This window comes from Pristiophorus japonicus, unplaced genomic scaffold (genome assembly GCF_044704955.1).
Source record: "Pristiophorus japonicus isolate sPriJap1 unplaced genomic scaffold, sPriJap1.hap1 HAP1_SCAFFOLD_267, whole genome shotgun sequence".
NCBI lineage: Eukaryota > Metazoa > Chordata > Chondrichthyes > Pristiophoridae > Pristiophorus > Pristiophorus japonicus.
In genome coordinates this window covers 730750-802467 of record NW_027252417.1, presented here as the reverse complement: position 1 = coordinate 802467, position 71718 = coordinate 730750, and positions in this window count along the sequence as shown.

Sequence of the window (71718 nt, the reverse complement as noted above, 5' to 3'; positions counted from 1 at the left end):
CCATACGCTTGACTCCCCTATATTTCAAGATTCTATCTATCTTTGCCTTGAATATATTAAATGTCTCGGCTTCCACAGGTCACTGGTGTGGAGAATTCCAGAGATCCACCAACCTCTGCGAGAAGAAATTCCTCCTCATAATGTATGTATGTGAACGCACAACGCATACTAAACAAGGGGTGAAGAGTGACAGAGACTTTACTGCTCTGGTCAGTTTGTAGTGATACAACAAACAAAATATCAATTTCGGAAGAGCAATATCGAAAAGAAGCGTGATGCTGACATGATTTGAACGCAGAGCCCCACAATTTTCAGGGAAATGCAGCTTAGGGAACTGCAAACCACTCCGTGCTTTTTCAACAGAGGAAGAAGAGAAATGGATGCGAGTCAGACGATGAAATGTTTAATTAAATGCAAAAAGACAAGTTACAATTACCTTCAAATAATTTCACTGTGACATTCTTCCATTTTTCATGAAAGCAACATAAACGTTTAAGAAAAAACAATTCGTCTAACTTGCAGCTACTAGCTTAAGATGAACGTCCCTTTCGCTGATTGCAGGCAGGCGCCTGTTAACTCCGCCCAGAGGTTTAACATGTTCTATTTCCCGTTGTTTCCCGATTCTGACCGTCTCTCGTGCTCTGTTCAATCTGTGTGTGGCCACCTGCTGGTTGATTTTGAATGCATATCTATATCTGTGTCTTTTCATGTGAAATAAATTAGGTCATCAGGCACGTCTCAGCCTGACACTGTATAAAAGTATGAATCAGACGTTAGATCAAGGGTGTAGTTATTGTGAAACAGCAAAGAAAATATCGATTAGGGAAGAGCAACATTGAAAATATCATTTTTCCTGACGTGATTTATCGTCCACAACTATACTAATAATGTCCTAAACGTTGTTATAAATACTGTAGTGTAATGGTTATCACGTTCGCCCAACATGCAAAAAGTTCCCGATTCGAAAGTGGGTGGAAACATTTTGAAAATAAGTTAAATTTAATATTGGTAGAAATGGAATGATTCACGTTTGTGGTTCAAATTTAATATTGTACAGTGTCTCACAACTCTATGATATTTGATGTTTCTCTGTACAGTTCTGTACACACTTAAACTCTACACCATTTCTCGCACTCCATCCCATTTGCAGCCCCGATCGTCCACAAAGCCCCTCTTCGAGCTGCACAGTCCCGCTGCTTTCTATTGAGTTGTGAGAGATTATTAAATGATCCAGAAACTCTGCCTCACTTCACACCAGCAGACCAAAGCCGCAAAATACCCATTGTCTAATCGCTCTTCCCCACCTCCACGGATACTGCCTGACCTGCTGAGTGTCTCCTGCATTTCCTGTTTTTATTGAAGATACAAGTACCGGCATGCTTTCAAAATTATCCTGCAGATCGCCACACACGGAGTAAACAGAGACAGAGAGAGAGAGAGAAATGGAACCAACGAGAATCACTCGCACGACTGTTTTTATCACCTGGTGCCAGCGGACTGCAGCAAATGCGGTTACACGATGTATCACTCCAGCATTATAAGCTCTGATTCGAAGCAAACTATATTTCAAACTATCACAAAGGATGTGAGCAATTATTAATCAGGTAGTCTAGAGGATAGGTTTCGGTATTTTTACCACTGTGGCACTGATTTAATTACCTGTAAGGGAAATCATTTTTACAGAGCAGTTGTCAAAAATAATTAATGTCTGTGAGACACTTAATAATTGTGTCAATCATCATTAATTCACCTACAACATGTGTTGTACACTAAAGGAAATCCGAACATGTTTGCCGAGTGACTATTCAAGCTGGTTGCAGCGAGGCTGTTTATACTGACACGGGAGATTAGAACTAGAGGGCATAATCTTGGAATAAGGAGCCACCCACTTAGAACTGAGATGAGGAGAAATTTCTTCTCTCAGAGGGTTGTGGATTTGTGGAACTCGCTGCCTTAGTGAGCTGTGAAGTAAAAAAACTGATTACATTGATGACAGAAATAGAAAGTTTTTTAAACAATGAGGGAATAATGGGTTATGGAGAGCGGGCAGGGAAGTGATTGGTCAGCCATGATCGTATTAAATAGCGGAGCAGGATCGTGTCGTTCGGGGAAAGTTCCAACTCATGCGCAGAAGTGCGTGTTCGGACAAATAGTCACTCCATTTTTAATAACGAACTGGTTTGCTTTGACATCAGTGTGAATTGCTCTGGGTTACCCATGTAACTTAATAAAATTACTTTACGTCAATTAAAAACGCAGTTGACACCCTTAATTTACAAATCATTTCACCGTAAAATTATTGCACTTTATTTCAAATTTTACTCTGATGAATTTGAAAATGAGCAGCATGGGATTTTATCTCCACGATGAATCTCTTTTCGGGTGACGGGCGGAATAACTGGTCCTGTTACAAAGTGTTTAACTGTGGGTTAGTTGCAGTCCGCGGGCAGCAGGTGATGAAAGCGGACATGAGACGGTGAATGACAGGTGAATGCTGATTCTAATGCTCTCTGGCACCCGCGGATTAAAGCCCTTTCATTTTATACCAAAGCAGGATACATTTTTAATTCAACAAATTTTCAAAATGATTCCACGCGATTTCTAACTGGGGACGTTTCGCGTGTTAGGTGAATATGTAAACCACTCCACTGCATAAACGCTTCGACGAAAGTTTGAGTGATAGAGAGAATCAGGAAACACGAGAGAATAGAACAAGTTGAACCCTGATTTTATTAATAGAGACAGAGAGAACAAATGACGTCGGGGTCACGGTTCTTTTCGATGTTGTTCTCCCGGAATTGATATTTTCTTTGCTGTTTCTCAATAACCAACCCCTTGCTCCAGGATCTGTCTCACTTTTCCCCCAGTGTCAGGCAGATAAATGCCTGAAGTCCTCATTTAATAAATGTTACAAGACACAGGCACAGGTATTCGTTGAAAATCGACCTTCAATTGGCCAACATGCAGATTAAACAGAGCAAGACAGGCAGACAGAATCGGGAATCACCGGGAAATAAAACAAGTTAACATCGTTGGGGGAATAGTTTTTGTTAAACATTTCTGTTTCTTTCGATTGAAATGGAAGTATTTCAAAGTGAAAAGATTTGGAAGTCATTTTGATTTGCATTTGTACCTTAAATTAGCTTCTAACTCCAGTTGATGTCTCTTCTTCCTTTGTTGAATAAGAATGGAGGGTTTTAACGTTTTCAATGACAAACTGCTCAACACCATCTTCTCAAGGGCAATTACCGATCATAACGTATTTACTCCTCGAGCCTGCTGTGCTGTACAAGAATATCATGGCTGATCTGACCATCGACACAGCTCCACTAGCTTGCCCGCTCCCCATAACACTTACCGATCAAAAAGCTGTCTATCCCCGCATTAAATATACTCAATGACCAAGAATCCACAACTCTCTGGGGCAGAGAATTCAAAAGACTGACAACCCTCTGAGAGAAGAAATTTCACCTCATCACAGATTTCAATGAACAGCCCAATATTCTAAACCTATGTCCCCTGTATTTAGTTTCCCCGATGAGTGGAAATATCATCTCTGCATCGAACCTTTCAAGACCTGTCATTATCTTATAAATCTCAATAAGGTCACCTCGCATTCTTCAGAGTTCAAAAGTGTATAAGCCCAACATATTCGACCTCTCCTCATAATTCAACCGCTTTGTCCGGAATCATCCGAGTGAAATTTCACTGAACAGCCTCCAGCTGACAGCTGATGACCTCCTTGGTGATGATGACCTTACAATTGAACCAGTCGTTCAACTGATGTTTGCATTGATTTAAAATTATTTTCAGACAGCCAATCTAAACGAATAAACAAAAGAAAATAGAGTTTTTGAACTTGTGCTTCCAGTGGGAATTAGCGCAGATTCTGCTGCTTTTCATAATTCTCCGCTGGAATATGGAGTACGTGTTCTTATCGTATACATCAGACAGTGTCATTCCTTAGGTTCGACACATTGATGGGGTGCAGCAGCGGGAATCTCAGTCAATGTATACGTTTTAACTTTTCTTTTAAAGTTGTGAAACTTGCAGGACAAGAAAATGTACTGAAATGCTTCATAATTTTTGGACGCGTTTATTTGTTCTGCCCTCACAGGGGTGGGTGTGGGGGCGTGGTACGGGTGAGGCGAGAGATTCTGAGCCTCAGGTCATGCTTCTGGCACCACGTGGATTGATTGATTCGACCAAGTGGGGGGCGCAGCTCGACAGGGGGCGGGCTTAAAAAGTGCAGTAGGGCAGGGGTGTGGCTGGACTGCCACCTGTCTGTCAAAAAAGTGCAGTGCAAGTAGTTTGTCACAGTATGTATCCATCTGTTTGTATCTACTCAAGATTCTACGTTAAATCTTGTCTCCAATAGCCATTGTATGGTAATAATGGCCGCGCAACTGACTCTAATAAAATCACTGATTTTATTTTGGGAGCGCATCATCTTTGTAGGAAGGGCAGGGGCGAAGATTACATAAATGCTAAGGTTTTAGGATGGGCAAGTGTTGAGGCAGAAGGAGAAGTTCAAGGGATGAAATTTTGCAAGGGTCCGAGATTGTGGGAGTGGCACGGTCTGACATTGTGGGTGAGGCAGCTGCTAAGATTCATTGATGTTTATCCGCCACGCTCTTGGCAGTCGCCGGGTCTGACAATGTGGGCGGACAGGGGTAGAGAATGTGGAAAGGGCAGGAGCTGAGGTTGTGGTAGGGGCAGGGGCTCAGGCGGTGGAAGGGGCAGGGGCTAAGAGCATGAGAGGGCTGGTGCTGAGAATGTTGGAGGGCAGGAGCTGAGAGTGTGCAAGGGCAGGGGCTGAGAGTGTGGGAGAGCAGGGGCTGAGATTTTGGGAGGCAGGGGCTGCGAATGTGGAAGAGGCATGGGCTGAGAAAGTGGGAGACAGGGGCTGAGACTGTGGGAGGGCAGGGGCTGAGATTTTGGTAGAGCAGTGGCTGAAAATGTGGGAGGTGCAGGGACTGAGATATTGGGAGGGCAGTTGCTGAGAGTGTGGACGGGGCAGGGACTGAGATGGTGGGAGGGCAGGGCCTGAGAGTGTGGGAGGCACAGGCATTGAGAAGGTGGGAGGGCAGGAGCTGAGTGTGTGGGCGGGCAGGTTCTGAGAGCGTATAAGGGCAGGGACTGAGAATGTGGGGGGGGGGCAGGTGCTGAGAGTTTGGGAAGGGCAAGTGCTAAGAATGTGGGAGGGCAGGGGCTGAGAAGGTGGGGAGCGAGTGTTGTGAGTGTGGTAGGGGACTGGCTGAGAATTTGGAGGAGGATGCAATCACAGTGCTTGCGAGAGATGCAGAGGCTGAGATTTTGGGAGCGAAAGGGGCTGAGTATGTGGGAGAAGCACAGGGCTGACATGCTGGTAGGGGTTGAGAATGGGAATGAGTGTCGAATATGGGCGGTGAATGGAGGAGGATCGGGGGCTTGTAACAATATCGATAGCGTTTTACATAGTTTTTTGCACAAATGGGGATGCTGCCAAATTCACAGTGCTCGAGGAGGTAGCAGAGAAATTGTATTGGATAAAACAAATTAAGAGATGTTGTTAAAGGGAAGGCAACGCTTATAGCGGAAAAGTCACATTGTCTGGAAACAATGCATTCTAGGTTGCTCAGGTAAATAACGGTGTACATTGCGGAGGCTCTAGGCCATAATCTTCAAATTCTCCTTATATACGGGAGCAGTGCCTGGGGCTGGGCGTGCCAAATTTACACCCCTGTTCTAAAGGCGGGTGAGGAACAACAACTGTAATTAGAGGCTAGTGATTCTAAAGTTGGTGATGGGCAACATTTTATAGGTTTTAAACATGGACAAATTTAATCGTCAGTTGTAAGAACATGGGTTAATAAATGACAGCCAACACGGATTTGTTTATGGCAAATCGTGTCTGACAATCTTTATTGATTTATTTGGTGAAGTTACGGAGAATGTTGCTCGAGTGCGGTTGACATTGTATCCCTGAAATTTCAAAATTTAGTTGATATATTACCACATTACATACATGTTGGAAAAACAATTCCTATGAAATTTAAGGGAAAATGGCCGTGCGGTTAGGAAATTGCCGACCGACGAGGAAGCAGAGCGTCGACCTGAACGTTTACTTTTCAGACTAATGGGTAGCGTATAGTGGTGTATCCCCAGGGTTCGGTAATCCGACCAGTGCTGTTTTACGATATATTACCACCACTGACATGGGTTTAACAGCTTAATTTCAAAGTTTCCTGAAGACACGACACCCAGAAATCTACGAAACCGTTCAAAGGATATTTGTTGACTTCACCGTGTCATAGACGGGCTGTTGGGCTGGTACAATGTGCAGGCCTATCGGAGCAGATATAATCCAGAGAATATTAAAGAGATGCATTTTTGAAACAACTATCAATGAAAATGATATGGTAGAATTATAGGTGGGCTGCTGGAACAGAGAGACCTGAGGATTTACCTGTACAAACTTGGTAAGTAGCAGGACGAGGTGAAAAGGTGAGAACACGGTTCAAATAGCATAAGGGACCCTTGAGCTTATTACAGGAAGGCTAAAAAATACAACGGCAACGAAGTATGATGAATATTTATAAAATACTGACTCGGCCTCAGTAACAGTGTTGCGAACAATTCTGGGGAACACATTTTAGGAAGGATGCCGAGGCCTTAGAGGGAGTTTATCAGAGATTTCCGAGCATGGTGCCAAGGATGGGGGACTTCAGTTATGTGGAGAGACAAGCGAAGCTCGGATTGTTCTTCTTAGTGCAGCAATGGTTAAGGGGAGACTTAATAGATATGTTTAATATTAGCAGGGCATCTGAAAGAGTAAATAAGGAGAAGCTCTTTTCACTGGCGTAAAAGGTCGTTATCAATGGACACAGAGTTAAGATAACTGGCAAAAACATATGGAGAGAGGAGGAGAACTGCTTCTACGCAGCGAATTAATCTGATCTAGAAAGCGTAAACTGAAATGTGTAAACGATTTAAAGGTAACTTCCAAAATATAATTGAATATAAGAATATAAGAACAGGAGGGGTTAATTTAGTACCAGGAGCTTGTTCCATCATTAAGAGAGATCTTGCCTGATATGTGGCCTTACTCCTTATAACCGCCCTTGCCCCATATCCCTTAATAACTTTAGTTAACATTAACCTATGATTCTAGTATTTCAAAATAGCAATTGAGGTCGCATCAATTGTATTTTGCAGAAGAGAGGTCCAAAAGTATACCAAGCATTTTGAGAAGCAATGTGTCCTAACTTCACTCCTGAAAGGTCTGGCCCTAACTTTTAGGCGAAGTCCGCTAGTCCAAGAATCCCTAATCAGTGGAAAAAGTTCCCTCACTTGGCGGAAAGAAATTAAAATCAACACACACGTAAGGACTTTTACGTTTTATTTTCAAAAAATTGGGTCTTAACAGTGAAACCAAACAGGCAATCGATCAATTTTAAACAATTCGAAATTGCAAAGGCTTCAACACCTTTATTCATATAATTTCCTTTTTTCCTCGCACGCAGACACAAGTGGGAAGTTCTGAGATGTGAATATGGAAACACGTAGTCAGTTATCGAAATAATAAAGTTAAACAGTGAAAGGTAAAACGTTGACAAAATAATAAAACAATCATAAAGCTTTGAATCTGAAAAAATCCTATTGGTCACCAGCTCTAAAGGCGCAATCCATTCGAACCACTAAATTCATGTTGAAAAAGTGAGCCCCCGGTTTATGTTTTTTTTTAAAATGCTACTCGTCAAATGAGTGATTATGCTTACAAATCCGGTCTTCGGCACACATTTATATGGATTTCCCAGGTGCTGTCCATCCTCAGTCTTGAGAATATTGATCGATTTTTAGGAGTAATATGGAACAGGCGGAATAATTATTTGCCTATTGTCGTTCGTAAAATATTAACTTTATCGCAGAGCAATTCTGGCAGTGAGATATATCTGGCATACCATGTCTGTTGCTGTGAAAAACTCTGGAGTTCCTGTGCAATGCTTCTGTGGTACTTCTGCACAAAGCAAACTTATTCACAATTTACCAGCTACCGTGTGGCGCAGGTGGATTTTTGTAAAAGCTCGAGGAAATCTAGTGGGTTAGATGTAATCTCAGATAATTCGCATACTGCGACCTTTGCTCAAATAACGTTCACCCTCTCTTCAACCTACTACATAAGAGCACAAGAAGATAAGAAATCGGAGCAGAAGTAGGCCATTTGGCCCATGGAGCCTGCTCCCCCGTTCAATAAGATCATGGCTGACCTGATCATTGTCTCAGCTCCACGTCACTGCCCGCTCCCCATCATACTTTACTCCCCTATCACTCAAAAATCTGTCCAACTCCGACTGAAATATATTCAATGACGCAACCTCCACAGCTCTCTGGGGCAGATAATTCCACACATTTACAACCCTCTGAGAGACGCTATTTCTCCTCATCAAAGTTCCGTCTCTTCAACTTTCCCAGATTTAACTCTGCATTCCACTCTTTGATGTTAAAACATTTTTCGACGACCATATCTGTCCGGTACCACAGGGCACGGGGCTTGGGCCACACCTATTCACAATGTAGATTAGCGGTAGGGATGCGGGAAACAAATGTAATATTTCCAAGTTGGTTGTCGACACGAAACTAGGTGAGATTTTCCAATCCTCTCTGGCTACAGCTGTTTTGCCAGAGGACTGGAGGACTGCTAAATTTGTAAGATTGTTACAAAAGTGAGAAATGTTTTGACCGATAATTACAGACTAGACAGTCTCATGTCAGTTGTGGGAATATTAATGGAAACAATGCTGGGGGACAAGATACGTCTTCTTTTGGAAAGCATCGATAATCGAGTACAGTCAGCACGGATTTATTATGGGAAGGTCGTGTCTTACTAACTTGATCGAGTTTTTTCATGAGGTAACCAGGAGGGTCGATGACGGCAGTGCATATGATGCAGTGCAAATGTATTTTACGAAAGCTTATGATAAGCCTCCACATGGCAGATTGGTCACGAAGGGAAAACCCATGGCATCCAGGACCAAGTGGTAAATTGGATCCAAAATTGGCTCAGAGGCAGGAAGCAAATGAGTATGGCTGACGGGTATTTTTGTGACTGGAAGTCTCTATCCAGTGGGTCCCTCAGTGCTGCGTCCCTGGATTATTGTGGTATATATAAATGACTAGGACTTGAATGTACTTGGTCTGATTAAGAAGTTTGTAGATTCCATTATAATAGGATATGTGGTTGATAATGAAGAATAAAGCTGTGGACTGCAGAAATATATCAATGAAATGGTCAGGTGGGCAGAACAGTGGCAAATGGAATTCAATACGGAAAATTGTGAGTAATGCATTTTGGAAGATTTAACAAGTCAAGGCATGAGAATACACGTTAGTGGTACGGCACTGAAAAATGTAGAGGCACAAAGGGAACATTGGATGGAGGTCTAGAGATCCCTGAAGGTAGCAGGCCAGGTGGATATGAAGGCATAATATTTATTTGCCTTTTACAATCGAGGCATGGTATACCACTCAAGGACGTTATGCTTGAAATGTATAGAACAGTGGTTGGGCAGCAGCTGGAGTGCTGCGTGCTGTTCTGGTCACCACATTTTTGGAAATATGTGATTGCACTAGAATGGGTGCAGAGGAGATTCATAGAATGTTGCCTGCACGGGAGAATTTTGGCTAAGAGGAAAGATTAGAGAGGCTGGATCTGTTTTGTTTGGAACAGAAATGTCTGAGGGGAGATCAGATTGAGATGTTTAAATTTTGACGATCCTGGATAGAATGGATTTGAAGGACCAGGTTCCATTTGCCGCCGGGCCAACAAGCAGGGGCATAGATTTAAAGTATTGGGGGCGGTTTAGTTGAGATATGAGGTCAAATATCTTCACCTAGTAGGTGGTGGGTATCTATAGCTCACTGCCTGACAGGGTGGTGGAGGAAGAATGCCTCACCACATTGAAAAAATACTGGGATGTGCACTTAAAGTGCATTAAACTACAAGGCTACGGACCAAGAGCTGGAAAGTGGGATTAGGCTGAATAGCTCTTGGTTGGCTTGTGCGGACACGATGGGACAAAACGGCCTTCATCTGTGCTGCAAATTTCTATGATTCTATGACCACACCTGGAATACTGCCTGCAGGTTTGTTCTCGTATATTTAAGGAGCGATATACTTGCATTGGAGGCAGGTCAGTTAAGATACATGAGGTTATCTTATGAAGTAAAGGTTGAGCCGATTGGGCCTATACTTATTGGAGATTAGATGAATGAGAGGTGTACTTTTGGATAATCCTAAGTCTCTGAGGGGGCTGGAAATGGTAGATGTAACCAGGAATATTCCTCTCTTGTGAGTATCTAGACCTAGGGGGCATGGATTCTGAATAAGGAGTCGCCCATTCATAACAGAAATGAGCAGGAATTTCTTCTCTCAGAGGGTCGTGAAATTTTGGAATTCTCTACCCCAGACAGCTGTGGAGGCTGGGTCATTGAATACATTTAATTTGTAGATAATCAGATTTTTCCACGATAAGGATTATGGGGAGCTGCAGGACAGCGGAATTGAGGCTGATATCTGATCAATCATGATGTTATTGAATGGTGCAGTAGGCTCGAGGAGCAAAATGACAGACTCCTGCTCTTATATCTTACGTTCTTATGTTATGTTAACTGTCAATTCATTTCAAAGTGCACGCACTTTACCTGAAGCGTCTGATTCATAATGTTCATTGCAACGTGAACATGCCATTGGTGAAACAGTGAGACAGTCATTAGAGAAAGGGTTAGGTTACTATGAAACAGCAAATAAAACATAAAATCTGGAAGGACAATATCGAAACGAAACGTGAACCCGACGTGATGTCAACCTGCAGCCTTCTGATCTGGAGTCAGACACGCTACGTTTGCATCTAGAGGTAGACAATGACAGCAGCGGATGTTTGTACACATGAATGTAACTCAAACACAGATTTATATATCTTGCATTGGTGACATAAAAAGACGTTGCAATCCCCGCACTCTCCCACCTGATACCACACAGCATCAGAAGCAGCGCTCACTTATCAGTCTCCCTCTCACGCCCGCTTTGATCATCTGCTTCCAGCAGAATGCAGCAACTCGAGAAAGTTAGAGTGGCAGAGATGTTAAGGGATGTTATTCCAGATCTTCTTGCCCAGACAGCTGAAGGCACGTCCACTAATTGTTAAGAAGTTATAATCAAGGATGCTCAAGAAAGCAGAATTTGAGGAGCGCAGACATCTCGGGGGTACGAGAGGCTGAAGCAGTCGACGAATATATTGAAAATAAAGAATGACTATCGCATTGAAGTCAATGGGAATCAGGGGGGAGACTTTCCACTGGCTGGCGTGATACCTAGCACAGAGCAAGATGGTTGTGGTTGTTGAACGTCAATCAGTCTAGCCCCGAGTCAACGCTGAAAGAGTTCCTTTGGGCAGTGTCCTAGGCTCAACCCTCTTCAGCCGCTTCATCGATGATTTTTCCTGCCACATGAAGTCAGAAGTGGGGATGTTCGCTGAAGATTGCACAGAGCTTAGTACCACTCCTACATCCGCTGATAATGAAGCAGCTCATTCCCACATGCAGTAACACCTGAACGACAGGTAGGCTTCAGCTGATAAGTGGCATGTAATATTTGCGTCATACAGTTGCCAAGTAAAGCCTATCTACAAGAAGATAGAGTTTGACGACCGCTCCTTAGCATTCAACTGCATTACCATCACCAAATCCCCCACTATGAACATACTATGGGTCACCATTGATAAGCAACGTAACTGGTCGAGCCACATAAATACTTTGGCAACAAGAGCAGGTCAGGGGCTGGTATTCTGCGTCGAGTGTCTCACTACCTGACTCTCCAAAGTTTTCCCACCATCTACAAGGCACAAATCAGCATCTTGGCGGAATACTCTCCACTTGCCTGGATGAGTGCAGATCCAATTCCACTCCAGAAGCTCGACAACATTTAGGGCAAAGCAGCAGCATGATTGGTACACCAACCACCACTATAAACTTTCACCCCCTCTATCACCGACGTAACGTGCCTGCAATATTTGCCATCTACAAGTTGCACTGCGGCAACTCACGAAGGTTTGTTCGGATGCACTTCCCGAACACGCGACCTCTACTCCATAGAAGGACAAGGATAGTAGGTTCATGGGAACACCATGATGTAAACGGCCACCCGCCCCCTCGCGCAAGTAACACCACATCCTGACTTGGAAGTATATCACCATTCCTTCATCGTGAACGTCTCATAAATCCTGGAAATCCCTCCCTAATAGCACTGCAGAAGCACATTCACCTTACGAATTCAACGGTTCAAGCAGGCGGCCCACCACCATCTCCTCAAGGGCAATTAGGGATGGGCAATAAATGCTGGTTCTGCCAGCGACGTACACATCCAATGAACTAACAATTAAGAAAAAACTTATTTTAGGAGCATGGCTCAAAATGATCATTTCTGATGACACCAAAAATCAGGGCAATTTTTGTCAAATTTAAAAGAACAAGTTACTGCTGCCATGCACAGAAATTAGAATCAGTAATGAAGACAAAATCCCATTGTCCTCATTTTCAGATTTAAAGCAGTAAGATTTCAAATAACGTGGAAACATGTTACAGTGAAACGGTTTCGAAATTAAGTGTGGCTTGTATTTGTGCCTTTATTTATACTTTGTGTTGTCTGACTCCCATTAATATCTCTTCTTCCTCTGTTGAATAAGAAAGGAGGGTTTTGACATTGACTGGACTGCGCTGCTCGAGATTGTTCTGAGCTCATTGCTTATATTGAGTTGTTTCTCACCTCTTAACCAGCGACAGCTTTAGCTCAACGGTTACTTCACAGCACCAACTTCTTCGCAAATGCGAATCTGTCTCACTGCAAGCGCTTCCTGACGCTTGTGTTGTCATTTCCAAACCCCTTCTTTGAAACCAAAACAAAATGTTCTTAAAATTGCAGTGCGAGCTTTTTAAAGCGCACATATATTGAGTATCAAAACCATTAATATAACAACAGCTACCCGGGTTTCATTCCCGGCTTGGGAAGTAATTTTGATATCACCGTTTTTAATTTGGAGTGAATTGATTTTATTAAATTATATGGAATTAAAGTAGCATTTCACAATGGTTTTAAAAAATGAGTTCTTAAGTAAAAATAATAAATTTCGGAAGTGCGATTCGAACCAAAGCCTCTGGAGGAGACAGCGACCTGAATTCGACACTTCAGAACGCTCAGCAATACTGACGGTTGAATATGCAGTCGCAAGTTATTACTTCAGAAATGTTCACTCCAGGCGCTTTTTCAATGCTGCTGTAAGGCCCAGTGACGAGCATATCATCTCCGCCCGGTGTCTCCTGAGCCTGTGCTCGGTGTATGGGGAGGTTTGACCCGGGTCCGTGGTATCTTGCCTCCAAGGGATGGACACTCACCCTCTGAGCTCTGGAACTCGGGAAGAGTGAATTATTAATCAGTTGCTTCAGGTTTTGAAATGTGGCGTTGATCTGCTGATATTAGCCGCTGGCTTCTTTCAGCAGAATGAAAGACATGGTAACATGGTCACTGAGAAACAGACAAACCTTCAACAACTGAACTTTCATAATACTTGAAAATTTAATCATTGAGGACATTTTATCCCCGATTTGATTTTATAAACAGTCTGTTTTCAGGAGACTGGTTTAAAATCTTCATTGCTCATGCAAATTTGATCAGTACCCAGAGAGAAGTGTTCAGTGAGCAGCTCAAATGCTGAATCCATTTTCTGCAAAACATTCCTTTGAAAAAGATTTCTCTGACTGCACATAACAACAATGATCCTTTCCATGTCAATAACCTCACCAATTTCTGCGACTGCTCAAATTCTTCAAAATGAGATTCCTTTAAATGCTATTTTAGATCAGGTACTGTGTAATGAGACAGAATTAATAAAGAATCTCATTGTAAAGGATCCCCTTGGGATGAGTGATAATAGCAGGGTTGAATTTCAAATTCAGACGGAGAGCGAGAAAATTCGACCTCAAACCAGCATACCAGCCTTACATAAAGGCGATTGCAAAGGTACTTCAGAGGTTGCGAAAGTAGGTTATTAAAATAGATTACATTGTAGGACGGTTGATGAACAGTGGTATACACTTAAGGAGATATTTCAAAACTCTCAAGAAAAATATATTCCTGTGAGGAGGAAAGGATGCAAAAGCAAAGATAGCCATCCGTGGTTACGTAAAGAAGTAAAGAGCCACTGCGTTTTGTCTTTCGTTTTTCTTAACTGCAAGGTATGCACTTCATCCGGGCCTGGAGATGTATGCACGTTCGAAGATGCTCAACCCCTTAATACTTGCTCTATCACTATGTATATCTCGTCTAATATTTCAACATTCTTCTCCCTCATAGCAAAGTCTGCATTTTACCTCCCTTTTGCGAAAAAAGTCCAAGTGTCCATTACGATTCATACCCACGTCTTCTACCTCCACAAACAGATTTAGAAGATTAATGAAAATAATTCGCCAACGTGAGGATCGAACTCACAATCTTGTAATTAAACGTTTCATTCTCACTGAGCTCTCTGGGCTTGTATAAGTTGAATGTCTGTGTCGTTGATTTCAGCCAGGCGCATGTTGGCTGCAGCACATGGGGTTACCTTGAACCTCAAACTTTGAACGATGTTCTCCTGAATTCCAAAGGGTGCAAGGAAATCAACCATCAAAAGCAATTTCATTAACAACTGGGTTTCTGGCAAATTTCTGATCGTAAATCGCTTTCAGTGATTGCCAATGTCCAGAAAATTGCAAATGCAGAAATTTGGGATTTTAATGACTTTTAAAGAAACATTTTTATTTTGTGCAATTTCGATGAGAGACATTTTTGTGATAGGAATTTTATTCTAGAAAGAGTGTTTCAGCAGTTCAGCTTTCATGTAAAACTTCTCTATGCGTGCAGAGTTAAGCAGTAGTTTCTTTTGTGTAGCAGTTATCACAGTCGCTGTGCAAGCGAAAAGTCTCCGGTACAATCCCGGCGGAAACATTATTTTAGTAAAAAATACTTTTGTGCGATGTAACCAAACAAAAGCATTCCAGGCTACATTGTCGCATGAGGAATAAACATTAAATACCAGTTTCCTAAAATACAGAGTGTGTTCAGTCAGTTAGTTGATAAAACTTCATCTTTGATTAAAGTATCTCAAGTTATTAAATTAAGTTATCGAAGTTTCGACCGTCCCCTAAAAGCCCATATTAGCATTTATTTTATTCTGCAAAACAACGCGACCTACTAATCCCAGCAGATCCACGTCGCATTTAAATCCGGAAACAACGTATTAATTATTCTCCCTTCCTGGCGATTAACTGGATTTGCTGCAGTCCGCTGAAAACTTCTGATGAAAGCAGTTGTGAGAAGGTGACTGACAGGTGAATGCTGCTTCTGATGCTTTCTGAAACCTGGTGGGAGTGGTCGGGGATTTTAAAGCCCTTTCATTGCACCAATGCAGGATAAATGAAACGTGTTTGAGAAACCTTCTTGTATGCAAACATAAGTGACCGCATCGGTAGCGCATCTAATTCCAAATTAAAAGGCTGCGTGTTCAAATCATGTCAGGGTCAAATTCGCATTCTTCCCGAATTGACATTTTCTTTGCTGCTTCACAATAACCACAGGCTTTCTCTAAAGTCTGGATCATTTTTTTTCCAGTGTCTGATTGAACAGAGCCAGAGAGACAGACTGAATGGAGAAAGAGCTGGAAATGGACAAGAGATACTGACAAGGAATAAAAGCACTCTGCCATAAGGAAATTGCCTGATTTCTTATGGTTAGTTAAAGGGCTTTTAAAGGTTGATTTCGTTGCACTCCTTGGAAATCAAGAGAAAATGGGTCATGCTCTGAAGAACAAGTTAATCCCCTGGGGCTGAGCCAACGGGCGTCTGGTTGTAATCAGGGGCATCAACGTGCTACTTACGCAATCCTGGTAAAAGATGCGATTCGTGCTTTCAAGATCGTGCGTTCGAGGTCTCCATGCTGCAATTAATTTTGTTGAACATTCTGAGGCCGCCGATTCAGATGATTGGGAATGGTGGCGGAAAATGTGAGTTTAATGACGTGGAAAGGAACATTTTTGTTTCATGCTGTCCAGTCAGAGAACTGTTTCTCAAAGGAATTCTTAGCTGAAAGTGGGATTCAGCATTCCAGCTGCGCACTGAACATTTCTCTCTACTTTTGAGCTTAGTTGCATCAACAATGAACATATTAAACGCGTTTCCTAAAATACAGACGGTGTAAAATCAGAGAGAAGATAAAACTTCCTCCATGAGTGAAGTTTCACAAATTAGTAAGGTTCAGTTTTTGAACTTTTGACCGTCCTTAGTGACCATTTTAGCATTTCTTTCAATCTGCTAAACAACTCTTATAACAATAGAATTAATCCACATTTCAAAACCGGAAACAACTCATTCATTATTTGCTCTTTTCAGTTCCAGAGCTCTAAGGGTTATTCTCCATCCCTGGGCTAGAAGATACCATGCATCCGAGAGACCTCCCCATACACCGAATACAGGTTCAGGAAAATCCCGGGGGAGATGATATGCCGTTCACCGAGCCTTCCAGCAGCATTGAACAAGCGCCTGGACTGAACCGCTGTAACATAATAACTGCAAAAAAGGGCATTCAACAGTCAAGAATGACAAGCGATCGTCTTTATAAGCGTGGATTCGAATCCTACTTCTGACATCCTTTATTTATAACGGCGAACTCGTTTCCTTTCACACCACCCTGAAGTGCTTTGAGTAATCTATTTCATTTAATTAAAATTACTTACTTTTAACTAAAAACCGTGGTATCACTGAGTGTCAGTCAAAACCTCCCTAACCCGTAATTGATGTGGGGTTTCAGTAGCATTAGAAAGTGTTTTGTGAATCATTTAAAGGAGCCCTCTAAAAATTTCACACTGCTAATATATAAACACGGTTATAAAAAGAAGAATGAAAATAACAATAAAATCACTGCACCGCGTAGGCAGTGACACAGAGCCGAACATTCTGATGAAGTTGATGCTGTGACGTAAGTATTGAGCTGAGCCTGACGCCCATAAACGGTCGAGAAACAACTCAATATAATGGATGATCACAGAAATATCAGGAGCAGTGCAGTCTGGTCAAGGCCAAATCCTTCCCTTGTTAATTAACAGAGAAAGAAGAGACATGAATGGAATTTGACGTCACAAAGTTAATTGGACCGAAAGACAAATTACGCTTAATTTCCAAAACATTGCACTCTAAAATTCTTTAACTTTATTTCAAATCGTAATGCGTTGAATATGAAAATGAGCATCAAGAGATATTATCGTCAGTAATGATTCTATTTTCCGTGCACGGTAGGAATTACCTGTCCAGTTAAATTGAGAAAACTTGTCCCAGTATACTGGTGTCTTCAACAATGAACATTATGAATCATACTCCTAAAATGCAGTGTGTTTTATTACATTTGTTAAAAATACAAGCCTGAAGGCTCCATGCCACAACGCGTGAAGTATTCGTAATAACGTGGATGAATTAACTGCACAGGCAGCAATTAATGAATGTGATATGAAAGGCATCAGGGAGACATGGCTCCAGGGTGACCAATGCCTTGGAACTCAACATCCAGGGGTATTCAACATTCATGAAGGATAGACAGAAAGGAAAAGGAGGTGGGTTAGCTTTGCTTGTTAAAGAGGAAACTAACGCAATAGTAAGGAAGGACATTATCTTGGATGATGTTGAATCGTTATGGGTGGAGCTGCGGAATACCGCAGGGAAGAAAACGCTAGTGGGATTTGTTTCCAGACACCAAACAGTAGTGTTGAGGTTGGGGACAACATAAAAAAAAAAATTAGGCATGCGTGCAATAAAGGTTCATCAGTTATCATGGGCGACTTTTATCTATATATAGATTGGGCTAACCAAACTGGTAGCAATACCATGGAGGAGGATTTGGTGCACTGTATTGGAATGGTTTTCTGGACCAATATGTCGAGGAACAAATTCGATGGCTGGCCATCGTACAATGGGTGATGAGTAATGAGAAAGATTAATTGGAAATCTTGTTGTGCGAGGCTGCTTGGGGAAGAGTGACCATAATGTGATAGAATACCTTATTTAGATGAAGAGTGAAACAGGTAATTCAGAGACTCGTGCAATAAACATAAGGGAAGGCTAGAATAAACTGGCAAATGATACTTGGAGGGTTGACGGTGGATAGCCAATGGCAAATATTTAGACATCACATGGATAAACTTCAACTATTGAGCATTCCCTGACTGTAATAAAAATAAAACGGCGAAGACGGCTCAACCATGACTAACTAGGGACATTAAGGATAGTGTTAAATCCAGGGAAGAGGCATATAAATTGGCCAGAACAACAGCAACACTGAGGACTGGGACACATTTAGAATTCAGCAGAGGAGGATAAAGGGTTTTATAAAGAGGGGAAAAATAGAGTCTGAGAGGAATCTTGCCGGGAACTTAAAGTTTGACTGCAAAATTTTCTATAGATATGTGAAGCGAAAAAGAATAGTGAAGACAAACCTGAGTCCCTTGTAGTCAGATTCAGGAAAATTTATAATGGGTATAAAAGAAATGGCAGACCAGTTGAGCAAATACTTTAATATTGCGTACACGAAGAGTACACAAATAAACTTCAAGAAGTGCAAGGGGATCGATAGTCTCTTGAGAAGAAGGAGCAAAAGGAAATCCTTTTAATGCAGCAAACTTTCTGAGTTAAATTGATGCGATTGAAGGCTGATAACTCCCAGAGGCCTATAGTCTGAATCCCAGAGTATTAAGGAAGTGGCCCTCGAAATAGTGGACGCATTGGTTATCATTTTCCAACAGTCTGTCGACTCTGGATCAGTTCCTGTGGACTTGGGGTTGATAAAGTAACACCACTTTTTAAATAAGGAGGAAGAGAGAAAACGGGTAATTATAGACCGTTTAGCATGACATCTGTGGTGGGGAAAATGATGGAATCAATTATTAAAGATGAAACAACAGCAGTGACAGGAACGGTCAAGTCAACATGGATTTATGAAAGGGAAATCATGCTTGACAAATCTTCTGGCATAGTTGAGGATGAAACTAGTAGAGTGGACAAGGGAGAACCAGTGTATTTGGTTTATTTGAACTTTAAAAGGTTTTTGACAAGATTCCACACACGAGATTGATGTGCAAAATTAAAGCACATGGTATTGGGTATAATGTACTGACGTGGATAGAGAACTAGTTGGCAGACAGGAAGCTGAGAGTCGTGTTAAACGGGTCCTTTTCAGGACTGCAGGCTGTGACTAATGGCGTGTCGCAGGGCTCAGTGCTGTGACCACAGCTATTTACAATATACATTATGTGTAATATCTCCAAGCTTTTAGTTGATATTATACTGGGTGGCGATGAGAGCTGTGAGGAGGACGCCAAGAGGCTGAAAGGTGACGTGGACAGGTTAGGTGAGTGGGCAAATGCATGGCAGAATTGCATAAATGTAAGGTTATCCACTTTGGGGGCAAAAACATGAAGGCAGAATATTATCTGAATGACGGCAGATTTGGAAAACGAGTGGCGCAACGAGATCTGGTTGCCATGGTATATCATTCATTGAAAGTTGGCATGCAGGTACATCAGGTGGGGAAGAAGGGAAATGCTATTTTGGCCTTCGCAGCTAAGGGAGTTGAGTATAGCAGCAGGGTCGTCTTCCTGCAGTTGTATCGGGTCTTGGTGAGGCCTACTCTTGAATATTGTGTTCAGCTTTTGTCTTCTAAAATGAGGGAGGATGTTCTTGCTATTGAGGGAGTGCAGCGAATGTTCACCAAAGTGTTTCCCGGGATGGCTGGACTGACACATGAGGAGAATCTGAATCGACTTGGCCTTTATTCACTGGAGCTTAGAAGGATGAGAGGGGATCTCATAAAAATATACACAATTGTGACAGGACTAGACAAGTGTTTTGGATCAATAATAATAGACCCAGCTTCGGGATCTGGATGAATGTTAAATAAGAGACAAGACACATGAAGTAAATAATAAGATACCGTTTACTGAGTGAAAAGAAGCATTAGTAATACACTTTACAAAGAGAAGAGAAGTATGATAAGATGCAAGAACGCTCACGGCCTTCCGCCCGTCGGGAACTCCACAAGCGACTGATGGTCTGGAGCATTGGGAGTCCCTTCACCGCTCGCGAATCACGGTCCAAGGCGAAGTTCGAAATGCTACGGGACAATGCTGTACGTTTGTTCTGTCAAATGAACAAACTATTGAACAAAACATGGGTGCATTGGCTTATGGCTAACTCCGAATCTGTCAGGCCCCAGGTGCTTGTCCACAAAGCATGAGAGCTCAAGCCGCGGACCATCTCATAACAAGCTGATGTGCGTCTCAAGGTCGCTTCCCTCTCTTTCTCTCGAAATAGCAACATCATTCTATGGGGCATGGGAGCAGAGACACCCTATGAATAACTAAATATTATAATTAACCCGATGTGATTAACCCCATACAATACAATCCATCCTTGATATTTAGACATTCTAAGTAATATAATCATGTTGAAGGCGTAATGCATCAGTTACACGTTGAGTATGCGTAAGCAACACCCGCAATCTACACCTAAGAATACATACAAGCAGTAATAACGCGTTGAGTAAAACAACGATCAGTGTTAGGTTTTAGAAATTGAATTTAACAAGTTAGGTCTACAGTGGGAGGAAGATTAATAATTGTCTTGCATACGATCAGTGTTAGTAACCGCCACCCTATACGGCCATCTCATGCTGTGTTTGAGGATGGAAGTAGCACAGTCACAGATAACGAGACACAGAGACTGGCCAGCATGAGTTTGTAAGTCGCCATTTTGGACAGAATTCCTGTGGGAGGAAGAATAAGTCTATTAATTCAGCCCCGTTTAGTCAATTTGCCCATGTTAGAGAGGAATATCTTGACCAGTCAGAAGCACCAAATTTCCCCTGTTTGTAAGGGTTTCTTGGAGCACTGCACCCACACGTTTCCGCCTTCAAAAACTGTGTCCTGATTCTATTTTTCTTTTTCAATAGTAGAGACACTAACGTTGCCTAACATGTGGCTTATCGGAGTTCCCCCGAGCAATGGTCAGTGATTCAGATTGTGCACGTCTAGTGGTGAGACCTTTAAGTTCCCTTGCAATGTGTTAGTGGGGGTTAATATTTTAATCTGTTGCTTAAGTCGCACATTCATACGTTCTATTAATCTGCAACTTGCGGATAGTAAGTTATGTGAAACATCCAATAGAACCCGTTGTCTACCAATTACTCTCACACTGTCCGACCTGTGAAGTGCGACCCATTGTCGGACTGTATTTCTGCTGGCTCACCATAGTATGTGATTAAATTCTCCAGTCCTTTAATCTTACTTTGTTGATTCGCTTTAGTCACTGGATAAGCTATCAAAAGTCCAGAATAGATATCAACAGCAGTGTGCAAATATTGGAACCGTTGTTGCAATGGTAAAGGTCCTACATAATCAACTTGCCATATTTGTGCTGGTTGAGTCCCTCTCTTAGGCCCCAAGTTTCCACACGCGGCAAAATAAACTCCCCTCCGAGCTGGGCGCCCGTTTTTCGCGCCGAAAACGGCGCTTGAAAAACAACGCACTATTCTCGAGCGCTTTGCAGCTAGATGTCTGCTTGGCGCGGCGCCCAGGGGGCGGAGCCTACCACTCGCGCCGATTTTGTAAGTAGGAGGAGGCGGGTACCATTTAAATGAGTTCATTTCCTGCCTGCAACCCTGCGTGTGCGCGTTGCAGCGTTCGCGCACACGCAATGTGAAGGAAACATTGGCTTCCGGCCATTTTTGTAGTTCTTTGTAGCTGTTCAATTTTTAACATTTTTTAATAAAACAACATTGCCCTTCCATGATCAGCACTGAGACTTCTGGCAGCTTTCTCCCCCTGCCGTCGGTCGTGCTGTCGGGAACCGCTGCCTCAAGTACTGAGGCTTCCTGCAGCCTTCTCCCTGCCTCCCCCCCCCCGCTGCCGTCGGTCGGGCTCTCACTGCCACCCCCCCCTGCTGTCGGTCGGGCCCTCACTGCCTCCTCCCCCTGCCGTCGGGAACGGCTGCCTCAACTTGTGAGGCTTCCTGCAGCCTTCTCCCTTCCTGAAAGGTCTGCCTGAAGCACTTTCACACAGGTAAGGACAAGGTTTATTTAATCTTTTCTTTGCTTATAAATTTTTATTCAGGTTGGATTTATTTGTATGATAGTTGTATAAGTATAACTTAAGATTTATTGTAGAATGTAATGAGTTCCCTTCCCCCCTCCCACGCCCCCCGCCCCCATCTCGTTCCGGACGCCTAATTTGTAATCTGCGCCTGATTTTCTTATGTGTAGACAAGGTTTTTTCAGGCCGACAAAAATTTTCACTTGCTCCATTCTAAGTTAGTTTGGAGTACGTTTTCACTGTGGAAACTTTCAAATCAGGCGTCAGTGGCCGTACACGCCCCATTTTGAAAAATATTCGGTTCAAAAGTGAAACTGTTCAACCTGACGAGAACTGCAGAAAACTTAAATGTGGAGAATTCCGATTTCTAAGATACTCCGTTCTCCACCAGTTGCGCCTAAAAATCAGGAGCAAATCATGTGGAAACTTGCGGCCTTAATATGGGCACCGGGTTGTCGTTGCAGGGGAAAATTATTCACCTTTTGACAAAGTTCACAGGTGTTTATGATCTGTTTAACACCGTAAGTAGTCAAATGTAACCCCCTATTTCGAGCCCATTGTATCGTACAATGTATGCCCACATGTCCAGATTTGTTTTGGGCCCACTTGCCAATGCCATATTCTTCCTCTTCAACCTCTTTGACAGCCCGTCCCCGGGCTATATTATCAACTGTGTTATTATATTCAGATGTCTTTGAAGTGTTTTTCATGTGAGCGCCCACATGATATACAGTTATTTTCATCTTCTGGGCTTTGGACCATATTGGTTCCCATAGGTTCTTTCCGCACAAGACTTTCCCAGTTATTTGCCAGTTATGTTCATGCCAGTTTCGCAACCAGCTCGCCATGCCATTTGCTACTGTGAATGTGTCAGTCTATATGTATACTTGTTGCTGTTCCTCTTCTAATTCATGACTACAGCTGTTAGTTCTGCTACCTGGCTGGAGACTCCCACACCCAAGTCCCGCACAATTGTCTGGGTCTTTAGATTGAAGGCAGCGGCTCGCCAACGCCAAAGGCAGTTTCGCCAGATCGCTGAGCAATCTGTGAACCAGGCATGGCTACGCTCTTCAGGTGTAAACTGTTCAAAATACACGCCCCAGGAAATCGGTGACTGCTGGGTTAAACTGACAGATGACTGTGTAAGTTCACTCTCAGCTATTTGTGGGTATTCAGCCACATGCTCATGTAGTCGGGTGATTCCTTCTTTTCCTTTACCTGCTCTGTCTGCGATATTCCATCTCCAGCGCACAATGGAGCTTTGCTGCGCTCGCCGGACCTTGTGTGTCTCATTGGGCAGATCGATTACCGCATAGCGCTCCGCACCTTCTTCAGACAGCCACTCTGTTATAGTTACTATATCGGGGACAGCGGTTGCCAGGGGAGGGGCAAATATTTTCAGTTGACGATATTCCACAGTCATCCTCCAACTTTTGTCGTGTTTCTGCACAGGCCAAACAGGAATATTGTAGGAGAACACCGCATGTCTAATGATATCCGCCCCCAGGAGCCCTTGTATGATTTGCACTGTAAGGTTCACACTTTCTAAAGACTTCCCACATACAGGACAACAATACGAAGGGTTAAAAAATACTTCACTCTCTTTGAAAAAGTGGGTGGGGCTAAAACAAAAAGGCAGTGCCACTATTTTACCAAACTAGTTTTCAGACACATGAAAGATACATTCCGCAGTCAAAAAATCACAAAAGCGCTTTCATTCACAGACAGACATTCACAAAGGCTTTCTTCATTAAACAAAGTATATTATGGTTACTCCCCTGCCAGGTAAGTAATCGGAATGTGTGGCCTCTGATCCCCGAGAGCTTGGGTTGATGTGGTTCTAACGGGGAGTGCTCCCCGATCCCGGCCACACCGCTAGTCGAGGGATCTTCTACATCGTATAACTGCCCTAACAATAGGCAGGCGTGCCCCACCCGCTGCCCTTGGGCTGGTCCCAATAATGCGAGTAGCGAACCCCTCATCATAGGAGGGCCACTCTTCATCAGGCTGCTCCGTATTCCTGCCGTAAAGAGCTCCTGATCTGGCCCTCGATATTGTTGCTGATATATTCCTCCCTGTGTTGCCATGTTTGGCAACTGTATCTCACCCTCTGCCTTAGTATTACAAGGTTTTACCTCCCCTTCCCAATCAAAGGCAGAGGGATATTTTTGCAGGACCCCTATAGTAACCATTTCTTGTAACTAACGAGTGGTGAAGTCACGCACCCCTCTGGTTGTTATCGCTTGATCCTCATCTTCCTGTTTCGTCTTATTTCTCTAAAAAGGGGTCTAGCTTCCATGGCCGGAGCTTATGGGGGAGGATCTTTAGTTTCCTGCCGTTCCAACCCCTCTCCATTTTTTCCAGCTTGCATACATTGCCCACATGATTTTACATTTGCTTTTAAACACTCACTGGGATCGGATTGAGCAAGCCCATACCACATGCAGCAGCAAATACAAAATATATATTTCAAATCCAGTAATAATTTCCGTCGTCGAGCCTTCTTTTTATTTTGTACTATCGGCAGACGGCATATTAAAGTCTCTGATTCTTCATTGACCTTGTCCGCCCGTTCTTTTGCCATGCGGACCGCTTCAGTCAGGGTCCAGTTTTGACATTTAGCAGCTGTTTTTAACTGAAGGTTTTCTGCCTCACTGTCCTTAAGTTTTTTACACATCACCGTTAAGACTATCAACAAAATCCATCCCATTTATGCGGGACTATTTTTCTCCTGTTTGAAGCCCGCTTCCTCCAGAAGAGACAGTACCGCGTGGGGTACGGCTCTATCTTTGTTCTGTTCCAATAACAGCGTATCCCCATGTAACGGGGGTCCAAACCGGGCTAGCACATTGGCAAGAGAGCCAAAACCCTCAACCCTCGTGCACCACCTTGGTATTATATACTTCTCTCCCGCAGGAGGGTACTGCTTCTTCTCTTTTCTCTTAAACATTTTACTAGATCCTGTTCATGGCGCCAAAATGTATTGGGTCAATAATAATAGACCCTGGTTCGGGATCTGGATGCATGTTAAATAAGAGACAAGACAAATGAAGTAAAGAATAAGATACCTTTTACTGAGAGAAAAGAATCATTAATAATACAGTTTACAAAGAGAAGAGAAGTATGATAAGATGCAACAACGCTCACGGCCTTCCGCCCGTCGGGAACTCCACAAGTGACTGATGGTCTGGAGCATTGGGAGTCCCTTCACCGCTCGCGAATCACGGTCCAAGGCGAAGTTCTCAGTGCTACGGGACAATGCTGTACATTAGTATTATCAAATAAGCATACTATTGAACAAAACATGGGTGCATGTGGCTTCTGGCCAACTCCAAATCTGTCAGGCCCCAGGTGCTTGTCCACAAAGCATGAGAGCTCAAGCCGCGGACCATCTCATAACAAGCTGGTGTGCGTCTCAAGGTCGCTTCCCTCTCTTTCTCTCGAAATAGCAACATCATTCTACGGGGCATGGGAGCAGAGACACCCTATGAATAAGTAAATATCATAATTAACCCTATGCGATTAACCCCATACAATACAACAGGTAAGATAGAAGAAGAATCTTGTATTTAGGGGAATTTAGGGGAAGTCCAGATTTAGGGGACAAAGTCTAAGCATAAGGGGTAAGCCATTTATTACTGAGATGATGAGGAAATTCTTCACTCAGAGAGTTGTGAACCTGAGGAATAGAGTTGTTGACGCCATTTCGTTAGATATATTCAAGAGAGAGTTAGATGCGGCCCTTATGGCTTAAGGGATAAAGGGGTATGGAGAGAAAGCAGGAAAGGTGCACTGAGGTGAATGATCAAACATGATCTTACTGAATGGCGGTGCAGGCTCGAAGCGCCGACTGGACTACCTTGCACCTATTTACTATGTTTTTATGTGTCCATGTTTTTATTAGTTCATGGGATCTGGGCACTAATTGTCCATCCCTAATTGCGCTTGAGAATATGTTGGTGAGCCGTTTCTCGCTGAAGACTTCAAACCCATCCGTACTTATGCAACAGATAGAGCATGTCTGTTGGTGGACGCGGGACAGAGAGAGAGAGAGCCTGCTTGTTTAGAGCGGGCGGCGGGGAGCGAGAACGATTTCGGTTGGGGGGACGCGGAGAGACAGCCTGGTTGTTGGGGGGCGGGGAGAGCGAGATTAGTTGCTGGGGGAGGGCGGGTAGAGAGAAACTGCTTCTGTTGGGAGTTCAGGAATTGGGACCATGGATCTTTCGTGGGGAGAGTGCCATGTAGTTGGGGAGGGGTACAGAGAGCGAGCCTGGTTGTAGAAACATAGAAACTTCGAAATATATAGCACAGAAGGAGGTCGTTTTGGCCCAGCGTGTCCGTACTGTCCGATTGAAAGCCACGCGACCCTCGGCCAGCAGCCTTGAAGGTTCCCGATAAACCTACGAACAATGGCACAAATGTAAAGAGCACCAGTCCAACCAGTCCACCTAATACAACTGCAAACCACTTACACTGAAACATTTTACACTCCACTGTAACTGGAGCAATGGGATCCCCGGGAGATGCAAAAAACAGTTAAAAACCCAGGACAATTTAGGGAAAATTCCTCTCCAATACACCCAGTGACATAAACCAGTCCAGGAGGTCAGCCTGGCCGTATTCGATTCCCTGCAGTACTTACTATTAGAGTTGCAGGGCAACAAGAGGTTATCCAGGTTAATCCCAATTTCCAGCTCGATGTCCATAACACTGCAGGTCACGGCATGTTCAGTGCCAATCCAACCATCTCTTAAAAGTGATAGGGATTCTGCATCCAACAATCTTCCAGGCAGTGAGTTCCAGTTACCCACATTGCTCTGCGTAAAGAAGCCACCTGAAATCTCCTCTAAAACTTCCAGCAACCACATTAGACCGACCCACCCCCCACGTAAAGGACCCCTCCAACAATGGAAATAGGCCTTACTATCGACTATTACGACGCCACTCAATATTTTGTAAAGATCAACGAGGTTTTCCCTCAAACTTCCCTGTTCCAATGAGAACAAACCCCGCCTATCCAATCTATCCTCATATCTAAATTTCTCCAATCAAGGCAGCATCCTATTAAATCTCCTTTGAATGCTCGCTAGTGCAATCACGTCCTTCATGGGATACGGGAAATTGAATTGAAGGGTGGGTGGGAGTGGATAGAAAAAGAAGTCTGGTTTTTCGGGCGTGGCGGTGAGAGCCTGGTTGTTTTATCTGGGGTCCGGTGTTCAGAGAACGTGGTTGTTGAGGTGGGAGTGGGTAGATAGCGCCTGGTTGTTGGGGTCGGGGCAGACATAGCCTGATTGTTGGCGGGGGCATGGGAGAGAGCCCGGTTGTTGTTTACAGGTGGAGCCTTGTTCGTGGATGGGAGCCTGGATAGTGAGGCGGTAGATAGTGCCAGATTGTTGGGCGTATGCGAGGGAGCCTGGATGAAACTGGCGGGGGAAGCTAGAGAGAACCGAGATGTTGCGGGGGAAGAGCCTGGTTGTTGAGGCAGGGGGAGGAGAGAGCATGCATCTTGGGTGGTGGGGGTGTCGAGAGATAGCCTGTTGGTTGAGCGTCGTGCAGAGAGGGCCTGGTTGTTGGGGATGTGAGAGAGAGCCTGAATGTTGGGGGGCGGGCGGGAAAGAAAGAGACTTGATCTTCTGGTGTGGTAAAGCCTTTGTTAATGGGGTAAGGGGTGTAGGAGAGAGAGACTTGTTGGGGGGATCAGAGAGTGAAACTGCTTTCTGGTGGAGGAGCGAGAGAGCATCGTTGTTGAATGTGTGGAGAGAGTCTATTTGTTGAAGGGGAGCATTTTTTTGTTGGGGGGAGAGGGAGAATGAGCATGGCTGTTAGGGGGATAGTGGGGGAGAGAGAGCGCCTGGTAATGGAGTGGGGAGAGAAAAAAGCGAACAAGTTGGTCAACGGCAAACACAGAGCAATCTCCCTGTTTTCAGCCACTGGCAAGATCATCGCTAAAATCGTCTTCGACCGTCTTCTCCCTGTGGCTGTGTAGCTCCTCCCGGAGTCACAGGTCGGATTCCGTACACTGCTGGGTGCAACAGACATGATCTTTACGTCTGGGGTGTAGTAAGTTAACACAATCACGATCTCTAAGGAGGTGGTACTCAGTAAGGTAATCGGACTTAAGACAGAGAACTCCCCCGAAACTGTTGGCTTGGAACCTAGGCTCTTAAGAAAAGTAGCGGCATGAATTGTGGATTCTTTGGTTGTAATTTACCAAAGTTACCTGTGTTCTGGCGATGTCCCAGCAGTATGAAAAGCAGCAAGTGTAACGACCCTATTAAAAAAAGGAGGCACACAACAAACAGAAAACTTTATATCAGTAAGCCTTACATCTGTGGTTGGGAAAATCTTGGAGTCCATTATTAAAGTAGAAGTAACAGAACATTGGGAAAAGCAAAATTTGGTCAGGCAGTGTCAGCATGGATCAAGGAACTGTAATTCATGTTTGTCAAATTTTCTGCAATTCTTTGAGCATGTACCGAACAGGGTGGATAAAGGGGAAGCAGTGAATGTGGTGTATTAGGAGTTCCAGATGGCATTTGTCTAGGTGCCACATACAAGGTTACTGCACAAGATAAATGTTCACGGGGTTCGAGGTAATACATTAGCAATGATAGAAGATTGGCGAACAAACAGGAAGTAGAGATTACAGATAAATGATTCATTCTCTGGTTGGCAAACAGTAACGAGTGGGTGAAGAGAGAGCTTGGTGCATGGAAGAGAGAGAGCTTGCGGGGAAGAGAGGGAGCTTGGGTAGGGGTCAGTGAGAGATCATGGCGGGGTAGAGCTTTGGTGACGAAGAGATCGAGAGCTTGGATGTATGGAAGAGAGCTTGCGGCGGGGGAGAGAGAACTTCTGGGTGGGGAAGAGCTTGGGGGTGAAGAGAACTTGAGGGGAGAATGCATGGGGGTGTAGAGCTTTGGGGGCATAGAGCTTAGCGGGGAGAGCTAGTGGGGGGAGAGTGTTTGCGGATGACGGAGTGAGAGAGAGTTTGCGCAGTGGAGAGCCATCTTAGCGGGGAGAGCGAGGTTGGGGATGGCAGCGAAGAAAGCTTGGGGGAAAGAGGGCAGAGAAGAGAGGGCTTGGGGTGCTGGGGGTAGAAGACAGAGCTTGGGGTGGGGTGGGGTAGAAGTCAGAGCTTTGGGCGGGGGAGGAGAGAAAACTTGGAGTGTGAGGGGAGAGAGAGAGAGAGCTTTGGGTGGGAGAGACTTGGGGTGTAGGAGAGCTTGGGGGGTAGGAGAGCTTGGGGGTGTGTGAGCGATTTGGGGGGTGGGAGAGCTTGCGGTGTAGGAGAGCTTGTGTGTTGTAGTGGAGCTTGCGGGGTAGGAGCACTTGGGGGGTAGGAGAGCTTTGGTGGTATGCGAGCTTGGGGAGGTCGGAGAGCTTGGCGGTGGTAGGAGGGCTTAAACAACATAGAAACATCGAAAATAGGTGCAGGATTAGGCCATTCGGCCCTTCGAGCCTGCACCGCCATTCAATGAGTTCATGGCTGAACATGCAACTTCAGTATCCCATTCCTGCTGTCTCGCCATACCCCTTGATCCCCCTAGTAGTAAGCACTACATCTAACTCCTTTTTGAATACATTTAGTGAATTGGCCTCAACAACGTTCTGTGGAAGAATATTCCACAGGTTCACCACTCTCTGAGTGAAGAAGTTTCTCCTCATCTCGGTCCGAAATGGCTTACCCCTTATCCTTAGACTGTGACCCGTGGTTCTGGACTTCCCCAACATTAATAAGAACATAAGAACATAACAATTAGGAACAGGAGTCGGCAATCTAGCCCCTCGAGCCTGCTCCGCCACCCAATAAGGTTTATGGGGAGCGGACTTACCCGCCCGCTCCCCATAACCTTTACTTCCCTTATTGGTTAAAAATATATATATTTGAATATATTCAATGAGCTAGCCTCAACTGCTTCCTTGGAATGATAATTCCACAGATTCACAATCCTCTGGGAGTAGAGATTCCTTCACAACTCGGTTTTAAATTGGCTCCCCCGTATTTTGAGGCTGTGCCCCCTAGTTCTCGTCTCGACCAGTGGAAACAACCTCTCCGCCTCTATCCTGTCTATCCCCTTCATTAATTTAAATGTTTCTATAAGATCACCCCTCATCCTTCTGAACTCCAACGAGTAAAGTCCCAGTCTACTCAATCTATCATCAAAAGTAACCAACTCATCTCCGGAATCAGCCTAGTGAATTGTCTCTGTACCCCCTCCAAAGTTGGTATATCCTTCCTTAAGTAAGGTGACCAAATCTGCACGCAGTACTCCAGGTGCATCCTCACCAATACCCTGTACAGTTGCAGCAGGACCTCCCTGCTTTTGTATTCCATCCCTCTCGCAATGAAGGCCAACATTCCATTCGTCTTCCTGATTACCTGCTCCACCTGCAAACTAAATTTTTGGGATTCATGCACAAGGACCCCCAGGTCCTACTGCACTGCAGCACGTTCTAATTCCTCCCCATTCAAGTAATATTCCCGTTTGCTGTTTTTTTTTCCAAAGGTGGATGACCTCACATTTTCCGACATTGTATTCCATCTTCAAAACCTTAGCCCATTCGCTTAACCTATCTAAAACTCTTTGCAGCCTCTCTGTGTCTTCTGCACAACCCGCTTGCCCAATAATCTTTGTGTCATCTGCAAATTTTGTTACACTACACTCTGTCTCCTCCTTCAGGTCATCTATGTATATTGTAAACAGTTGTTCTCCCAGCATCGATCCCTGTGGCAGACCACTAACCAACGATTTCCAACTCGTAAAGTTCCCATTTATCCCAACAAGCTGATTTCTGTTAACCAGCCAATTCTCCATCCATGCTAATACATTTCCTCTGATTGGGCATACATTTATCTTCTGCAGCAACCTTGTGTGTGGCACCTTATCGAATCCCTTTTGGAAATCTAAATACATCATATCTATCGATACACCTCTATCCACCATTCTCGTTATATCCTCACATAATTCCAGTACATTTGTTACACGTGATTTCCCTTTCATGAATCCATGTTGCGTCTGCTTGATTGCACTATTCCTATTTAGATGTCCCGCTATTTTTTCCTGAATGATAGCTTCAAGCATTTTCCCCACTACAGATATTAAATTAACCGGCCTATAGTTACCTGCCTTTTGTCTGCCACCTTTTTTAAACAGAGGTGTTACATAAGCTACTTTCCAATCCTATGGCAACTCCCCAGAGTCCAGAGAATTTTGGTTGGTTAGAACGAATGCATCTGCTATAACTTCCGCCATTTCTTTTAATACCCTGGGATGCATTACATCAGGACCTGGGGACTTATCTACTTTGAGTCCCATTAGCCTGTCCAGCACTATCCCCCTAGTGATAGTGATTGTCTCAAGGTCGTCCCTTCCCACATTCCCGTGACAAGCAATTTTTGGCATGGTTTTTGTGTCTTCCACAGTGAAGACCGAAGCAAAATAATTGTTTAAGGTCTCAGCCATTTCCACATTTCCCATTATTAAATCCCCTTTCTCATCTTCTAAGGGACCAACATTTACTTTAGTTTCTCTTTTCCATTTTATATATCGGAAAAAGCTTTTACGATCTATTTTTATGTTTTGTGCAAGTTTACATTCGTAATCAATCTTCCCCTTCTTCATTGCTTTTTTAGTCATTCTTTGCTGTCGTTTAAAATCTTTGGCCACATTATACGACTTATTTTTTAATTTGATACGCTCTTTTATTTCCTTGGTTATCCACCGCTGGTTATCCCTTCTCTTCCCGTCCTTCTTTTCCCTGGAATATATTTTTGTTGAGCACTGTTAAAGAGCTCCTTAAAAGTCATCCACTGTTCCTCAATTGTGCCACCGTTTAGTCTCTGTTTACAGTCTACTTTAGCCAACTCTGCTCTCATCCCACTGTAGTCCCCTTTGTTTAAGCATAGTACGCTCGTTTGAGACACTAATTCCTCACCCTGAATCTGTGACACATATTCAACCATACTGTGATCACTCATTCCGAGAGGATCTTTTACGAGGAGATCATTTATTATTCCTGTCTCATTACACAGGACCAGATCTAAGATAGTTTGCTCCCTTGTAGGTTCCGTTACATACTATTCTAAGAAACAATCCCATATGCATTATATTTATTCCTCATCAAGGCTACCCCATGCGATTTGATTTGACCAATCGATATGTAGGATAAAAACCCCCATGATTACTGCCGTTCGGTTTTCACATGCCTCCATTATTCCTTTGATTATTGTCCTCCCCACCGTGAAGTTATTTTTTGGGGGCCTCTAAACTACGCCCACCAGTGACTTTTTCCCCTGACTATCTCTATTCTCCACCCACAATGATTCAACATTTTGTCCATTACAGCCAATATCGTCTCGCACAACTGCCCTGATATCATCCTTTATTAACAGAGCTACCCCAACTCCTTTCCCTTCTTGTCTATCTTTCGGAATTGTCAGATACCCCTGTCTGTTTAATTCCCAGTCTTGGCCACCTTGTAACCACGTTTCTGTAATTGCCACTAAATCATACCCATTTGTCATGATTTGTGCCGTCAACTCATTTACTTTATTTCGAATGCTGCGTGCGTTTAGGTAGACCGTTTTAATACTAGTTTTTAAACCATGATTTTTCGGTTTGAACCCTACTGCAGTCCCTTTATATTCATACATTTTGTCCCTTCCTATCACATTGTGGTTTACAGTTACCTCAGTGCTACTCTGCTCTTTTGCCTCCTGACTTTTTCATTTTTTCTTGGGGTTCTGTCCATCTGAGCGCTCATCCACTCGAACGAGCTCAGAGCCCTCTCCTGGGTTCCCACCCCCTTGCCAAGCTAGTTTAAAACCGCCCAACCGTACCATCAAAACCACCCGCGAGAAAATTGGTCCCGTCTCTGTTGAGGGGTAACCTGTCCGACATTTACAGGTCACACCTTCCCCAGAAGCGATCCCAATTGCTCAGGAAAATAAAGCCCTCCCTCCTACACCAACGGCAGAGTGGAGAGCACCAGTTCCATCTGTCGCAGGATGGGAGAGTGGAGAGCACCAGTTCCAAGTTTCGCAGGAGAGAGAGTGGAGAGCACCAGTTCCAACTTTCGCAGGAGAGAGAGTGGAGAGCACCAGCTCCAACTGTCGCAGGAGAGAGAAGGTAGAGAGCACCAGCTCCAGCTGTCGCAAGAGAGAGAGTGGAGAGCACCAGCTCCAACTGTTGCTGGAGAGAGAGTGGAGAGCACCAGCTCCAACTGTCGCAGGAGAGAGAGTGAAGAGCACCAGCACCAAATGTCGCAGGAGAAAAACTGGAGAGATAGGAGAGCTTGGGGGGGGCGGAGGTATGAGATCTTGTGGGTTGTAGGCAAGTTTGTGGAGCAGGAGCGCTTGCGGGGGTAGGACAGCTTTGAGGTATGAGAGCTTGGGGGTGTTGGAGAGTTTGGGGGAAGGAGAGCTTGGCGTGTCGGAGAGCTTACGGGGGCAAGGAGAGCTTGGGCCGTACGAGAGATTTGGGGTTAGGTGAGCTTGGGTGGTAGGAATGCTTTTGGGGGTAGGAGCGTTTGGTGTGTCGGAGGGCTTGCTGGGGAGGAGAGCTTGTAGGTTGTAGGAGAGCTTGGGGTGAAGAAGTGCTTGGGGGGGTAGGATAGCATTGGGAGTATGATAGCTTGTGGGTTTGGACAGCTTGTGGGTTGTAGGAGAGCTTGGGGGCTAGGAGCGATTGCGGGTATAGGAGAGCTTTCGGGGTATGAGAGATTGGGTGGGTTGGAGAGGTTCGGGGGTAGGAGAGCTTGTGGGGAAGAAGCGCTTGGGTGTAGGGGAGCTTTGGGTGTATGCGAGCTTGGGGGGTTGGAAAGCTTGGGTGTTAGGAGAGCTTGTGGGGCAGGAGAGCTTAGGGGGTAGGAGGCCTTGGGAAGTAGCACCGCTTGGATGGGGGTCGTGTAGGAGAGATTGTGTGCAGGAGAAATTGGGGGGATAGGATAGCTTGTGGTGTAGAAGTGCTTGAGGGAGTAGAAGAGCATGGAGGCTAGGTGCTTGAGGTGGGTGGAGACTTTATGGTGTGTAGAAGAGCTTTTGGGGGTGTTACAATTGTTGGGGGGGTTAGAGCTTTGGGGTATAGAAGTGCTTCAGGATGTAGAAGAGCTTGGGGTTTAGAAGAGCTGGGGTTCGAAGATCGGGGGTTGGTAGAAGAGCCTCGTGGTGTAGAAGAACTTGTGGGGTGGAAGGGCTGGAAGAGCGTGGGCGGAAGGGGTAGAAGAGCTTGTGGTGGAAGAGGAGAAGAACTTGGTGGGAACTGAAAGGAGAGCTTGGGTTACGAGAGCTTCGGAGTTACGAGAGCTTCGGGGATACGAGAGCTTGTGGTGTACGAGAGCCTGGGCGTATCGAAAACGTGGGGTGGTACAAGAGCTTGGGATGGTGCGAGAACTAGGCTGGTACGACAGCTTCGGAGGTACGAGGGCCTGGTGGATATGAGAGCTTGGTGCGGGGGGGGGCGGTACTGGCGCTTCGGATGGGTAGGGGAGCATGGCTGGGTAATAGAGCGTGAGGGGCAGGAGAGCTTGGCACAGGGCGGGGCGGTTGGCGAGCATGATGGGTAGGAGAGCTTGAGCGGTAGCAGAGCTTGGAAAATAGAAGATATTGGGGGGGGTAGGAGAGCTTGGGTGTAGGAGACTTGAGGGGTAGGAGAGAGCTTGGTGTTTAGGAGAGCGTGTGGTTGTCGGAGAGCTTGGAGGTTAGGTGAGTTTGGGGCGTAGGCGTCTTTGGGGGATTAGGAGAGCTTGTATGGGGTAGGGGAGCTTTGGGTGTTGTAGGAAAGCTTGGGGGTGGAAGATCTTTTGGGCATAGGAGAAATTGGGGTTACGATGCCTGCGGCGAAGGAGAGCTTGGGGCGTAGGAAAGCTTTGGAGGTAGGAGAGATTGGTGTTTAAGAGAGCATGGGGTGTAGGAGACCTTGGAGGTGTAGGAAAGCTTAGTGTGGTAGAATAGCTCGGAGGTGTAGGGAAGCTTGGGGGGCGGGAGTAGAGCTTGGGGATGTAGGAGATCTTGGAGGGTACGAGAGATTCGGGGAGGTAGGGAGGATTGGGGGTTAGGCGAGCTTGGAAAGATAGGAGAGCGTGGGGGATTAGGAGAGCTTGGGGTCGGTGAGGTTTGGGGGGGCATAGGAGAGCTTGGGGGGTACGATAGCTTGGTGTATATGGGAGCTGGGGGAAGGAAAGCTTGAGGGGTAGGAGAGTTTGTGGGGGGGTAGGAGAGCTCGGTGGGTTAGGAGAGCTTCGAGGTGTTGGAGAACTTGGGCTGGTAGGAAAGATTGGGCGTAGGAGAGCTTGGGGGTGAGGGGGGTGTTGCCGAGCTTGGGGGTTAGTAGAGCTAGGAGGGGTTAGGAGAGCTTTTCGAGTATGAGAGCTCGGCTGAGTCAGAGAACTTTGCGGGTAGGAGAGTTTGTGGGTTGTAGGAGAGCTTGGAGTGGGTGCACTTGCGGGTTTATGAGAGCTTTGGGGTTATGAGAGCTTGGGGGATGGAGAGCGTCGGTGGGGTAGGAGACGTTGGGGGGTAGGAGAGCTTGGTAGGGGCAGAGAGTGTTGGGGCTAGGAGCGCTTGGGTGAAGGAGAGCTTGTGCTTGTAGTCGAGCTTGGTGGGTAAGAGTGCTTTGGGGGTATAAGAGCTTGGTGGTGGGGGGGGGGGTTGGAGAGCTTGCAGGGGTAGGAGAGCTAGGACGGTAGGAGAGCTTTACGGGAGTAGGAGACCTTGCGTGGTAGGAGAGGTTGTGGTTGGGGGTGGGTGTGGTAGGACAGATTGTGTGTACGAGACCTTGCGGGTGTAAGTTAGCTTGTACGATACAAGGGCTTGCGGGTTAGAAAAGCTTCGGGGTTCGGAGCTTGAGATGGGTGAAAGAGCTTATGGGCTGGCTAAAGAGCCTGGGTGGGTAGACGAGCTTTTGAGGGTTTTAGAAATGTTGGGGGTTAAAAGCTAGGTGTGACGAAGTGCTTGGGGGTGTAGAAGAGCTTGTCGGGGCGAGAAGAGCTTGTTAGGACAGAAGAGCTTTGGGGAAGGGTTAGAAGAGTTTGTGATGGAACGTAGTAGAAATTGGTGCGAACGTGTAGGTGAGCATAGGGATTACGAGAGCTTCGGGGTTACGAGAGCATTGGGGTATACGAGAGCTTGGGGTCGGTACGAGAGCTTGAGGGAATGAGAGCTTGGGTGGGTACGAAAGATTGGGGTGGTACAAGAGCTTGGGAGGTACGAGGGCCAGGAGTGTGTGAGAGCTTGGGTGTGGTACGAGAGTTTAAGGGGGTAGGAGAACTTGGATGGCAGCAGAGCTTGAGGGCGGTATGTAGGTGTGCTCGGGGGGTAGGTGTGTTTGGGGATTTAGGACAGCGGGGGATGGGAGAGCTTGTGTTGTCGTAGGAGATTTGGAGGTAGGAGAACTTGGGGTTTTATGAGAGCTTGGGGGTAGGCATATTTCGGCGTTTGTGTAGGGTAGGCGAGCTTGTGTTGTGGTAGGAGATCTTCAGGGGGTAGGAGAGCTTGGGGAGGTAGCGGAGCTTGGAGAGTTAGGAGAGCTTGAAGGTGTAGAAACGCTTGGGGGTAGGAGAGCGTTGGGGGGTTTGGAGAACTCGAGAGATAGGGTCGCTTGGGGGGGTCCAAGAGCCTTGGGGTACGAAAGCTTGAGAGGGTACAAGAGCTTGGGGTGTATGAGAGTTTGGGGGTAGCAGAGCATGTGTGCTGGGTTGAAGAGCTCGGTGGGTTAGGAGAGCTTGGAGGTGTGGGAGTGCTTGGGGGTGTTAGTAAAGCTCGGTGGGGGAGGTGTAGGAGAGTTTGGGGGGTTCAGAGATCTTAGGAGGAAATCTAAGCTTGTGGGGGGTAGGAGAGCTTGGGCGAGTAAGAGAACTTGGGTGGTTGTTGCAGAGCTTGGGGGAGTAGGAAAGCTTGGGGGTGGGTAGGGGAACTTGTTGGCAGGAGAGCTTGGGGGTGAAGGAGAACTTGGAGGTATAGGACAGATTGGCTGGGATAGGAAAGCTTGGGCGGTGGGCGGGCGGTGGGGGGTAGGACAGCTTGCGTGGTAAGAGAGCTTGTGGGGCTTCGGAGAGCTTGTGGGGCACAAGACTCTTGGGGAGTAGGATAGCTTGGGCGTCGGTGAGCTTCTCGGGGGTGGCGTCGGTGACCTTTGTGGGGTAGGGGAGCTTGTGGGCGTAGGAGAGCTTTGAGGGAGTAGGCGAGTTTGGGGGTGTAGGAGTGCTTGGTGGCGTAGGAGAGCTTCTTGTGTCGGTGAGCCTGGGGTGGCAGGAGAGCTTGGGGAGGTGTAGGAGAGCTCGGGTTCCGTAGGAGAGCTCAGGATTGTAGCAGAGCTTTGGTGGGGGATAGAAAAGCTTGATGCGTCGGCGACCTTTTGGGGTGAGGAGAGATTGGGGGTGGTAGGAGAGCCTGGGGAGGTAGCAGAGCTTGGCGGTTAGGAGAGCTATTGGTTAGAAAGCCTTGGGGCGGGGAGCTAAGGGGGTAGGTGAGCTTTGGGGGTCGGGGAGCTCGGGGGGATAGGAGAGCTCGGTGGGTAGGAGAGCATGGGGGGGTAGGAGAGCTTGGAGGAGTAAGAGAGCTTGGGGGTAGGAGAGCTTGATGGTGTCGGCGAACTTGATGGTGTAGGAGAGCATGAAGAGTAGGAGAGCTTGCGAGGGTAGGAGAGCTTGGGGGATACGGGAGCTCGGGTGTGGGTGAAGTAGAGCTCGGGTGTTCGAAAAGCTTGGGGCGGTTTACGAGAGCCTGGGGTTTCGAAAGCTTAAGGGGGTACGAGAGCCTGTGGGGTACGAGAGCTTGCGGGGCAGGAGTGCTTGGGTGTAGGAGAGCTTCTGGGGAATCGGAGAGCTCAGTGGATTAGAGGATCTCAGAGGGGTAGTCGAGATTGGGTTTGGTAGGAGAGTATGGGCGGGTTGGAGAACTTGGAGGGGTGGGTGGCAGAGCTAGGGGAGTAGATCTTTTTGGGGATTAGGTGAGCGTGGGGTTGTCGGAGAACTTGGAGGCGCAGGAGAGCTCGGTTGGTAGGAGATCGTGTTGTATAGGAGAGCTTTAGGGTGTAGGAGAGCTTGGGGGTGTAGAATATTTTGGGTGGGTAGTAGAGCTTCTAGGGTAGGAGAACTCGAAGCGGCGGGATTAGGAGAGATCGGGGGTGCAGGAAAGCCTTGGGGGCAAGAGTGCTTCGCGGGTAGTCGACCTTGGCGGGTAGGAGAGCTTACGGGGGTAGGAGAGATTTATTGGTTAGCAGTGCTTAATGCGATAGGAGAGCTTGGGGGCGGTAGGAGAGCTTGGGGTTGTAGGAGAGCGTGTGGGTGGGGGTCCTCCGTGGAGGGTGGTAGCGCTGATTGGTTGTAGAGAGTTCGTGGGGGTAGGACAACTTGCGGTGGTAGGAGAGCTTGGGGGATGGTCGGAGAGCTCGGGGTCTGATAAGAGAGCTTGGAGGTAAAGGAGCGTTTTGGGGGAATGCAATCTTGCGGGGTGTAGGGGAGATTGGGTATAGGAGATCTTGGTGAAGTAGGACAGCTTGGTGTGGTAGGAGAGCTTGGGGTGTGTAGGAGGAATTGAAGGGTAGGATTTAGGACAGCTTGTGGGTAGGCGACCATCGTGGTGGGTGGTAGGGCAGATTGGTTGTTGAGACCTTTTGCGGATAGGTGGGCTTGCGGTGGTGGGAGAGCTTGGGGGAGGGTAGTGGAGCTCGGGGTGGGGTAGGAGTGATTGGGGGTAAAGGAGAGCCTTGGGGGTATGAGATCTTGCGGGGTTTAGGGGAGATTGGGGGTAGGAGAGCTTGTGTGGTGGTCGGGGAGCTTGGGGGTAGGAGATCTTCGGTAGGAGAGCTTGGTGAGATAGATGTTCTCGGTGGGGTAGTTGAGCTTCGGACGGAGGAATCCTTGGGGAATTTAGAGAGTTTGGCCGGGTAGTAGAGCTTAGCTGGGTTGGGGGATCTTGGGGGTAAGAGCCCTTGTTGTGTCGGAGAGTTTGGTGGGGTTTTAGAGATTTCGTGGGATAGGAGAGTTGGACGTGTAGGAGAGTTGGAGAGGTAGGAGAGAAAGTGGTATAGGAGAGCTCGAGATAGTAAGAGAGCTTTGGGGACAGGAGAGCTTGGGATGTAGGCAAACTTGGGGGAGTAGGAAGTCTTCAATAGGTAGGAGAACTTGGGGGGGTAGGAGATTTCGTGGAGTAGGATAGTTTTGCGGGGGATAGGATAGCTTATGGGAGTTGGACAGGTTAAGGAGTCGGAGAGATCATGAGGCAGGATTGCTTAGACGGTAGAAAAGCTCTGGTTGCGATGAGAACTCGGTAGTTTGGAGAGCTCAGGGATTTGCAGAGCTTGGGGCGATAGATGAGCTTGCTGCGGTAGGAGGGCGTGGCGAGTAGGAGAACGTGCGGGTAGGCGAACTCGAGTGTTCGGAGAGATTCGCGGCGCAGGAGAGCTTGGGCAGCTCGGATAGCTTGAAGGAGTAGGAGGACTTGAAGGGATAGGAGAGCTTGTGGTGGGTAGGAGAGCTTGGGGGTTAGGAGAGCTTGGCGGGTAAGAGAGCTCTGGGGTTTAGGAGAGCTTGGGGTTGAGAAGAGCTCGGCAGTGGCAGGAGAGCTCTGCGGTTTCGGATAGCACTGGGGTTGGCGAGATGGTGGCGGTGTAGGAGAGCTTGGGGCGTAGACGACTTGAAGGGATAGGACTGCATTGAGGAATATGAGAGCTTGGGGTGGGTAGGAGAGCTTGAGTGTTGGAGAGCTTGCGCAGGGAAGCTGACATTCAGGGGATAGGAGAGCTCGGGGGGTTAGCAGAGCATGGACTTAGGAGAGCTTTGAGGCGTTAGGAGTGCTTTGGGGGGATAGGAGAGCTTGATGGGGTAGGATAGCCGAGGAGGGTAGGAAAGCTTGGGGGCAGGAGGGTTTGTGGGGGGTTGGCATAAGTGAGCTTGGTGTGGTAGAGAGCTTGGTGTAGGGTAGGAGAGCTTGGGGGGTCAGGCGACTTCGGTAGTAGGGGTGTGGTAGGGAGCTTGGGAGTGTTGGCAAGTTTGGGGAGGGGTAGGAGAGCTCGTTGAGTAGACGACCTTGCTGGTGTGTAGGGGAGATTCGAAGTAGGAGAGCTTGCCGGGGTAGGAGAGCTTGGAGGAGAAAGGAGAGCTTGGTGGGTAGGCGACTTTGTGAGGGTGGAGGGGAGATTAGGTGCAGGAGAGCTTGGTGATTGGGGCGGGGTAGGAGTGCTTGGGGGTGGGGTAGGAGAGATTGGAAGTTAGGAGAGATTGGGCGGATTGGAGAGCTTTGAGGGGTAGGAGAGCTTGGTGGGGTAAGAGAGCTTGGTGGGGTAGACGATCTTGGTGGGGTAGAATAGCATGGGGATAGGAAAGCTGGGGGATAGGAGAGCTTGGAGAGGTAGGAGAGCTTGGGGTTTAGGAGAGCTAGCGAGTAGGATAGCTTGTGGCGGGTGGGAGAGCTGAGGGGTAGGAGAGCTTGGGTTAGGCGAGCTTGGAGGGAAAAGAGAGCTCGGGTTGGTTGGAGACCTGGCGGGGTAGGACATCTTTGGTCGGTAAGAGAGCTTGGAGCATCGGAGAACTTTGGTGTATAGGCAAACTTGGAGGGGTGGTTGGATAGCTTCGATATGTAGTAGAGCTTGCATGGGGGGGTAGGAGTGCATGGGGGAGGTGGTGGAGAGCTTGGTGGGTGGGCATCCTTGTTAGGGGAGTGGTAGGAGAGATTGGTTGTAGGAGTGCTTGGGCGAGGGATAGGAGAGCTTGGCATACGTTAGGAGAGTTGGAGATATCGGAGAGCTTGGTAGGGTAGGAGATCTTGTTGGGGTAGGAGATCTTTGCGCGGTAGGGGAGCTTTTTGTGTTTGGTGAGCTTGGAAAGGTAGGAGAGCTTGGTCGGGGTTAGGAGAGCTTGGGGTAGGAGAGCCTGGTGTGTAGGAGAGCTTGGTGGGATTTGAGGGCTTGGTTGGGTAGGAGAGCTTGCCGGGGTAGGAGAGCTTGGGGAGGTATGAAATCTTGGGGGCCAGGAGATCTTGGGGAAGGCAAACTTAGAGAGGCAGAAGAGTTTGGGCTTTAGGAGAGTTAGAGGGTAGGAGAGTTTGTGGGGGGTGGGAGAGCATGTGGGGTTTAGGAGAGCTTGGGTGGGTAAGTGAGCTTGGGGCATAGAAGAGCGTGGGTGTGTAGGGAAACTTGGGGGGAGGTAAAAGAGCTTCGATAGATAGCAGAGCTTGTGGGGCCGGAGAATTTATGGGGTAGGAGAGCTTGGCGGTGGGTAGGATAGCTTATAGGAGTTGGAGAGCTTGGGGTGTAGAGGAGCTCGTGGGGTAGACGAGTTTGGAGGGTAGAAGAGCTCGGGGTAGTTGGAGAGGTGGGGGCAGGAGAGCTTGGGGGGATAAGAGAGCTTGCGGGGGTAGGAGTGCTTGGGGGGCAGGTGGGAGAGCTTGGTAGGTAGGTGAACATGGAGGGATAGGGCAGCTTGCAGGGTAGGAGAGCTTGCGTGTGGAGGGTGGCTTGGTGGAGTAGGAGAGCTTTGGAGGGTAGGAGAGCTTGGGGTGTGGGTGACATTCGGGGGTTGTGAAGGCTTGTGGAGGTTAGAAGAGCTTTGGGGGTTGGAGAGCCGAGGAGGGTAGGATAGCTTGGGAGTAGGCAAGCTTGTGGGGGTTGGCGTAGGTGAGCTTGGTGTGGTAGAAGAGCTTGTGGGTGTAGGAGAGCTTTGGAGGATGGGGTAGGAGAGCTTGAGTGTATCGGAGAGCTTGGTGGTCGGGTAGGAGAGCTTGGGCGGTAGGCGAGCTTGCTGAGTCGGAGAGCTCCGGCGGTGGATAGGAAAGCTTGAAAGTGTTGGAGAGCTTGGAGCGGGTAGGAGAGCTTGGTGGTTAGGCGATTTTGTGGGGGTCTAGGTGAGATTGGGTAAAAGAGAGCTTGGGGTGTTGAATAGCGTGGTGGTCGGGTAGGAGAGAGTGGGCGGTAGGCGAGTTTGCAGGGTAGAGGAGATTGGGGTGGTAGGAGAGTTGCGGGGGAGGAGAGATTGCGGGGGTTAGGAGAGCTGGGGGAAGTATAGCTTTGTAAGGTAGGTGAGCTTGGGGGTTAGGAGAGCTTGCTGGGGTAGGAAAGCTAGGGGGTAGGAGAGATGAGGGGGGGCAGAAGAGCTTGGGGAGGTAGCAGAGCTTGGGGGTTAGGAGAACTTGGGAGATAGGAGAGCTTGAGGGGTAGGAGAGCTTCTGGGGGTTGAAGTGCTTGGGGGGTAGGAGAGCTTTGAGGGTAGATGAGCTCAGGGGCGTAGGTGAGCTTGGAGGGTAGGAGTGTGTAGGTGGTCTGGAGAGGTTGTGGGATAGGCGAACTTGCGGCTTCGGAGAGATTCGCATGGCAGGAGAGCTTGGAGGAGGTAGTATAGCTTGATGCTAGGAGAGCTTGGGTGCTACAAGAGGTTGAGGGTTTGAGAGCTTGATGGGGTAGGAGAGCTTGGAGCACAGGTGAGCTTGGAGGGGTAGGTTAGTTTGGAGGTGGTAGGAGAGATTGGGGGAGTTAGGAGAGTTTGGGGTTTAGGAGAGCTTGGGTGGTAGGCGAGTTTGTGGAATTGGAGAGCTCGGGGGGGGCGCAGGAGAGCTCGATGGGTAGGAGAGCTTAGGAGGGGTAGGAGAGCTTGCTGGGGATGGAAAGATGGGGAGTTAGGAGAGCTTGGGGTGGATAGGTGACCTCGGGTGTGCTAGGAGATCTCGGGGGAGAAAAACAGCATTGTGGGTGACGGACAGCTGAGGGGAGTAGGAGAGCTTGGGGCATTGGTGAGCTTGGAGGGAGAGGAGAGCTTGGAGGCATATGAGAGCTTGGAAGGATAGGAGAGCGTGTATGTGTAGGGGGCCTTGGGGGAATAGGAGAGCATGACAGAGAGCACGGTCACCTGATATGCTCCTCCTGTACCATGTGGGAACTCAGGGACACATCCGATGTCCCTGACGACTACGTGTGTGGAAAGTCTATCGGCCTCCAGCTCCTGACAGACCGCGTTGCGAAATTGGAGCTGAGGGTGGATTTACTCTGGAGCATGAGTAGCACGTGTAGCGAGTTGGCCTTACCGCAGGTGAAGGGTCCACAGCCAGATAGGGAATGGATGACCAGCAGGAAGAGCATTGCAAGGAAAGTAGTGCTGGGGTCCCCTGCCGTCATCACCCTGCAAAACAGATGCACCGCTTTGAGTACTGTTGAGGGGGAAGACTCATCAGGGGAGGGCAGCAGCCAAGTTCAAGGCACCGTGTCTGGCTCTGCTGGATACGAGGGCAGAGAAAAATGTGGGAGAGCGATAAGTGATAGGGGATTCAATTGTAAGGGGAATAGATAGGCGTTTCTGCGGCCGCAACCGAGACTCCAGGATGGGATGTTGTTTCTCTGGTGCAAGGGTCAAGGATGTCTCGGAGCGGGTGCAGGACATTCTGAAAAGGGAGGGTGAACAGCCAGTTGTCGTGATGCACATTGGTACCAAAGATATCGGATAAAAAACGGATGAGGCCCTACGAGACGAATTTAAGGAGGTAGGAGCTAAATTAAAACATAAGACCTCAAAATTAGTAATCTCGAGATTGCTTCCAGTGCCACGTGATAGTCAGAGTCGGAATCGCAGGATAGCGCAGATGAACACGTGGCTTGAGCAGTGGTGCAGCAGGGATGATTCAAATTCCTGGGGCATTGGACCGGTTCTGGGGGAGGTGGGAATAGTACAAACCGGACGGTCCACACCTGGGCATGACCGCAACCAATGTCCTAGGAGGAGTGTTTGCTAGTGCTGTTGGGGAGGAGTTAAACTAATATGGCAGGGGGATGGGAACAAATGCAGGGAGACACAGGGAAACAAAATGGAGACAGAAGCAAAAAACAGAAAGGTGATGAGTAAAAGTGGAGGGCAGAGAAACCCAAATCAAAAAAGAAAAAGGGCCACTGCACAGCAAAATTCTAAAGGGTCAAGGTAAATAAAAAGGCAAGCATGAAGGCTCGGTGCCTCAACGCAAGGAGTATTCAGAACGCAGGAGAGGGCACTGAGCTAGTTAGAGTGGATGAGAGCTCAGATGAACAGGACCCCAAGAAAGAATGCAAAAGGCAGGAGGCAACAGAGCAGAGTAGCACTGGGGTAAGTGTAAACGAGAAGGTGATAGGAAGGGACACTATGTATGAATATAAAGGGGCTGCATGATGGGTCAAAACTAAAAATTATGGTTTAAAAACTAGTATTAATAAACTCTACCTAAACGCACGCAGCATTCGAAATAAATAAATGAGTTGACGGCAAAAATCATTACAAATGGCTATGAATTGATGTCCATTACAGAAACGTGGTTGCAGGGTGGCCAGGACTAGGAATTAAACATACAGGGGAATCTGACAATTCGGAAAGATAGAAAAGAAGGGAAAGGAGGTTTGATAGCTCTGTTAATACAGGATGGTATCCGGGTAGTTGTGAGAGACGATATTGGCTCTAATGAACAAAATGTTAAATCATTGTGGGTGGAGATTAGAGATAGTAAGGGGAAAAAATCACTGGTGGGCATAGTTTATAGGCTCCCAAATAATAACGTCACAGAGGGGCGGGCAATAATCAAGGGATAAATGGAGGCATGTGAAAAAGGAACGGCAGTAATCATGGGGGATTTTAACCGACATATCGATTGGTGAAAACAAATCGCACGGGGTAGCCTTGAAGAGAAATTCATAGAATGCATACGGAATTGTTTCTTAGAACATTATGTTACAGAACCTACAAAGGAACAAGCTATCTTAGATCTGGTCCTGTGTATTGCGACAGGAATAATAAATGATCTCCGTGTAAAAGATCCTCTCGGAATGAGTGATCACAGTATGGTTGAATTTGTAATACAGATCGAGGGTGAGGAATTAGTGTCTCAAACGAGCGGAATATGCTTAAACAAACGTGACTACAGTGGGATGAGGGCAGATTTGGCGAAAGTAGACTGGAAACACAGACTAAACGGTGGCACAATTGACGAACACTGGAGTACCTTTTAGGAACTCTTTCATAGTGCACAACAAAAATATATTCCAGTGAAAAAGAAGGGCACTAAGAGAAGGGATAACCAACGTGGATAACCAAGGAAATAAAGTAGAGTATCAAATTAAAAACCAATGCGTATAAGTTGGCCATGATAAGTGGGAAACTAGAAGATTGGGAAAATTTTAAACGACAGCAAAGAATGACTAAGAAAGCAGTAATGCAAGGAAAGATAGATTCCGAAAGTAAACTTGCACAAAACATAAAAACAGATCGTAAAAACCTTTACCGATATATATAATGGAAAAGAGTGGCTAAAGTAAATGTTGGTCCCTTAGAGAATGAGAAGGGGGATTTAATAATGGGAAATATGGAAATGGCGGAGACCTCAAATAAGTATTTTGCTACGGTCTTCACAGTGGATGACACAAAAACCATGCCAAAAATTGCTTGTCACGTGAATGTGGGAAGGGAGGACCTTGAGATAATCACTGTCATTCGGGGGATAGTCCTGGACAGGCTAATGGGACTCAAGGTAGACAAGTGCCCTGGTCCTGATTAAATGCATCCCAGGGTATTAAAAGAGATGGTGGAATTTATAGCAGATGCATTCGTTATAATGTACCAAAATTCTCTGGACTCTGGGGAGGTACCAGCGGATTGGAAAGCAGCTATAACGCATCTGTTTAAAAAAGAGGGCAGACAAAATGCAGGCAACTATAGGCCGGTTAGTGTAACATCTGTAGTGGGGAAAATGCTTGAAGATATCATTAAGGAAGAAATACCGGCACATCTAGATAGGAATAGTGCAATCAAGCTGACGCAACATGGATTCATGAAGTGGAAATCATATTCAACTAATTTACTCGAATTATTTGAGGATATAACGAGCATGGTGGATATAGGTGTACCGATTGATGTGGTGTATTTAGATTTCCAAAAGGCATTCGATAAGATGCCACACAAAAGGTTACTGCAGAAGATAAAGGTACGTGGAGTCAGGGGAAATCTATTAGCATTGATCGAGAATTTGCTGCCTAACAGAAAGCAGAGAGTCGGGATAAATGGCTCCTTTTCGGGTTGGAAATCGGTTGTTAGTGGTGTGCCACAGTGATCGGTGCTGGGACCACAACTGTTTACAAAATACAAAGATGACCTGGAAGAGGGGACAGAGTGCAGTGTAACAAAATTTGCAGATGACACAAAAGTTAGTGGGAAGCGGGATGTGCAGAGGACACAGAGAGGCTGCAAATTGATTTAGATAGTTTAAGCAAATGGGCTAAGATTTGGCAGATTGAATACAACGTCGGAAAACGTGAGGTCATCCACCTTGGAAAAGAAACAGTACAAGAGAATATTATTTGAATGGGGAGAAATTAGAACATGCTGTGGTGCAGAGGGACCTTGGGGTCCTTGTGCATGAATCCAAAAAATTAGTTTACAGGTGCAGCGGGTAATCAGCAAGGTGAATGGAATGTTGGCCTTCATTGCGAGAGGGATGGAGTACAAAAGCAGGGAGGTCCTGCTGTATCTGTACTTGGTGAGGCCGCACATGGAGTACTGCGTGCAGTTTTGGTCACCTTACTTAAGGAAGGATATAGTCGCTTTGGAGGAGGTACACAGGCGATTCACTAGGCTGATTCTGGAGATGAGGGGTTTACCTTATGATTAGACATTGAGTAGACGGGGTCTTTACTCGTTGGAGTACAGAAGGTTGAGGGGTGATCATACAGACTCATTTAAAATAATGAAAGGGATAGAAAAAATAGAGGCAGATAGATTGTTTCCACTAGATGGGGAGACTAGAACCAAGCCTCAAAATGCGGGGGAGCCAATTTAAGACCGAGTTGAGAAGTGATTTCCTCTCCCAGAAGGTTGTGAATCTGTGGAATTCCTTGCCCACGGAAGCAGTTGAGATTAGCTCATTGAATGTATTCAAATCACAGATACATAGATTTTTAGCCAATAAGGGAACTAAGGGTTACGGGGAGCGGGCGGGTAAGTGGAGCTGAGTCCAGAGCCAGTTCAGCCATGATCTTGTTGAATGGCCGAGCTGGTTCAAGGGGCTAGATGGCCTACTCCTGTTCCTAATTCTTATGTTCTTATGTTATGGTAGCAGAGCTCGGGGGTGGAGTATGAGAGCTTGTTGTGGCAGGAGAGCTTGTGGATGTAGGTCAATATTGGGAGGGGGAAGTAGAGCTTACGGTTTGTAATAGAGCTTGAGTGATAGGAGAGTTAGTAGGGTAGTGCTGCATGCGTGGGTAGGAGAGGTTTGTGGTGCAGGAGAGCTTGCGGGGGTCGGAGAGCTGGGTGCGTAAGCGAACTTTGGGGGGTAGGATAGCTGGGTGTTAGGAGAGCTTGGCGGGGATGTAGCAGAGCTTGGTGGGGTAGGTGAGCTTGGGGGGAAGGCGAGCTAGCGGTGGCGGGGGGTGCAGGAGGAGAGCTCAGCGGGGTAGGAGAGCTTGCGGGTGTAGGAGAGCTTGCAGTGGGTAGGAGAGCTTGGTGGCGCGTAGGTGAGCTCGGGCTGGTGTACGAGAGCTTGGAGATGTCGGAGACCTTTGTGTGGTAGGAGAGATTGGTGGGGTTCGAGAGCTTGTGGGGGCAGGCGAGCTTGGTGGCGTTGGAGAGCTTGGCGGGATAGGAGAGCTTGCTGGGGTAGCTGAGCTTGGAGGGTAGGAAAATTTGTTGGAGTAGGATAGCTAGAGGGGTACGAGAGCTTGGGGAGATAGAAGAGCTTGGGAGTTAGCAGAGCTGTGGGTGATATGAAAACGTGCGTGGGGTAGGAGATCTCAGGGGGTCGGAGTGCTTGTGGCATATTAGAGCTTGGGGGTATAGGAGAGCTTTGGGTGTAGGAGTGTGTGGGGGTTTGGAGGATGTGGTGGGTAGGCGACGTTTGGGGTTTGGGAGAGATTCACCGGGTCGGAGACCTTTCTGGGGTGGCAGAGTTTTGTGAGTAGGAGAGCTTGAGTGTTGGGAGAGCTTGCGGGAACGAGAGCTTCTTGAGTTTGGAGAGCTTGCTCGGTTAGCAAGGTTTTGTAGGATAAGAGATCTTGGTGCGGAAGGAGAGATTGGGAGGAAAGAGAGTTGGGGGTAGGAGAGAATGGGGGACAGGCGAGCTTGGAGCTGTAAGAAGGCTTCGTGGGGTATGAGAGCTTGCTTGGTGTAGGAGAGCTTGGAGCGTAGGCGACCTTGGAGGGGTAGGCAAGCTCGAGGGTGCGAGGAGAGTATGAGATTTTCTGAGAGAGCTTGGGGGTTAGGAGAACTTGCGGGTGGTTGGTGATCTTGCGGCATAGAATAGCCTGGGGGGGATGTAGGAGAGCTCGGGGGGTCGGAGAGCTTAGGAGGGGGTACGAGAGCCTTGCGGAATGAAAGCCTGGGAGGTACGAGAGATGGGGGTGAAGGAGAGCTTGTGGGGGGGATAGTAGGAGTGCGTGGGGGTAGGAGAGCATGGGGATAAAGCGAATCTGCGGCTTCGGAGAGATTTACGGGGAAGGAGAACTTGGGTAGATAGGAAAGTTGGGGGGATGGGCGTAGGAGAGCTTGCGGGGATAGGTGAGCTCGTGGGTGGTTGGAGAGCTCGGGCGTGTCGGGCAGCATTGGGGGTAGGAGAGCTGAGGGCAGTAGGAGAGCTTGGGGCATAAGAACATTAGAACATAAGAATTAGGAACAGGAGTAGGCCATCTAGCCCCTCGAGCCTGCTCCGCCATTCAATAAGATCATGGCTGATCTGCTCGTGGACTCAGCTCCACTTACCCGCCTCTCCCCGTAACCCTTAATTCCCTTATTGGTTAAAAATCTATCTATCTTTGCCTCAACTGCTTCATGGGCAGAGAATTCCACAGATTCACAACCCTCTGGGAGAAGAAATTCTTTCAAAGTCTCCTCCATATTTTGAGGCTGTGCCCCCTAGTTCTAGTCTCCCTTACCAGTGGAAACAACCTCTCTGCCTCTATCTTGTCTATCCCTTTCATGATTTTAAATGTTTCTATAAGATCACCTCTAAACCTTCTGAACTCCAACGAGTAAAGACCCAGTCTACTCAATCTATCATCATAAGGTAAGCCGCACATTTCTGGAATCAACCTAGTGAATCGTCTCCGTACCCCCTCCAAAGCTAGTATATCCTTCCTTAAGTAACGTGACCAAAACTGCACGCAATACTCCAGGTGCGGCCTTAACAATACCCTGTACAGTTGCAGCAAGTCCTCCCTGATTTTGTACTACATCCCTCTCGCAATGAAGGCCAACATTCCATTCGCCTTCCTGATTACCTGCTGCACCTGCAAACTAACCTTTTGGGATTCATGCACAAGGACCCCCATATCCCTCTGCACCACAGCATGATGTAATTGCTCCCCATTCAAATAATATTCCCTTTTACTGTTTTTTTTCCCAAGGTGGATGACCTCACACTTTGCGACATTGTATTCCATCTGCCAAACCTTAGCTCATTCGCTTAACCTATCCAAATCTCCTTGCAGTCTCTCTGAGTCATCTACACAACCCGCTTTCCCACTAATCTTAGTGTCATCTGCAAATTTTGTTTCACTACACTCTGTCCCTCTTCTAGGTCATCTATGTATATTGTAAACAGTTGTGGTCCCAGCACTGATCCCTGTGGCACACCACTAACCACTGATTACCAACCGGAAATGGACCCATTTATATGGACACACGGCTTTCTGTTCGCCAGCCAATTCTCTATCCATGCTAATACATTTCCTCTGACTCTGCGCACCTTTATCTTCTGCATTAAGCTTTTGTGTGGCTCTTTATCGAATGCCATTTGGAAATCTAAATACACCACATCCATCGGTACACCTCTATCCACCATGCTCGTTATATCCTCACAGAATTCCAGTAAGTTACTTAAACATGATTTCCCTTTCATGAAATCATGCTGCGTCTGCTTGATTGCACTATTCCTATCTAGATGTCCCGCTATTTCTACCTTAACGATAGTTTCAAGCATTTTCCCCACTGCAGATGTTAAACTAACCGGCCTATAGTTACCTGCATTTTGTCTCCCCCTTTTTTAAACATAGGCGTTACATTAGCTGCTTTCCAATCCGCTGGTACCTCCCCAGAGTCCAGAAAATGTCTGGTAGATTACAACGAATGCATCTGCTATAACTTCCACCATCTCGTTTAATACCCTGGGATGCATTTCATCAGGACCAGGGAATTTTTCTACCTTCAGCCCCATTAGCCTGTCCAGCACTACCCCCCCAGTGATACTAATTGTCTCAAGGTCCTCCCTTCCCACATTCCTGTGGCCTGCAAATTTTGGCATGGTTTTTGTGTCTTCCACTCTGAAGACGGAAGCAAAATAATTGTTTAAGGTCTCAGCCATTTCCATATTTCCCATTATTAAATCCCCCTTTTCATCTTCTAAGGGACCAATATTTACTTCAGTCACTCTTTTCCGTTTTATATATCTGTAAAAGCTTTTACTATCTGTATTTATGTTTTGCGCAAGTTTACCTTCGTAATCTATCTTCCCTTTATTTATTGCTTTTTTAGTCATTCATTGTTGTTGCTTAAAATTTTCCCAATCCTCTCGTTTCCCACTAACCTTGGCCACCTTATATGCATTGGTCTTTGATTTGATACTCTCCTTTATTTCCTTGGTTATCGATGGCTGGTTATCCCTTCTCTTGCCGCCCTTCTTTTTCACTGGAATATATTTTTGTTGTGCACTATGAAAGAGCTCCTTAAAAGTCCTCCACTATTCATCAATTGTGCCACCGTTTAGTCCTTGTTTCAAGTCTACTTTAGCCAACTCTGCCCTCATCCCACTGTCGTCCTCTTTGTTTAAGCATAGTACGCTCGTTTCTGACACAACTTCCTCATCCTCAATCTGTATTGCAAATAGTCGAGCTTGGATGGATAGGACAGCTTGGAGGGATAGGAGAGCTTACGTGTGTAGTGAGGCTTCGGGGAGTAGGAGAGCTTGCGGGGTAGGAGAGCTCGCGGCGGTTTTATGAGAACTTGGTGTTGTAGGAAAACTTGTGGATGAGGAGAGTTTTGGGAGCGGGTAGGAGAGCTTTCGGTTTGTAGGAGTGCTTCGGTGTCGGAGAGCTAGTGGGGTAGAGCAGCTAGCTGGGGTAGGAGAGGTTTGGGGAAATAGGAGAGCTTGCAGGGGTAGGAGAGCCTGGTGCGAAAGCGACCTTGGGCGGGGAGGAGAGTTGGATGTTCGGAGAGCTTGGTGGGGATGTAGCAGAACTTGTTGGGAAGGTGTGCTTGGCGGGGTAGGAGAGCTTGGGGGTGCTGGATCGCTTTGCGGGGGTAGGACAGCTTGCCGGGGTTAGCAGAGCTTGCAGCGGGTAGGAGAGCTTGGTGGCGGATTCGAAAGCTAATTTTGGTGTTGGAGAGCTTGGAGTTGTAGGAGAGCTTTGTCGGGTTGGAGAGATTGGTGGGGTTGGATAGCTTGTGGGGTTTGGAGATCTTGATGGCGTTGGAGAGCTTAGCGGGGTAGGAGAGCTTGCTGGGGTAGCAGAGCTTGGGCGGGTAGGAGAGCTGGAGTGGTACGTTTGCTTGGGGAGGTCGAAGAGCTTGGGAGTTAGCAGAGCTGGGGGGTAAAATAGCTTGCCGGGGGTCGGAGAGCTTGTACGGTTAGGTGAGCTCGGGGGTGGTAGGTGAGCTCGGGGGTGTAGGACAGCATTGTGGGTAGGAGAGCTGAGGGCAGTAGCAGAGCTTGTGGCGTAGGCGAGCTTGGAGTAATAGGACACCTTGGACGGATAGGAGAGCTTGATTGTGTATGGATGCTTGGGTTGATTAGGAGAGCTTGTGGGGTAGGAGAGCTCGTGGTGGGGCGGGGGTATGTGAGCTTTATGTGGTAGGAGAGCTTATGGTTTGTAGGAGAGCATGCGGGGTAGGAGAGCTAGTGGGGGATAGCAGCTAGCGGGGTAGGAGACGTTTGCGTTATTAGGAGAGCTTGCGTGTGTAGGACAGCCTGATGCATAAGCGATATTGCGTGGGTAGGAGTGTTGGTTGTTCGGAGAGCTTGGCGGGTATCTAGCAAAGCTTGGTGGAGAAGGTGCGCTTTGGGGTGTAGGAGAGCTTGGGGAGTAGGCGAGCTAGCGGTGTTGGGGTAGGAGTGCTCAGGTGGGTAGGAGAGCTTGTGGATGTAGGAGAGCTTTGGCGGGGAGGAAAGCTTGTTGCGTAGGCGACCTTGACGGGTCTGTGGAGGAGATTGGGGGTAGGAGAGCTTGCGGGGGGGTAGGAGAGCTTGCAGAGGGTAGGAGAGCTTGGGGCGTGTAGGAGAGCTCGGGGTGGTGTAGGAGAGCTTGGAGGTGTATGAGAGCTTTGTGAGGTTAGAGAGATTGGTGGGCTTGGAGATGTTATGGGGATGTGAGAGCTCGGTGGCGTTGGAGAGCTTGGCAGGGTAGGAGAGTTTGGGGAGTTGGCAGAGCAAGGGTGTGTAAGGGAGCTTGCTGGGGGTAGGAGATCTAAAGGGTTTGGAATGCTTGTAGGGTATCAGAGCTTGGGCGATAGGAGAGCTCGGGGTTGGAGTGTGTGGCGGGTAGGCGAATTTGGGTTTTGGATAGATTTTCCGGGTAGGACACCTAGGTGGGGTAGCAGAACTTGGTGGGTGGGAGAGCTTGGCTGGTAGCAGAGCTTGTGGGTACGAAAGCTTCGTGGGGTTGGTGAGCTTGCTGGGTAAGGAGGATTTGTTGTGATAAGAGATTTTGTTGCGGTCGGAGAGCTTGGGAGGAAAGAGAGCTTGGGGATAGGCGAGATTGGGGGACAGGAGAGCTTCGACGTGTAAGAAAGCTGGGGGGGGGGTCGGAGAGCTTATTCGGTTTGAAGAGCTTGGTGTGTATGAGAGTTTGGTGGGGTTTGAGAGCTTGCGGGGGAAGGACAGATTGTGGGTATGAGAGCTGGGGGGGAAGTAAAGGTTGGGAATGTAGTGGAGCTTGGGGTATAGGAGAATTGAGGAGTAGGAGATCTTGTGGGAGTTGCAATGCTTGTGGCGTAGCAGAGCTTGGGAGCGGGTACGATAGCCTGCGGGGTACGAAACCTTGGGGGATGCTAGAGGTTGGCGTGCATGTGACCTTGGGGCGTCGGAAAGCTTGTTGGGCGATAGAAGTGCTCGGTGGGTTTAGGACAGCTTGGGGAGATCGGTGAGTTCGGAGCTCGCAGGAGAGCTCGGTGGTGTAGGAGAGCATTAGGGATAGGAGAGCTGATGGCAGTCGGAGACCTTAGACGTATGTGTGCTTGGAGGGAAAGGAGATCTTGGAGGGATAGGAGAGCTGGTTGTGTAGGGAGCCTTGGGGAAGTAGTAGAGCTCGGAGGTACGAGAGCATGAGGGTTGTATGCGAAATTTGGAGGGTAGGACAGCTTGCATGTTAGGAGAGCTCGGGGCTTTAGGTGACCAGAGGGGTGATGGTATCGTAGAGCTAGGGCGTAGGAAAGCCTGTGCGGGGTAGGAGAGCTTGGGTGGTAGGAGAGCTTGGGGTTGTAGGGGATCTTGGGGTGTTGGAGAGCTTGCGGGGTGTTGGAGAGCTTGGCGGGTAAGGAGAGCTGAGGATGTAGGAGAGCTTGGGCGGGTAGGAGAGCTTAGGGGGTCGGAGAGCTCGGGACATGTAGAAGTATGAGAGCTTCGGGGGAGTGAACTTGGTATGAGTAGAGCTGGTGGAGGTAGGAGAGCGTGGGGAAGTATCAGATATTGGAGTAGTAGGAGAGCTTGGTGTGCAGGCAACTTTGGGGGGTTGAGGGATTTTGGGGGGTAGGAGAGCTTGGGGTGTGTAGGAAAGCTTGCGGGGGGTAGGGGAACTTGGGGGATAGCAGAGTTGGCGGGGTAGGAGAGCTTGTACGGGTAGGAGAGCTTGGGGTGTAGGAGAGCTTGCGGCGGTAGGAGCGATTTGTAAGTCGGTGATATTGGTGGGATTGGATATACATTGTGGGGTAGGAGAGCTTGTGGAGGTCGGAGGGTTTGGGGATGAGGGGTAGAGGAGTTAAGGGTTTAGGAGAGCTTGGGGGGGTAGAAGAGCTTGCGGGGGGCGGGGTCAGAGGAGCTTGGCGGGGTAAGAGAGCTTGGGGTGCAGGAGAGTTTGGTGAAATTGGAGAATTTGGTTCATATGAGATTTGGCTGGTTAGGAGAGCTCGTGGGTTAGTTGAGCACGAGGCGCTCGTCGAGATTGGGGGGATTGGAGAGCTTGTGCGGCAGAAGTGCGTGGTGGGTAGGAGAGCTTGCGGGAGTAGGAAAGCTTGGGCGGTTAGGAGAGCTTGAGAGGTAAGAGAGCTAAGGGCGCAGCAGAGCTTGGTCGTGAGGAGAACTCGGGGGGGTGGTAATCAGAGAGCTCGAGGCGTTGGAGAGCATTGGGGGTAGGAGAGCTACGGGGGCTATGAGAGCTTAGGTTTTGGAGAGCTTTGGGGTGTAGGCGAACTTGTGGGGGTAGCAGAGCTTCGATGGGTTTGAGAGCTTGGCGGTGTAGGAGAGCTTATGGGGGTAGGAGAGTTTGGGGGATTTGATAGCTTGGAGGGGGAGGATAGCTTGTGGGGATGGAATGCTTGTAGGGTAGGAGAGCAGGTGGGGTAGTTGAGCTTGGATGTTAGGAGAGCTCGGGGAGGGTTGGAGAGCTCCGGTGATAGGAGACCGTGGCGGGGTAGGCGAGCTCAGGTGGTTTGGCGAGCTCAGGGTGGAGGAGAGCTTGGGCGGTTACGGGAGCTTGTGTGGGGTAGGAGTGCGTTGGGGTGTAATAAAGCTTGGTCTGAAGGCGAACTTGAGGATTAGGTGAGCTTCGGAGGTGTATGAGAGCTTGGGGAAGGTCGGATAGCTTGGGCGGGAGGAGAGCTTCGGGAGGTAGGAGAGATTGGGGAGTAGGAGATCTTGGGATTAAGGAGAGTTGAGGATATAAGAGCTTGGCGGTAGGAGAGCTTGTCGGGTAGGAGTGCCTGGTGGCGTAGGACGGCGTGGTGGTGTAAGAGAGCTTGGTGTGATAGGAGTGCTTGGAGGGGAAGGAGAGCTTCGGGGTTAGGAGACCGTGGGGGTGTAGGAATGCTTGTGGGATAGGAGAGCATGGTGGACTAGGCGAGCTCGGGGGGTAGGAGAGTTAGGAGGTGATAGGAGAGCTCGGAGGTGTCGGAGAGCAGGCGGGACGGAGAGCTCGGGGCTGTAGGAGATCTTGAGAGGGAAGGAGAGCTTGGGGGATATGAGAGCTTGCTGGGTTCGGAGAGCTTGGGCGGGAAGGAGAACTTATTTGGGGATAGGACAGATTCGAGGGTAGGAGAGCATTGACGGGGTAGGAGATTTTGGGGGTAGGAGAGATTCGGGGGTCAGAGTGATTGAGGAGGTAATAGATCTTGTGGATTAGGAGAGCTTGGGTGGGGTAGGAGAGCTTGGGGGTGGTAGGAGAGTTTGGGGGTAGGAGAGCTTGTGCATGAAGGAGAGATTGGGGGTAAGGGTGCTTGGTCAGATAGGAGAGCCAGCGAAGAATAGAGATGGTGGGGAGAGAGAGAGAGCTAGGTGGTAGGTAGAGAGAGAGAGCTTGTGTCGAGGTGGAGAGCGAGAGAGCTTAGTGGGATAGGGGGATAGAGCCAGGGGGTGCGGAGTGAGAGAGCTTGCGGGGGTAGGGAAAGAGCTTGTGGTGGAGAGAGAACTGGGGTTGGTGAGAGAGAGGTCGGGGAGCGGAGAGAGAGAGCTCGCGCCAGAGAGAGAGTTTTCAGGAGGAAAGAGAGTTTGCTGCTGGAAAGAGAGCTGAGGGGTGGGAAGGGAGAGAGCTTGGCTAGCTGAGAGAGCTTCGGGGTTGGGAGAGAGCTTGGGGGCGGAGGGAGATCTTGGTGGAGGAAGAAAGCCTGGGAGGAGAGAGAGAGAGCTTGGGGTGGAGTGAGAGAGCTTGGTGGGGAAGGGGTAGCGTGCTTTGCGTGGGGAGAGAGAGAGCTTGGGGAGGTGGCAGAGAGAACTGACTGGGAGAGAGGGAGAGCTTGCCGGGAGAGAGAGCTTGCGGGGTGGAAGAGAGAGCTTGGGGGCTGTTGAAAGCGTTCTTTGCGGCGGGGAGGAGACAGTTTTGGGAGGAGAGACAGCTTGGGTGGAAGGGGAAGAGAGCATTTGCGTTGAGAGAGAGAGCTTGGGTAGGAAAAGAGAGCTTGGGGGAGGGCTAAGCTAAGGATGGGGGTGGAGAGAGCTTGTGTTGTGGAGAGAGAGCTTTAGGGTCAGAGAGCTTGGGGGTTGGGGACGAGAGCTTGCGGTGAGAGAGCTTGAGGTGGAAGGGAGAGAGCTGTACCCTATGGTATGTACCTTGTTACTGGTGTCATTTCGGGTTGGATATATGTCCCCGGTTGGCCTCCCAATTCACGAGTTACTGGTCAGGGCTAAGAATGGGGGTTCCTTTCCTCGATCGTAGGTTGGTTGGTACCATCCCTGGAACGGCTGACTAATTGTATTGGGACGCCTCCTCTCGTGATAGTTTGGCTCTGAATCCATCTGACAGTCTCAGTTCGGGTCAGTGGAACGGGGCTCAAAGGAATTTTCCGTTTGGAATGTATAGGGATATGTGAACACACCCAGCATCTAGAAAAGTTCCCATTTTGCGCTTAGACATAAGATATGTACAAAATGGTGTTTACATGGAGCTCTCGTCTCTGTCTCCCCTCCCATGCGCCGAAACTGTCATATTTCAATACTATTATACAGACTGTGGCATACAGACACAGTTTCATCTTATTGCTCAGGATTCAGATAAATAGTCCAATTATTTTGCTGATTAAAAGAGTTCAGTTTTCCCGTCTCTCTTCTCAGGTCAGCGTCGGTGTAGCTGGCTGTCTATCAGTACGGGTAAAAGTTCAAACTGGTCCACGTTCCAATTAGGATGCCAACGGCCTTGTTCAGATATGGAGAAGAGGAAGTCTGGAACAGAAACAGGAGTTAGAATAACCAGTAAAATAGGGTAGTTAGAGGGTGGTGAGCTTGCAGTGGTGCAGGTGAACCCAGGCACTTTTCCCCTCAACCTTGGCTGCAGTGGGGGTAGTGAGTAACACCTGAAAAGGCCCCTCCCATTGTGGCTCTAATCCCTTCCGAATCAATACTTCCCTGGTGCCACGAGGGACAATTCGGGTAAAACTGGGAGGTCGAGATGAGAATCTTGAACCTGGTTGTGAGCTAGTCGCGGAGCCTGAGTCAGAGAAAGAACAGGTGGTCATCAGTCGAGCTGAGATAGAATATCTAGGAACAATTTCCCTCATTAACACCTTAACAACAGTTTGAGCCTTATTGTCCAGGGTAGGGTAGGCTTCAATCCATCTGCTAAACACATCTACTATTACGAACACATATTTTTAACACTGAACATTTTGCAACTGAATGTAGTCCAACTGAAATGTCTCAAAGGGACCTTCGGGTAGGGGCGTTTTACCCCAATCACAGGGGACTCCCTTCCCTGGATTATGTTGCTGCAAACCAGGCAACGACTACTGATGTTCTGGGCGAGCGCCTGGAGTCTAGGGTGCCACCAAGTAGGCAAAAGTGTATCACTCGTGGTCCTTGCTCCACAATGAGTAGCAAAATGCATACATTCAATAACCCATAGAGCCAACTCGTCAGACATGCAAGTCTGTTCCACGGGAGTGGTCCAGAATTTAGAAATATTGTCATAAGTACATCCATAATATTTCCCCAACAGTTTATCTTTTTCAGGAGCGTCGTCCTGTCCTTTTATAACACCTTGAATGGTTGGCATTGGTTTTTCCGAGGCTAACTTATCCTTCACAGGATTTTTAGTCTGACTCATCATTTTGGGCACTACCATTTGTTGGTCACGAGAGGCCTGTTTGGTCTCTTTCGTCAGCCTAGTGGCTCCCTATATCAACCGGGGATTTTCCGGTGGTGTGGGCGGTACATTTAACAACGGCAATGTGTTTGGGGAGCATGAGGGCTTGCAACAAATCAGATACTAGTTGCTTATGGGATATCTCATTCACCTGTGAGGTTAGGAATAGCCTATTTATCCATAATTATTCGAAATAATGGGCCACCCCAAAGCCATACCTAGAGTCGGTATAGATATTGACTTTGAGATCTTTGGCCAAGATACAGGCTCGGGTGAGGGTGAATAGTTCAGCTTGTTGGGCAGAATAGGCGGTTTCAAAAGCGGCAGATTCCAAGACCTGATTCTCCTGGTTTACTGTGGCGTATCCTGAGATCCGTGTACCTTCTGGATAATAGAAGAACTTCCGTCAACATACATAATACAGTCTGGATCTTCCATTGGTACATCAACTAAATCTTCCCTGACTGATGTGGCCTATTGAATTAAAGATAAACAATCATGACTGCGTTCTTCCTCATCTTGGGGCAGTTCAGTAAGAAAACAGGCCGGATTAACATAGAAACATAGAAACATAGAAAATAGGTGCAGGAGTAGGCCATTCAGCCCTTCTAGCCTGCACCGCCATTCAATGAGTTCATGGCTGAACATGAAACTTCAGTACCCCCTTCCTGCTTTCTCGCCATAACCCTTGATCCCCCGAGTAGTAAGGACTTCATCTAACTCCCTTTTGAATATATTTAGTGAATTGGCCTCAACTACTTTCTGTGGTAGAGAATTCCACAGGTTCACCACTCTCTGGGTGAAGAAGTTTCTCCTCATCTCGGTCCTAAATGGCTTACCCCTTATCCTCAGACTGTGACCCCTGGTTCTGGACTTCCCCAACATTGGGAACATTCTTTCTGCATCTAACCTGTCTAAACCCGTCAGAATTTTAAACGTTTCTATGAGATCCCCTCTCATTCTTCTGAACTCCAGTGAATACAAGCCCAGTTGATCCAATCTTTCTTGATAGGTCAGTCCCGCCATCCCGGGAATCAGTCTGGTGAACCTTCGCTGCACTCCCTCAATAGCAAGAATGTCCTTCCTCAAGTTAGGAGACCAAAACTGTACACAATACTCCAGGTGTGGCCTCACCAAGGCCCTGTACAACTGTAGCAACACCTCCCTGCCCCTGTATTCAAATCCCCTCGCTATGAAGGCCAACATGCCATTTGCTTTCTTAACCGCCTGCTGTACCTGCATGCCAACCTTCAATGACTGATGTACCATGACACCCAGGTCTCGTTGCACCTTCCCTTTTCCTAATCTGTCACCATTCAGATAATAGTCTGTCTCTCTGTTTTTACCACCAAAGTGGATAACCTCACATTTATCCACATTATACTTCATCTGCCATGCATTTGCCCACTCACCTAACCTATCCAAGTCACTCTGCAGCCTAATAGCATCCTCCTCGCAGCTCACACTGCCACCCAACTTAGTATCATCTGCAAATTTGGAGATACTGCATTTAATCCCCTCGTCTAAATCATTAATGTACAATGTAAACAGCTGGGGCCCCAGCACAGAACCTTGCGGCACTCCACTAGTCACTGCCTGCCATTCTGAAAAGTACCCGTTTACTCCTACTCTTTGCTTCCTGTCTGACAACCAGTTCTCAATCCACATCAGCACACTACCCCCAATCCCATGTGCTTTAACTTTGCACATTAATCTCTTGTGTGGGACCTTGTCGAAAGCCTTCTGAAAGTCCAAATATACCACATCAACTGGTTCTCCTTTGTCCACTTTACTGGAAACATCCTCAAAAAATTCCAGAAGATTTGTCAAGCATGATTTCCCTTTCACAAATCCATGCTGACTTGGACCTATCATGTCACCATTTTCCAGATGCACTGCTATGACATCCTTGATAATTGATTCCATCATTTTACCCACTACTGAGGTCAGGCTGACCGGTCTATAATTTCCTGTTTTCTCTCTCCCTCCTTTTTTAAAAAGTGGGGTTACATTGGCTACCCTCCACTCCATAGGAACTGATCCAGAGTCAATGGAATGTTGGAAAATGACTGTCAATGCATCCGCTATTTCCAAGGCCACCTCCTTAAGTACTCTAGGATGCAATCCATCAGGCCCTGGGGACTTATCGGCCTTCAATCCCATCAATTTCCCCAAAACAATTTCCCGACTAATAAAGATTTCCCTCAGTTCCCCCTCCTTACTAGACCCTCTGACCCCTTTTATATCCGGAAGGTTGTTTGTATCCTCCTTAGTGAATACCGAACCAAAGTACTTGTTCAATTGGTCCGCCATTTCTTTGTTCCCCGTTATGACTTCCCCTGATTCTGACTGCAGTGGACCTACGTTTGTCTTCACCAACCTTTTTCTCTTTACATACCTATAGAAACTTTTGCAATCCGCCTTAATGTTCCCTGCAAGCTTCTTCTCGTACTCCATTTTCCCTGTCCTAATCAAACCCTTTGTCCTCCTCTGCTGAGTTCTAAATTTCGCCCAGTCCCCAGGTTCGCTGCTATTTCTGGCCAATTTGTATGCCACTTCCTTGGCTTTAATACTATCCCTGATTTCCCTAGATAGCCACGGTTGAGCCACCTTCCCCTTTTTATTTTTACGCCAGACAGGAATGTACAATTGTTGTACTTCATCCATGCGGTCTCTAAATGTCTGCCATTGCCCATCCACAGTCAACCCCCTAAGTATCATTCGCCAATCTATCCTAGCCAATTCTCGCCTCATACCTTCAAAGTTACCCTTCTTTAAGTTCTGGACCATGGTCTCTGAAATTACTGTTTCATTCTCCATCCTAATGCAGAATTCCACCATATTATGGTCACTCTTCCCCAAGGGGCCTCGCACAATGAGATTGCTAATTAATCCTCTCTCATTACACAACACCCAGTCTAAGATGGCCTCCCCCCTAGTTGGTTCCTCAACATATTGGTCTAGAAAACCATCCCTTATGCACTCCAGGAAATCCTCCTCCACCGTATTGCTTCCAGTTTGGCTAGCCCAATCTATGTGCATATTAAAGTCACCCATTATAACTGCTACACCTTTATTGCATGCACCCCTAATTTCCTGTTTGATGCCCTCCCCAACATCCCTATTACTGTTTGGAGGTCTGTACACAACTCCTACTAACGTTTTTTGCCCTTTGGTGTTCTGCAGCTCTACCCATATAGATTCCACATCATCCAAGCTAATGTCTTTCCTAACTATTGCATTAATCTCCTCTTTAACCAGCAATGCTACCCCACCTCCTTTTCCTTTTATTCTATCCTTCCTGAATGTTGAATACCCCTGAATGTTGAGTTCCCAGCCCTGATCATCCTGGAGCCACGTCTCCGTAATCCCAATCACATCATATTTGTTAACATCTATTTGCACAATTAATTCATCCACCTTATTGCGGATACTCCTTGCATTCAGACACAAAGCCTTCAGGCTTGTTTTATTAACACCCTTTGTCCTTTTAGAATTTTGCTGTACAGTGGCCCTTTTTGTTTTTTGCCTTGGGTTTCTCTGCCCTCCACCTTTCCTCATCTCCTTTCTGTCTTTTGCTTTTGTCTCCTTTTTGTTTCCCTCTGTCTCCCTGCATTGGTTCCCATCCCCCTGCCATATTAGTTTAAATCCTCCCCAACAGCACTAGCAAACACTCCCCCTAGGACATTGGTTCCAGTCCTGCCCAGGTGCAGACCTCCCCCAGAACCGGTCCCAATGCCCCAGGAATTTGAATCCCTCCCTGCTGCACCACTGCTCAAGCCACGTATTCACCTGCGCTACCCTGCGATTCCTACTCTGACTATCACGTGGCACTGGTAGCAATCCCGAGATTACTACTTTTGAGGTCCTACTTTTTAATTTAGCTCCTAGCTCCTTAAATTCGTTTCGTAGGACCTCATCCCTTTTTTTGCCTATGTCGTTGGTACCAATGTGCACCACGACAACTGGCTGTTCTCCCTCCCATTTCAGAATGTCCTGCACCCGCTCCGAGACATCCTTGACCCTTGCACCAGGGAGGCAACATACCATCCTGGAGTCTCGGTTGCGGCCGCAGAAACGCCTATCTATTCCCCTCACAATTGAATCCCCTATCACTATTGCTCTCCCACTCTTTTTCTTGCCCTCCTGTGCAGCAGAGCCAGCCACGGTGCCATGAACTTGGCTGCTGCTGCCCTCCCCTGATGAGTCATTCCCCTCAACAGCACCCAAAGCAGTGTATCTGTTTTGCAGGGGGATGACCACAGGGGACCCCTGCACTACCTTCCTTGCTCTACTCTTCCTGCTGGTCTTCCATTCCCTATCTGGCTGTGGACCCTTTCCCTGCGGTAAGACCAACTCACTACACGTGATACTCACGTCATTCTCAGCATCGTGGATGCTCCAGAGTGAATCCACCCTCAGCTCCAACTCCGCAACGCGGTCCGTCAGGAGCTGGAGGTGGACACACTTCCCGCACACGTAGTCGTCAGGGACACCGGAAGCGTCCCTGAGTTCCCACATGGTACAGGAGGAGCATAACACCCGACTGAGCTCTCCTGCCATGTCTTAACCCTTAGATACACTTAAACTGGTAATAACAATGTTAAAAGTTACTGACCAATATAAGAAGAAAAAGAAAAACTACTCACCAATCACCAGCCAATCACTTACCCCCTAGGCTGTGACGTCACCTTTGTATCTTTGCCTTCTCCCTGTAGCTGCACCGGTACGCCTCTCGCCGACCCCGGACTCGCGCTGCTCCGAGCTCCCGCCTCCTCGACTGACTGCTCCGAGCTCCCGCTGGCCTTTATAGGCCTCTCGCCGACCCCGGACTCGCGCTGCTCCGAGCTCCCGCCTCCTCGACTGACTGCTCCGAGCTCCCGCTGGCCTTTATAGGCCTCTCGCCGACCCCGGACTCGCGCTGCTCCGAGCTCCCGCCTCCTCAGTACAGTGCCGAAAGTTCAGTTTAGGATTATTTGGTAAGTAGATCTCATATCTGCTTTGCCTGGCCATGGTAAGGTGTTGATTCTGCAGTTGGCCCAGGAGGGCAGCTACAGAGTGAGAAGTGTTAAGACAACGGTAGCACAGTCTTGCAGAATTGTACAATACTGTTGAAAGGGCCGGTCATAGAGGGGCCGGCCCAAAGCCGGAGCTTGCAGCAGGGCTGTATTTAGTTTCTTAAAGACTTGGACGTCTGCGGTTTCTATTTCAATGCTGCCTTGCTTATTTGTATACAGGGTGAGGTGCTTCGTCATCAGGGCAACATTAGGGATCCAGGATCTGCAGTAATTGATCATCCCCAACCACTGTCGCATTTATTTAGCCGTGCTCGTGTCTGGAAACTGGCAAATTGGTTCGACTCGGCTAGCCTCCAAAGCTCGGTGGATACTCGGTATTGCCTGTGATTTCAGTGGGTACTGTCGGATAAGCGCCAGTTCACATTGCCCTGCAATGGGAACTCAATCGGATCAATGGGAGTATAACCCACTTGGGAGGGATCCTCTGCCCACACATGAGGATCCACATTGTCAGGTATGTCAGAGCCAGTATGATGCTGCAGAGTCGTGAAGACCTTCTCGGGGTCCCCGTGGAATTGGACTGTTTTACAATTTGCACATCCCGGCTGGTAGGGTCAGCCTCGTCTATAGCCTGGCGTACCATAACTCCCAAAACGTTAGCCTGATGGGGAGGTAATACTTCACGAGTAATATGTGGAGCCACCGTTGGGGGCTGTCCATTTCCACAAAATCTGTCTTCCCTTTCGGACCAGTCACTCTAGCCCTTAATAGAATTTCCTTCACTTCCCCTTCGTGATCATGATAAAAGTTCTGCATGTCCTGAATCTTTCAACTGGGATCGTATGCTAGGGCCACGTGATAGGGTGCCTGCGGCAGGTCCAGATACCACAACAGAGGGGTTCTAGTGGTATAATACTGCCGCTTCAGGGTTCACTGTTTTACAATAATCCCATCATCTCCACACTCTAAATGCAACTGGAATTTGCAGAGGGGTCTCTCGCCATTAAGTTACAGTCCAGATTGGTTGTGATAACAAATCGATGTTCCACCAATTCTTCCTGGTAACCCACTTTAACCGGTTCTGACACCGGGAATGTAGAGACTTGCCCCATGATTCCTGACGGTCCCTGTGTTTCAGCGGAGGCAGGGAGTTTAAGCTTGATTGTACAGAAGACATGAACGCTCCCGTATCTATCAAGAAGGGTTGCCACTCATTCAGAACTTTTACAATATCATCGTTTCGTCGTCCGAGGAGGGTCCCTGCACAAGCAAGCTACGTAGTCAATATGAATAATTGGGGGACGATTGGCCAAAGGGATTGTTCTGGGAGAAGTTAGTGTAAGATCCCTGTTTTCTTCCCCCTTTGCCCCCATCCTCTTCCTCCTCTTCCTTTTTCGTGCTGACGGTAGGGACAATTTCTATTCCAATGTCCTTCTTGCCCACAAATAAAGCATCCATCTCGTCTTTTCGAGCCCCGACCTCTTCCCATACCAGGCCGGGGACAGTAGGGCGGTCCGTAATTAGCAGGGCCCGGACCGTTTGGGTGTTTCATATAATTGTATCCCTGTTTATCCACCCAACCCTGCACGCAATACTACGGTTCCATCTGGTATCCCCTTGGGTCGGGTTTTGGTCCTTCCATCCGAGGCGGCTCTTCCTTTCTAGTCACGTATTCAGTCTTGACCCGGGTTGGGGGCGCACCTCCCCCCTTTCCTTTATTTTCCTGCCAATAATATTTAACCGCCCTTTCCATCTGGGCTTTACTATTATCTGCCCAATTCATATTATTTGTCCGATAGCGTGAGCAATTGAATAGGGCAGGCACTGAAGTAGGATAGCGCAGAATTGAGGAGAATCCTCTTCTGCCCTGAAGCCATTATCTCCTGATTGACTTCCGTATATTTCAATAAATCTTTCCAAGAATTCATCGGCCGTTTCTTCTCGTTTGGGTTTATTTTCTAATACTGCGGCCATACTGATGGGCTTCTAAAGGGTCGTGGTGAGAGCATTAAAAATAGTGATTAGGCGATCCTGGACATCGTTAGGGTGAGCAACCACCAATGCATCATGAGTAGCACGTCCTAGGTGAGTTAGAAATCGGGCATTCTGAGTTGGGCTCAGGGTTTGCTTTACCAGGGCCCACAGGTCCCTTGATTCTGCATTATATCCAGGCATGTCGAGGTCACTTCGTGAAATCGGAGGTCAGGGTTAAGTTGGGTTTGTTGATCCCTTTCAACTAATTTTCTTAGCCTTTTAACTCTTCAATTTGTTTTGTTTGAGTATCTATTTCTTTATTGTATCAGGCAAGTATTATTACATAAGCTAGTTCTGTTTTTATTTTTATTCTGACTATCGCACCATTCCTCTGTGAGGTGAGTCTTGTTTCTATTAAAAATCCAAATTGATAATGTTCAGTATGAAACGGCTGTCAATGGAAAGGGTTAACTCGTTCACAGGTTTATAAGAAGACCTGATGTCATTACGTGACTTCACGTAACCATATGAAAAAATATATTTTCATCAGGAAAGGCAGCATTTGATTAAACTCCAATATTTTTTTAACTTCTTATCCAAGTACTTGCCAAAGATATTTTTTTAATTGATTTAAAACGAGACCACACATTTTTAATCGCTATTTGTTTACTGAAATTCAATTTCGTCATCAGCCTCGGTCAACGCAAAGCCAACCATTTTAACTAAGTAGTCTATCGATACATTTCTCAGAGGTCCCAGTGGAACTCTGAATACATTTCTCGTGCATGCACTCTTTCTTTAAGACGTCAACTGTTTTTAATATGTCTTCCTTTTGTCAATGAAAGCCCTAATTTAATGGAGTTTTTCTGCCAAGTCGACAGGAGTGATTTATTTTGACTGCAGTGGAATTTTTCTCATAATTTAAAATCTCAGAACACATTTTTTTTTTAGCACCTATTTAGTACGTTACGTCTTTTTTTTCTTCTTTTCCATAACTAGAGGGAAGTCTGGCAGGTAGGCTGTGGAATGCTTTTCGTTATCTCAATTGTTCCAGCCTCAAGGTCGTGTTATTTAATATAATTTTTTTTTGAATCCTTTTGAATCCATCTCAGTATTTTCTGCGCCTTCTCTGAATATCTCAAAATCCCGATTTAAACTTTGTAATTCAATAAGTTTCACACATTTAAACTTCCCACATACAGGACAACACTACGAAGGGTTAAAAAAACTTTCATTCTGTTTGAAAAAGTGGGTGGAGCTAAAACAAACCACAACACTCCGGCTTTTTTTTTCACAGTAAAAATCACACAATTATTTCTCATTCAAAACAGACGTTCACAAGAGTCTCTCTTCTTTCCTATTAATTTTTGGATCCATGAACTTTCAGGGAATTCGTAGTTTTATCTAAATTACGCATCCTTGTGTCGTCACACGTTGGATCAGGGTTCCAATTAGAATTGATTGTCTCCACTTCGCCCCGTGGTGGTTTCAGTTATCTTACCCAGAGCCGAGGCGGACCAAGTGATATACAAGATCGACGCTGTACCTGGCGTAATTGCAATTTAAACTTTGCAAAGTCCCGCGTAGTCCCGCAGCTTAATTTTACGTAATTACCTCACCTCCGCGTTTCCCTACGCAGTTCACGCGATTCTGTCGTTGTCTCCGTGTTGCCGCGAAGTTTTACTTGGGCCTCGAACCCACACAGACACTGGGCCTCGAACCCAGGCAGGCTCTGGGCCTCGAACCCAGACAGACTTACCTATTCTAACCTATGTTTCCAAGTCGCCGTTTGTTTTGCGTCACCGCGCAATTTCCCTATCTCTATCCCTATTCTGAGTTTGAAAGGTATTCACCAGATTGTCCTGGATCTCGTTCAGTCACTACCTGAGAACTAGCGAGTGGCTAAACCTTCCTCAGACTTTTGAAACCGGGGGAAACTGGAGCAGTATTGACAGTATACTTACTCCAGTTGGTAATTTCCCCTCGTCTCGTCCAAGGATAGTCTAGCTCTTAATTGGCAAGTTTTCGGCAGTCGTCCGTTGAGATCCCACTTCTGACACCAAATGTAAATGTGGATTCTTTGCCCTCAATCTGGTTCAGCAAAATTACTGAAACGAATACCGTTTGTGCTTTAAACAAAGCAAGCTTTTATTTAAAAAGCAAATCCCGATCGGGGACCTTATCAGACAGAAGGAATGCAACTCTGATAGATCGCACCCACTTCCTACGTACAAAGTGACGTTACATTGTAAAGGGTCGACGGTTATACATTTTCGGCAAAAGATAACAAGATAGGGCTAGAGTGACATCCTAGTTCAGCCTAGCGCTTTTGATCCCTCTTTCCCTTTGTCCACTCATAAGCCGACCTAAGTATGGTCAGATTTTAAACAAAGACCTTATGTTAATGTTTCAGGTTAATAACATGATTTAATAAGACCTTGAGGTTTTTCTGCAAGCTGTGGGTTTTGTTTCAATATGTGTTAGTGTTGTAACTTTTCGCAGTCTCGAGTCTGAGATGTCATGGCTATTCATCCATGAATTCTTTGTTAGCTTATACTGTCCATATATTATTCCCACGTTCTCAACTTCAATGTCTTTATACATTTTTAAACATTCACAGTAGGAGAGCTTGAGGGGTAGGAGGTTTTTGGGTTTGGGAGAACTTGGGGGAGTAGAAGACCTTGCGGGGGAGTGAGAGAGAGCTTTGGCGGGGAGAGAGGGAGCTTGGGGAGGGGAGAGAGGGAGTTGTGGGGAGAGAGATAGCTTGCGGGGGGAGTGAGAGCTTGCACGGAGTGAGTGGTCGGGGCGGAGAGAGATCTTGGGGGACTGAGAGATTTTGGGGGTTGGGAGAGAGTTTAGTGGGCGGAGAGAGAGTTGCGGGGGGAGAGAGAACTTGCGGGGGGAGACAGAGCTGGTGGCAGAGAGAGCTTGCGGGAGAGAGAGAGCTTGGCGTGGAGATAGAGAGAGCTTGCGGCCGTGCCGGAGGGCCGGGGGAGACAGACAGAACTTGTCGGGGGAGACAATGAATCTGGAGGAGGGGAGACAGAGAGCTTGAGAACGGGGGAGGCAGCTGCGTGGGGTGGAGAGAGAGTGAGCTTGCGGGGGGAGATAGAGCTGGAGGCAGACAGAGCTTGTGGGGGAGAGAGATCATGGCGGGGAGACAGAGAGAGCTTGCAGTGGTGCCAGGGGGCGCGGGGAGAGAGACAGAGCTTGTCGGGGGAGAGAATGAGCTTGGAGGGAGGAGACAGAGAGTTTGAGAAGGGGGGAGAGAGCTGCGGTGTGTTGGAGAGAGAGAGAGCTTGTGTGGGGAGAGAGAGCTTGCAGTGATTTAGAGAGCTGGGGGGAAGAGAGAGCTTGGGGTGAGAGATCATTTGAGGCGGAGAGAGAGCGTGTGGTAGGCCGATGATAGAGCTTCGGGGGAAGGGTGGTAGAGAGAGCTTGGGGCGGATAGCGCTTGGGGAGGAGAGACAGCTTGGCGGGGGAAGGGGAAGAGAGCTTTTCCTGGGTAGAGAGAGCTTGTGAGTGAAGAGAGAGCTTTGCGTGGGCATGTTGGGGTCGGAAGGAGAGAGAGTTTGGGGTGGAATGAAGAGCTTGGGGGGTGACAGAGCTTGTGGGCGAGGGAGAGGAGAGCTTGGTGGGGGAGAGAGCTTGGAGGGGAGAGCTTTTGGCTGAGAGAGCTTGGCGGGGGAAAGAGAGCTTGTGGGGGAGAGAGAGATTGGGTGCATGGCGGGGTGGTAGAGAGAGTTTAGGGGGGCGGTGGGAGAGAGAGTTTGGCGTGGGTGGGGGAAGAGAGTTTGGAAAAGGTGAGAGAGAGCTTGGGAAGGGGAAAGGGTGTTTGGTGGAACGGGAGAGGTTGCTTGGTGTGAGAGGGAGCTTGGGGGAAGACGGAACATGCGTGTGTAAGAGGGAGCTGCGGGGCAGGCAGCTTCGTGGGTGCTTGGTGCGGCAGGAGTGGTGAGCGAGCTTGAGGGGGTAGAGGGAGCTTCGGGGATGGAGAGGGAGTTCGGGAGGAGATGAGGGAGCTGGGGGGGCAAGAGGGAGCAGGGGCGAGAGGGTGCTTGGGGGTGTGAGCGGATACTTGTGATTAGTGGTATATGGGGAGCAGCAGAGGTAGCTTGTGGGGAGGGAGCTGCGGGGGAAGAGGTAGCAAACGGGGAGAAAAGGGATATTAGGATGGGAGAAGAGGGAGCTAGGGGTAAGAAGTGGGAGCTGGGGTGAAGAAGCGGTTTGGTTGGGGGTGATGGAAGCTTCGTGGGGGAAGATGGAGCTTGCGGGCGCAAGAGTGAGCTTGGTAGGCCAACAGGGAGGTGGGTGGCGAAGAGGGAGCTGGGGATAGGGAAAGAGGGAACTTGGTCGGTGATGAGGGAGCTGTTGTGTGGGCGAGAGGGAACTTGGTGGGGGTATGGTGTGCTTGGGGTTGCAAGAGCTTGGAGGGCGTACAAGAGCTGGGTAGGGGTCAAAGAACTTGGGAGGTACGATAGCTTGTGGGGTTACGAGGGCTTTCTGGGGTTCGAGACATTTGGTGGCACGAGAGCTTGGGGTTACGAGAGGTTATGTGGTACGAGAGCTTGGCGAGGTACGAGAGCTTGGGAGGTACAAGAGCTTGGGGGAGCTACAAGTGATTGAGGGTAGGAGAGCTTGTTGTGGATTTCGAAAGATGGGGTGGTAGGAGAGCTTGGGGGCTATGAGTGCTTGGTTGGATAGGAGAGCTTGGTGTGGTAATAGAGCTTGGTGGGGTCGTAGAGCTTGGGGTTTGGACAACTTCGGTATCGCCGACCTTGAGGTGTCGAGAGCTTGCGGGGAGTTGGAGAGCTTGGGTAGTACGGCAGATTTGGGAGGTGAGAGCTTAGGTATTGTACAGCTTGGGAGGATAGTAGAGCTGGTGAAGAGGAGGCCTTGGGGAATACGAGAGCATGGGAGATAGGAGAGCTTTGGGGGTTGGTTCAGGAGAGCTCAGGGGCAGGAGAGCTTGAGGGTCTAGGAGAGTTTGGGCGTAGGCGATCTTGGACGTGAGGTGGGATTAGGTGGTTAGGAGAGCATGCAGGATTAGGTAAGCTTGGGCGTTTAAGAGAGCTTGCGGGTGTAAGAGAGCTTGGGGGAGGGGAGAGCTTGGGGTTAGGAGCGCATACGTGGGTAGGAGAGCTTGGGGGTGTAAGAGAGCTTCGGGGTGTCGAGAGATTGGAGGGAGAAGAGAGCTTGCGAGGTGAGATCATGAGGTGTAGGAGAGCTTGGGGGTGCGGGAGAGAAAGCTTGGGGTGGAGAGCATGGGGTCGTGGGGTGGAGAGAGAGAGAGCTTGGGGGGAGACAGAGCTTGTGGGGGGAGAGAACTTGGGGTGGGGGAAGAGAGCTTGCGGTAGGATGGAGCTTGGGGGGAGCTTGGTGGGGGAAGCAGGAGCTGGGAGGGGAGAGGGAGATGGGCGGGTAGGAGGGAGCTGCGGGCGGAGAAGAGGGAGCTAGGGGGAAATTGGGAGCTTGAATGGGGGTTGAGAGCAAGCTTGGAGGGGAGAGGGTTTTGGGGTGGAGCGGGAGCTTGTGCGTCAGAGACGGAGCTCGGAGTGGGTGATGGAACGTGGAGTGTGGAGACGGAGTTTGAAATGGGAGATGGAGATTGGGTGGGGAGAAGGAAATTGCGCGGGGGGGGTTAGATGGAGCTTGGTGTGGAGAGGGAGCTTGGGGGTAGACGGAGCTTGAGGGGGCTGAAGCAAGATTGTGGGGAAGAGGGAGCTGGGGAGGGGAAGAGTGAGCTGGGGCAGAAGAGGGATCTGGGGCGGAAGAGTGAGCTGGTTCGTGGAAGAGGGAGCTGGGGGAAAGAGATTGGTGGGGATGAGGGAACTTGGAGGGGGAAGAGGGATCTTGGTGGGGTATGAGAGCTTGAGATGGTACAAGAGCTTGGGGGGATAGGAGAGCTTGGGAGTAGCAGAGCATGGGGCGTCATAGAGCTCAGCAGTTACGAGAGCTTGGGGTGGTACGAGAGCTTAGGGGATACGAGAGATTGGGGCGTATGAGTGCCTGGGGGTCAGGACAGCTTGGGGGATAGGAAAGCTGATGCGATAGTTGAGTTTCTTGGTACGATAGCTTTTTTGGGGTCGGAGGGCTGGGGGAGTAGTTGCAGGAGAGCTTGGTGGGCGAGATAGTAGAGCTTGGTGGTGTAGGAGAGCTTGGTACGTAGGAGAGCATTTGAGGGGTGGGAGGCAATGGGGGGGCGTGTTTGGAGAGCATTGGGGTTTGATTGCTTGTGTGGTAGGCGAGGTCGGGGGGTTAGGAGTTCTGGGGCTGTGTGGGAGAGCTCGGGATGGTAGGAGTGCTCGGGATTATAGGACAGGTTGGGTGGATAGTATAGATCGGGATGGTAGGAGTGCTCGGGATTATAGGACAGGTTGAGTGGATAGGATAGATTAAGGGTTAGTAGAGCTTTTGGGATGCTGAGCTTGAGGGGTTGGAGAGCTTGGGAGAAGGAGAGCTCGGTGTGGTCGGAGAGTTTGGGCGGGTTCGAGACTTGGTGGGGTCGGAGTGATTGGTGGGGCAAGAGAGATTGGTGGGGCAGCAGAATTTGGTCGGATCAGAGAGCTTGGGGCGGTAGGACAGCTTGGAGGGTAGGAGAGGTTGGGGAGGATAGAATAGCTTGGGGTGGGGTAGGAGAGCTTGGGGGCGTTAGAAGAGCTTGTGGATAGGCGAGCTTTGGGGGGTCATAGGAGACCTTTGTGGGTTAAGAGAGCCTGGGTATGTTGCAGATCTTGGTGGGGTTGGAGAGCTTGGCGGGCGTGTCGGAGAGCTTGAAGGGTTAGGAGAGCTTGGCGTGTAGGTTAGCTTGGTGGGGTAGTAGAG